Source organism: Saimiri boliviensis, chromosome 7, assembly GCF_048565385.1.
Source record: "Saimiri boliviensis isolate mSaiBol1 chromosome 7, mSaiBol1.pri, whole genome shotgun sequence".
Taxonomy (NCBI): domain Eukaryota; kingdom Metazoa; phylum Chordata; class Mammalia; order Primates; family Cebidae; genus Saimiri; species Saimiri boliviensis.
Window position 1 is genome coordinate 116,695,962 of NC_133455.1, and position 72,089 is coordinate 116,768,050.

General features: G+C 41.8%; 1 pseudogene; it reads left to right on the forward strand.

The window, feature by feature from the left end:
* Positions 1 to 16,890: 16,890 nt before the first annotated feature.
* On the forward strand, positions 16,891 to 26,126 carry LOC141585231 (putative uncharacterized protein encoded by LINC01559; annotated as a pseudogene).
* Positions 26,127 to 72,089: the final 45,963 nt, after the last annotated feature.

The window sequence follows — 72,089 nt, forward strand, 5'->3', positions numbered from 1 at the left end:
ACCAACAGAATGCAAAATAATTTTTTCAAACTACCCACCTGACAAAGGGCTAATATCCAGAATCTACAAAGAACTAAAACAAATTTACAAGAAAAAAACAAATAACCCCATCAAAAAGTGGGCAAAGGATATGAACAGACACTTTTAAAAAGAAGACATTTATGCAGCCAACAAATGTATTTTAAAAATGCTCATCATCACTGGTCATTAGAGAAATGCAAATCAAAACCACATTGAGATACCATCTCACCCCAGTTAAAATGGCAGTCATTAAAAAATCTGGAGACAACAGATGCTGGAGAGGATGTGAAGAAATAGGAACACTTTTACACTGTTGGTGGGAGTATAAATTAGTTCAACCATTGTGGAACACAGTGTGGTGATTACTCAAGGATCTTGAAATAGAAATACCATTTGACCCAGCAATCCCATTATTGGGTATATACCCAAAAGATTATAAATCATTCTATTATAAAGACACATACATACATACGTTCATTACAGCACTGTTTACAATAGCAAAGACGTGGAACCAACCCAAATGTTCATCAGTGATAGACTGGATAAAGAAAATGTGGCACATATACACCATGGAATATTATGCAGCCATAAAAAAGGATGAGTTCATGTCCTTTGCAGGGATATGAATGAATCTGGAAACCATTATTCTCAGCAAACTGACACAAGAACAGAAAACAAAACACCGCATGTTCTCACTCATAGGCAGGTGTTGAACAATGTGAACACATGGACACAGGGAGGGGAACATCACCCCCTGGGGTCTGCTGGGGGGTGGGGGCCAGGGGAGGGATAGCGGGGGGTAAGGAGATTGAGGAGTGATAACATTGGGAGAAGTACCTAAGGTAGGTGATGGGGGGATAGATGCAGCAAACCATCATGGCATGTGTATACCTATGTAACAATCCTGCAAGATGTGCACATATACCCCATAAATTAAAGTATAATAAAAAAATACAAAAATTTGCCCAGCCTGGTGGCATACATCTGTAATCCTAGCTATTCGGGAGACTGAGGCTGAAGAATTGCTTGAATCCTGGATGCGGAGGGTGCAGTTAGCCAAGATCGCACTATTGCCCTCCAGCCTGAGTGACAAGAACAAGACTGTCTCGAAAAAAAAAAAAAAAGAAAAATCTTGAAGCCTACCAAAAATGCCATTTGTCCGGCACAATAAGTTGCTCATACTCAGCAAGTCCTCTCCCTTCTACAGCTTCCTGTATAAAAGGCTGGGATACGAACATCTGCCTGAAACAAAAACACATGTATTTTAAATAAATAAATAAATAAAAAGGAACAAAAGTCTGAGTAAAAAAAAAAAAAAAAAAAAAAGTATGTGATTACACTGCACTCACCTGGAGGATTCAGGGTTGTCTCTCTATTTTAAGGTTAGCTGATCAGAGCAGTTTACTACCTTTACTACCACACATTCACAGATTCCGGGGATTAGGATGTATACATCTTTGGAGAGTGATTTGCCTGCCTACCACAATCCCACATGGAATTCAAAATAAAAGCAATATCTCATTATAAAATAAGTAAAAGAAATCTAGGTTGAATGTGGTGGCGTACGCCTATAATCCTAGCACTTTGGGAGGCTGAGGCAGGTATATCATTTGAGGTCAGGAGTTTGAGACCAGCCTGGCCAATATAGTAAAACTGCATCTCTACTAAAAATACAAAACTTAGCCAGGCATGATGGTACACACCTGTAATCCCAGCTACTTGGGAGGCTGAGGAGGGTGGATCACTTGAACCAGAGAGGCAGAGGATGCAGTGAGCCAAGACCGTGCCACCACTGTACTCCAGCCTGGGCAACAGAATGAGACTCTGTCTCCAAAAACAATAAAAAAGAAAGAAAGAAAGAAATCTAACAACATGCTTGGTTTTTCCTATAATTACCGTATCAGTGGCTTTTAGAATAATAAAACATATATTTTTCTACAACCACCTCCTTGGCCAGTCCCCATCTGGGGGAGGCCTATGTGTGTTTCTTCTCTGGTGCTGGATGCCCATCCCTGAGTGCAGGGAGGGTGACTGAAGGCAGGAAGGCATGGCCACATCCAGCCTTGACCCCTACTCTCCCACCTCCATGGCTGGCCCTTGAGGAAAAAAGGAAGAGATACAAAAAGTAAAGTAGAGGAGAAAAATAACGCAATGACCATCCAAAAAGGAATGGATGGATTTCTGCTGGCAAAAAAGGTGGTGAGTGAACTTCACACCTCCACGCAGGCTGGTGTGACGTTTCCGCTGGCCCAGCCTTGTGGAAACCATCAGAGCCAGGGCACGGAGTTGTAAGAAGCCAGTGACAGCCAGGAGAGTGACTGGTGGGATGAGCACATGGAGGAGATAAAGCCAGGGTCCTACTCATAGTAAATGCTTTTCAGTTTTTATTGTAATTAAATGTTTTTAAAATGTTAATGGAATAAATTGAACTTGACTTCCCCATTTTCTCCAGATCCTGCAATTATGCTCAAGGCCTGTCTTGAAAGGATGCCAGAGGGTGATGGATTAACTCTAAAATAAATCAAATTTCCCTTGCCACAGAGTTAGGACGATACAATAAGCATTTCATCCTGCCTCTGATGATGGAGGAGTTGCATTGCCTTTTCCCTGGCCATTCCATTCGGCTAGGAACAGCCTGAGGCATAAGCTTACTAATGTAGTGTCATAAACCAAACTCCATGAGGGCAATCACCCTCTGTTGCCACAGCGCAGTGGGTGAATGGGCCTGGGCAGCATTTCTGCCGAGCTGCTACCTCCTTGCCAGGGCTCCCTCCCTGCAAATATCTAGCTAGCAAGCTCTTGGAAATGAGCTGGGCATGATGCCAGCCAGACTTCCAGCTTGCCAGCATGGGCGGGTACAGAGGGCCAGGCACCTGCTCCCTCTGCTCTCGCTGGTGGGGTTTTCGTGCAGGGCTTTGCTGACAAGGGGATCTCTGGGCGGGATCCAGGAGGGCCAGTGCTCCAGCAGCTCCCAGGACTGAGTCAGCAGCAGAAACTCCTGCCTATGCCTGGAAATACTAAATCCAGGACCTGGGCAGGGAAAGGGGCCAAATGGAGCACTGGGCCTCTTCCTGGGATCAGGAAGTGTGGGATCATCTGAGTTTATTGAAAGGAATATTCAGGAGTCACAAGAGAGACAGCCTTAAGGTCTGCAGTCTGTCTTAGACAGCCACAGCATCCTCACCAGTGGAATGAGAATAAATGTGAGAAAGCTCCAGCCCAGGAGTCCCCAGTACTGGAACAGGGCCACACAGCAAGAGGTGGCAGCAGATATGCCAGCAAAGTTTCATCTGTATTGACAGCTGCTCCCTACCACTCATTACCACCTGAGATCCACCTCTTGTCAGATCTTGCTTCCACCCACCAGCTTTGGGGCAGGCAAATAGAAATGAGTACAGATTTCCTACACTGAAAATTCCCAACTGACATCCATCCTCCTGTCTTCACATACTGTCTGCTCCTAAAAACTTTTCACTTCCATTCTTCATTCACATTTATGTGTAATTTACTGCTATCACTTCCAGAAGCATTTGAATAGAATAGGAATCAAAGCCTTAGGCTACAGGGACAAAGAGCTAAATGGTGAAGTTTCAGGAAAAGGCCAGGAAAGATTTTTCTAATCATTAAGCCTTTCAGGAGTTCTGAAACCAAACTGAGCACAGAGTTTCCTATTCCAGCTACATATGAGGGCCTTTCTGACAATATCCACATGTGCTGTGTGTTCTTTTGACTTTTCTTTGGTTCCATTGTGGTGCTGGAATTACTCTGAACCCAGAATTCCATCTCTAGTTAAGTTTCCTTTATATGGACCCCCTAATCTGGTTCTCTAGAGAGCTGTCCCCAACCTTTTTGGCACCAGGGACTGGTTTCATGGAAGACAGTTTTTCCAGGAACCAGGGTGGTGGGGTATAGTTTCAGGATGATTCAAGCACATCACATTTACTGTGTACTTTATTTCTATTACTACATTGTAATATATAATGAAATAATCATACAACTCGCAATAATGTAGAATCAGTGGGAGCCCTGAGCTTATTTTCCTGCAACTAGACAGGCCATCTGGGGGTGATGGGAGACAGTGACAGATCATCAGGCATTAGATTCTCATAAGGAGCTCGCAACCTAGATCTCTCACATGCGCAGTTCACAGTAGGATTTCAGCTCCTATGAGAATCTAATGCCAGGCTGATCTGACAAGAAGTGGATCTCAGGTGGTAATATGAATGGTGGGGAGCAGCTGTCAATACAGATGAAACTTCACTGGCATGTCTGCTGCCCACCTCCTGCTGTGTGGCCCTGTTCCAGTACTGGGGACCTCTGGGCTGGAGCTTTTTCACATTTATTCTCATTCCACTGGTGAGGATGCTGTGGCAGTCTAAGAAAGACTGCAGACATTAAGGCTGTCTCTCTTGTGACTCCTGAAATTTCTCATCTCCATTTCTTCCACCTTCCTCGTTGAGAATGTTTCAGGTTGAGAATGTTTCATTAAACAGCTTCTCACCTCCATTCCAGCCTGTTCCAGAGTCTTAATGTGAGGTCCAAAATTACGAAGGCAAAATTCCCAATGATAGAAGTACACTGTAGGATGGAAGATCAGTTCCTCAGCTGCAGACTCTGCTTCTATCATTACAACCCATAATCCAAGTAGCATTGCAGAAGACCTCACAACACAACTGTATATTTTATTGACGCAGACTAGTAAGCCTCTTCACATGAGCTACTGCTAAGCCACATTCTCTTTCTTATAGCATGTAACGAGGCACATGTGTTAACTACTGTCTTGTGCAATTCTACTCTTGAATTCAGCCTTTCAAAAATCTATCTATCTGTGTATATAGAGAAAGACAGTTTTACTCAGTTCCTATCTTCTGAGAATCTATATTCCTATCTAAGTCATAGATAATACATTGGAATAAAGCAAAAGAAAAGGAGAGATTCTAAACCAGAAAACTGTGGATCATTTTTCTCCACATTCATTAAGCAGTACCTCTGGTGCCCCAATGTTTAGCTAGTTACCAATATGCCTATACGTCTCTGTATCCAATTCATGTGTTTCTCTCTTATCCACAACTAGATATCGAGTCCATGTCATTCAGCAGCTGAAGTCCACATGTTCTGTGTGACGTGCCTGTTCTTGATTTACCAGTCTAATGTGACCTTGTTGGAGAAAGAACCGTGCTTAGCCTGTTCCAATTTGCCCTCATGCTAGATCCCAGTGGCCCTATTGTCTTTAACAAATCCTTCAGTAACCTGGTGGGATTGTGAATGTGTTTTAACATCAAGCTCACAGGTCTGTAGTTTGCAGAATCTGCCTTTTTGCTCACTTTGAAAATCAGAGTCCTGTCTAGGGACAGAGATCACTGAAAGGACTGGTGTGAGCTCCCGTGGCTCGAAGCTGCCGCCTGCGCTGTGGTTAATTGGAGACCGGCAGACACAGGGCAAGCAGACACAGGGCAAGCAGACTGTTGATTGCTTCTTATCCTCTTTGAAGCCCAGTGCCTTTTCCAACACACAGCTGATCTTTCCTTGGGCGTCAACACAAACGCCAAGTTGTATGTTAGCCTTCAGCTGCTTATATGAGCCCCCCAAACCCCAAGAGACATCAGTGAGGCACACACTGTGGGAAAAGGTAAGGTTGTAAGGCTGTGTCCATGAGTTGTCCTCGGGGGTCCTGGGGCTTACCAATGGACTTTGGTATGTTTGGTGGAATGGATGAGAATAAGGCAAAGTAGAATCCCAGAAGCCTGCAGAGTAGCATTTTCCATTCCCTGTGGGATGATTCTGTCATCTTCTCTGTCTTGAACCAATGCTCACCTTGGCTCCCTCTTCTGAGGGCTTGAGTTAATGTCCTCAGTAATGTCTTTGCTTACTCAGATCACATGACAGAAATGGGAACCCCTAAGCAGGGAATGAGGTGTGGTAAAGCTCATTAAATAATGGGGAAAAGATAAAAGGAACTGTCCACCCCAGAAACAAACAACCTTGAATCTTACTGGGATTGCACTCAGATGGGGACAATATAATAATAACTGTTCTACCTCCCTCATAGAAAAATGAGTCAATGTTTGTGCACAAGAAAGTGACGGCTATTATCGGATGGGAGGGGGAGAGTGGGGAGAGTCATTCCTAGAGTTTTCAAGCCATGGAGCAATTATCTTACTGCTATAGAGAAACGGCTTGGTGAGAAAGAGGCAGAGGACAAAGGAGCTTGCCAGTTGCTTCTGCAAAAAACAAAAAAAAGAAAAAAGAAAAAAAATCAAAATGAGTTCTCCTGCAGGTAGGAAAATCTGTCCATGTTACTCTTTTCTGCACTTCCCTTTGTGGGACCAACTGCCATATTTCCTGCCTCTTTGTGGTCAGAAGAATCCTTGGGGGCTTGGTTAAAAGCAGAGGTCCCTAGGGAGGGTTTCTCTACCTTGGTTGTACAGTAGAATCACCTAGGGAGCTTTTAAAACTCTGATTTCTAAACCAGACCAATTAAATCAGACTCTTTGGGGCTGAGACCCAGGTATTAGTAATCTTTAAACCTCCCCAGGCAACTTCAGTGTTCAGCCAAGGCTGAGAAGCACTGTTCCTGCATTGCCCCCCAATCAAAAGAATCAGGTTCTCCAGGCATAAGGCCTAGAAATTAGTATTTTTAACAAGTGCCCCAGTGATTATAATAATTAAATAAGCTGAGGAACACAGTCCTTTGAAACCTCTTTCTTGTTTTAAGGCTGCCCAGCCTTTGTTTCATTTGCCAAAAACTAGGGGTGGAAAAGGTTGAGTGTCTCTCTCTACATATTGGGAGGGGCTGTGAAGACTGTGGCTCATGGATGCCTCTGGAATTCTGTAAGGGTAATTACTTGGGAGTCTGACAAACTGAAAAATGAAGAAATTTCTATTTCAAATGGAAAATGGAGAGAGATCAGATGCATTTCCTGACTATTGGAGTAGGCAGCACAGTTACAGCTGTTCTAAGGACCAACCCACTGGCCTATCCCTAAAGATTGCAGGGCCTGGGGAGAAGGGACAAGGAAGGTTGTAGGCCCATGGCCCACACTTCTCTTCCTGCCCCCACGGTCCACCCTATACCATGCAGGGCCCCAGACATATGGTTGTGGTTTTAAAGCTTGAGAGCCATTATCTTACCACTTTCACTGACACCCCAGCCCTCAAACAGCCATGTCTCCAGCCCAGATGCACGCTCTAGTCACTCTATCTATGCTTGAGAAGGCAGACCCCTGGAAGAGGTCAGCAAAAGCTCTGGAATGGGCATGACATCATTTGAGCCACAAATTCTGGGTCTTGGGTATACAGCATAACAGAGCACGGTAGTCTAGAAAAGGGTGGTAGGTGTTGGTTCCAGGTGGGAACATCCTTCGGCCTAGTGAAGGATGAGCTGAAGTCCATGAGGAAAGACAAAACTAGAGGAGGGCTAGAGTGGGGCCTTTGAAATCACAGGGCCCAGGACAAGAGCCCAGTGGTCCAGGTCGCAGGATGGCCCTGCCAATGCATGCACAGAAAGGAAGTCTCTGTGCCCAAAGACTCAGCCCACTCTCCTGGAGGGGCCAGAGTTTCCTACCAAGTATTTGAGCTTCTTTCTGGTAGACCTCATTCTCTGGCAGGAGGTCCATGCAAGACCTGCAAGTCCTCACCACTCGAGCCTCAGAAGGGACCAAGACCCAGCCCCTCTTGTATTCTCCTTGCCAATGGATGGATCAAGTCTTCTTCCTCTCATTCTGAATTCTTTTGACAATATCCTCTAGATGCTTTTATTCCCCTGCTGTGTCCCTGATCCAGATGGCCGCACACCCCACCTGATTTCCTTTGCAAACTGCCTTTCTCCTCCTCAGCTGGGCTGTTTCCTGCAACAGACCTCTTCCTGCCTGACATTGTCCTTCAACCTTCAAAGGTAACTATGGGCTGGGCATAGTCGCTCATGCCTGTAATCCCAGCACTTTGGGAAGCAGAGGCAGGTAGACCACCTGAGGCCAGGAGTTCGAGATCAGCCTGGCCAACTGGTAAAACCCCATTTCTACTAAAAACAAAAAATTAGCCAGGCATGGTGGTACATGCCTGTAATCCCAGCTGCTTGTGTGGCTGAGACATGGGAATCACTTGAACCTGGGAGGTGGAGTTTGCAGAGAGTGGAGCTCATGCCACTGCACTCCAGCCTGGGTGACAGAGTGAGACTCTGTCTCAAAAAAAAAAAAAAGTAAGTATGCACCTCAAGGTTCTTAGACAAGCCTACCCTCCCATATCTTTTTTACTAATATAAGAGCATCATCTCCACTGCCTTGACCTTCTCACTTTACCTTTCCTCCCATCATATAAGAAGAGGCTACTAGAAAATGTACCTGATAGGGTCTCTTATAAACAAAACCAGAACTTACACTTTCAGATAACTGAAATTTTCAAGCTAGCGACCTGGGAAGAGGATGCACTTATTTCAACAACACTCCCATTGCCCCAGTTGTCACTGCAGCTCCTCTTTTGAGATTGCCTCTGGAGACTGCAGTAAGTACTTTTGATTATGCTAGTCCTAGCCAGGCTCCACTCTCTGCTCTTGGGTCCACCATTTGGAGCTAGCCCTCTCTTTCCTTTGGAGGAGAGCTGGTAAATGAAGGAAGTGCTGGGTAATCAAATTAAGAATTTTTAAAATGAAGGATGAGTTCTAGGAATTCCTAGGGAAATAATCCTCAATGTAAGAAAAAAATTAAGTTAAGTGAATCTCCAGAATAGCTTTTGAAAGGATGCATCGAACATACAATGGAATATGTGTAGCCATCCATGTGATATTGTGAAAGACCCTGTAAAACCATGGGAATGTAAGGGAGAGATGGGTAAGCTAGAGGGCATGATCATAAAAGGAAACATGGGAATCCTGATGGAACTGCTCAGTGTATGAATGTGGTGGTAGATACATGACCTACATATGTGATAAAATTATAGACCACTAATTATAGACCACGTGCACACACAAGTGAACACAAATAAAACTAGGACAATCAGAAAAAAAAATGTATCAGAAAAAAAAATGTATGAATTTTCTCAATGTCAATATTCTGGTTTTTATACTAAACTACAGTTTTGCAAAATGTTACCATTGGAGGAAACTGAGTAAAAGATAAAGGAGTCTCGCTGCACTATTTTATAAAACCGTATGTAACTTATAATTATCTCAATAAAAATTGCACTAAAAAAACACATTTGGACACATAGCATGATTTAAATATCATTATATGAGCACCACTTCTTTAATTTCAGGAAAAAAAAAATCATATCCATAGAGAGATACAAGTAAATGATTTGATATAATAAGTTTTAGGGACTCATTTACGTTTTCATAGCAATTAGACCCTCATTTTTCTAAAGTTGACAGAGTAAGTTTCTTTTGAAGCAGAGCCAGGACTAGGATAAGGCCAGGAAAGCAGGGTGCAGGCCCCTGAGAATGAGTGGCTCCTTGAATTTTTTGTCCTTGAAGGCGGGAAAAGGCCGGGAAACGAACCTCTCAAACACCAAACTGGGAAGGAGGGGGTGATTGATTTGGCCTGGAGCAAGGCGGCGTAGCTGCCTATCAGCCAAGCTGGAGCTCTCCAAGAAAGTCCCTGCCCTTTTAAAGGCTTACAACTCTAGAAATTACATGTGAAAGCGTCTTGGGCTTACAACTCTATAATTACATGTGAAAGGGTCTTGGACCATGGAGTAGGCATGGGGTATAGTGACTTAGGTCGGGGTTTAGTAAGTAAAAACAATGCCTTCCAGAAAGATTCCTCCATACCATGCCTGTGGATCTATAGGAAGGCAATTAAAGGTGGCACCAGGTCTGCCAGCCTTTACTTCTATTGAAATGCAATGTGGAAGTTAAGGGGAGGTGGTCTTAGGAGATTAAAGGTCTCCTTCCTCACTCTAGGAGCCATTCTTCCCTTACCCTAGTGTAAGTGCCCAACAGGTTTGTCCTGCCCACTGTACAGACAAAACTAATTCACTGTGACTGTGCTATTGCAACAGAGAAAGAGTTTCATTAATGCATGGCCACCAAGTGGAAGGACTGGAGTTATCACTCAAATCAGCCTCCCTGAGAACTCAGAGGCTAGCATTTTTATGGATAATCTGGTGGGCAGGGGTCTGGGAAATGGTTGGGGATGGAGTCATAGGTGAGTGGAAAAGGGTCCTCACGTACTGTTTGCCTCTGGGTGGGGCCCCAGGATGAGATGAGTCATGAGTCATGGGGTCCAGGTGGGGGCAGACAATGGTCAGAATGCAAAGGTCTGAAAAACATCTCAAAAGACTCATCTTATGTTCTACCACAGTGACATTATCTATAGAAGCAATTGGAGAAGTCACAAATCTTGTGACCTCTGGCCACATAGCTCCTGAACAGTAAGGGATTATTGAAACTATGCCTACATTTTAGCAGAATTGAGGCCCCTTTCCTAATCCTAATCTCATGGCCATTCATTAGTTTTGGTCTCTGAACAAGGAGGGAGTTAGTTTTAGGAAGGGATTTTTATGATCCTTGCTTTTAAGTGAAATTGTAAACTAAATTCATCCCATGGTTGGCTTGGCCTATGCCTAGGAATGGGTGAAGACAGCCAGCCTGTGAGGCTAGAAGCAAGATGGAGTCAACTATGTCAGATTTCTCTCACTGTCATAATCTTTGTAAAGGGAGTTTCGCTAGCCACACTCTGTAGGGATACAGAATGTAAAAGGAATATACACTCTCCCAACCCCAAACTCACTAAGCCAAAAGGGAAAGTTAAGCTTGGAAACTGAGTCATGCAAAAACTGCTTTTCTATGTGTCTCTAAACAGACATCTTCCCACCTGGTAAGCCAACAGTTTATCTTCATGGCTATGGGACAAAAGGAGAGTAGAAATCACCCCTCCACCCACCCCAAGGCAACACAGATTTGACTTCTCCCCCTACTCTATGTTTACCTTATGTAAAAGGTAGGTTTACTGCATGCAGGATGAATACATGATGGACTGTTCCTCTACCCCTCCTTTCACATGCAGCATGTGGACTCGGTGAGCATTTATCAACATCTCAAAAGCATATAGCCGCTGTCCTATTTGTGTAGCCTTCCCTTTTTCTCTCCTCTTTCTTCTTTTCCCTCCTGTCCACTATTTTCCCCATTACATGCAGAAGCCCTCAAAACCTGCTTTGAAAAAAACTATGGGCCACAGATCCTTCTGCGGCTTGTTTCTCTTTTGCCTGAGCACATCCTCAAGCTTGGCAAAATAAACCTCAAAATGGATTGAAATCTGTCTCTGATACCTTTCTGGTTTCTAAGAGGCTGCTTGGAGAAGCAGGCAGCTCTGGCCTCTGACTCTGAAGGTCATGGAGACTCTATTATGGATTTTTTCACTGGGTTTAGAGAGGAGAAGTTACTCCTGGTATAAGTATAGTTCAAGGGAATAGCAAATATGGCATTTAAAAACTCTGCTAAAACGTTTCTGTGTCTACCATTCATGGTATTCTTTATGTGCCAGGAATTTGCTAGATGTGGGGAAGACAGCAGGGAACAAGAGCCTCTCCCCTTGCTTGAATCTCTTCATTTTGAGACTTTGTAATTCAGTACCGAAAGTCTCCCACCTAAATGAGTTGTAGGCTGAAACAAAGTTTCTGACTTTAGGCAATTGTTTAATATCTGCTTTTTATCTCATTTTGTCCAACTTGATAAGCCTTGATGTGCAGACAATCAGCAGGATTGCAAAGTGTTAATAGATGGAGAGGAAGGACAGGAGTGGACGGAGCTTCCCTCCCAGATGGGGTGATTGATTGATACCACACGGGGTTAAGGGTGGTAGGTCACCATGGGATGACAGCCTAGAACTTTGGCAGCAGGTTGACTTTGCTGTAAGTCCTGACTCTGCCTCTTAACAGTTTCCATAGGATGTAGTATTCTCATATGTAACCTGGGCACAAGACTATACACCACCTGAGGTTGTCTTGACAGTCAAATCACAGGTGTACAGGTAAATAACAGACCAAAGCATTCAGCACAGTTATAGCCATGGTAGGCAGTGAATGGACCGTAGCCACCTTCATTATTACACTGAAGCCCCTGAGGGTTGCAAAACACCCTTTCACAATTGATATCCTGTTATCATTGAGGAGCAGAGATCTCATGTATTTGTCCATGATTATGCACAGTTAGGTGGTAAAATCATTGGAAGGACCTTAAAGATAAGTACAACTCTTAAATCTCTGATATTTTTCTCAAGTACCTCCTTCTAGGGTCTAAGCAGAACAGGGAGCTCAATAAACATTTGTGAATTTGAATTCAATTCAAAGAATATGTATAGACCCCCAAACCTGTGTGCTGAGATATTGGGGCAGAAGATGGGGAGTTCTGATGACTAAAACAGTTCTCTTTGGGTCCAAAAGAATTAGACTGTGAACAACTAACAGTCCCTTATGGAATAATAAAATACATGTCAATATAGATCCATAAAATGAGCTGTGAAAACCATCACCAATTTTCTAATCCATCAATTAAACACACACTACAGTAGTAGTAACTTATTGAATGTGTATGATGTATAAGCACTGTGTGCTAGACACTGGGCTTTCAAAAATAAACGTTGATGTAGTTATTTACTTCACAGAACAACAGAAGAGACAAATGTATCATAAAAGCCTAGCATAAATAGGTGTAGTGAGAGAAATACATACAGGGAACATGAGTAAGAGGGATGAGTTAGGAAGACTTCATACATGAGGTTTAAAAGATAAGTAGGAGTTTCACAGATGAAGAGGGGAGGGGCACAGTGGGCAGACAGAGCTGCGTGTGCTAAGGGAGGAGTGAGCCCAACAGCCTGGCCCTTTGGGAGAGGGGCAGGCAGATCACTCTGGCTCCAGCTCACTCTGAAAAGCAGAGAACGGTAGAATATGAGGTGGATATGGAGGGAAGATGGAGATCATGGGCGCTCTATCGTGCCATGCTTAGGAACTTAGTCTTTATCCTGTGAGCAACAGGGAACACTGAAGCATTTTAAGGAGTGACAATCAAATTTACCTTTAAAAAGACCTGGAGGATGATTTGGATGTGGGAGAGGAGATGAAGCAGAGATGGAGAGGCGAGGGTTCTGACTGGCCTGGAGCTATTGCCATGGTGATGGTAGGAGCTTGAACTAAGGCAATAGTAGTTGAAAGGAAGGGAGCAGAGAAAGAAGGGAAGGGAAAGAAAGGCAAGGCAAGGGAGAAGAAAGGAAGGAAAGTAAAAGGAAACGGAGAAAGGACAGGACAGGACAGGAAAGGAAGAGAGGGAATTAAGAAATGTTTAAAAGTTGGGATTCCAAGGGGCTCAGTGACTGACAGGTTGTGGGCAGTGGGAAACTTGAGAATGATTTTGACTGAAGGTGTGAAAGACCACAGATGAGCTGATGAGGATTACAGAAGGCAGTGGAGCAGAGGAGACAACAGCTGTGGGGCAAAGAAGCGTATGTGTTGTAAGGTGGGAGAGAAGACCTGGCAGAGAGGTGTGTAGGTGTTTGGGATGAATGCTCTCTCCATCACGGGTGCATAAACCGCCCCAGGACCTGTTTCGTGTAGTCACATGAGAGTGGACACCTGTAACAGCTTATGCTGGGTACAGACAGGGCACAGGCACATCCTGTGTGCATGGCCCTCTTCCCTCTCTCTGTCACGCTTTCTAAAGACTCGCACAAGAGCCCACTATTGGCAGAGCCACATTCAGAAGTCAAACTTGGTAATTGATACTGTAATCCCCTGGATTCCCTCATTAGCAGCTGCTAATGGCTGGTGTGTTAACTATTCAATTAGGGCTCTAATAGGCCCATTGTAAACTGCATCCATTCGAAGGGAACAGAATTGCTGGGAGAGAAGACTGAAGCTGGCAGTGAAGGTCCTTGACAACACTAGAGGCCTCCCACTGTCTCTGACTGGGTTTTCCTAGGTCTGGATTAAGCCAGAAGGCCTCTCCAGAAGGCCAGCCCAGTGGCCAGATGTTAGACTTCAGAGAGAAAAAGTGGGCCTGGGATGGCCTCCAGCCAAAAGTCCGGAGACTTTCTCTGTTGCAAAAAGAGGCTCCCTCTAAGCGTGACAATCTAGGTCTGGACGTCCTGTGGTGACTTACCCTTTTCCAAGCCTGCACCTGTGAATTCTGTTTTTACCTCTACCCCACCCAGCAACCTAAACTCAAAGGCATAGTCAAATCACCTGATTCAGAGAGAATGCTAGTGCAGCCACCTCCTTCGGCATCTGCCCTAGAGTCCTGGCCCATTTCCATCTCTCCACCACCTTTTCCCTCCAAGACATCCGTTTTGGAGAAGAGACAATTTGAGATGTGGACCTTGCAGAGTTGTTTAGTGGGGTGAGGGTGTTGCCAATGCTCACCTTACACAATTCAAGAGACCCAGGGGAAAGCTCTACCCGTGGCCCCCTTCTTGTGGTTTATGGCTCTAGCACCCAAGAGATCTGACTTATGAGAACCAGCTTTCTCACCAGCAAAACTGGGATATCACTGGTAGCAGGCATCCCTCATTAGAGGCCAGCATATATTTTCCAAGACTCACTGGAAAAGAAATAATTGCAAAGATTCTTAACCAGCCCCTTAGCTGGTCAGTGGAAATGTAGGGAGGTGAACGTTACTCAAAGAATTGGTTCTGCGTCAACCTCAAGACCACCTGGCTGCTCTATGTGTCACGTTATTTCTTTTGTCTTTCATTGTTTTAATTCTCACTTCTGAAAAAATAATCCGATAACATATATGCAAATGCTCCACAAAGCATAAAATATCCTCTTATCCACCTGCCTTTTAAGCTCCTGCCCCCGGAAGCCTCCAGAATTTCCCCCACAAGCCCCCAACAAGCCTTGGAACCTCCAGTCTCATGTACAAACCAAGCTTAATCTGACCTTGGGATCCACATTGCAAAGCCAAACCCATATTCACACACAAAACAACAATAACAACAAAAAACAAACAAAAACCAGAAAAAACAGAACCAAGGAACTTAACCATACCACTTGCTGCTCTTCACATCTTTTCAAACCCTGCCTGTCTTCTCACCTCCGTTGTCTTCTACAGCTAGTGGGAGGCAGCTTCTCTGGGGTGCTCTGTCAGACTCCGCCAGCACGATGCTTTAACTAGGCAATTTCTCATACTTCCTAGGCCTAGAAAATGTAGCCAGCAATCCTACCTTCTGGGCCAGGGCCAGGAAACAAACTGGAGACTCTGTGGAAGACTTTTCTGAGATCACCTAGAAGCCAGGGCAATAATCAACAGAGAAACCAGCTGACTCTAGTATTGACCGAGTAGCAGAAAGAATGCTGAACTAAGAGCTCCAACTAGCCCTGCTAGTGAGTTTTGGTTAAACCCTGTCTCCCCTCTGGTGTCATCTACAAAGGGAGGAGATTGTTCTGATCATTTTGTGAGTGCCACCAGAGGAACAGAGACCCCCTGTCTTTTCTGTTGGCCCCAGGATTCCAGGCCTGCCTCCTATCTTCCTATGCGTGAACAAAAATAACCTGTAGAGATGGCTAAGGCTGGAAACACACTCTACAGACTCTAGTACCTGCTTTACCTCACAAACCATGTTAAATAAGAAATTTTGTGTAATCAGGCTGTTTTATCTACCCAGGAAGCTAGCAGAAAGAATTAGGCAAAAGCTGTTAGGAGGTCATAGGAGAGAACCATGTTACCATTGTTCTCAGAGGGCCCAAGAGAAGGCGATGTGTTCTAGAGTTAGTTGTAACTATGCAAACATGGCAGGCAGATTTCTAAACTGTCCCCCATGGTCTTGAACCTCTGATGTCATTCCTATGATTATGCTACACTGCATATCAAAACGGATTTGCAGATGTAATTAAGGTTACTAATCAGTTGACTTTGCTATGGGGAGATTGTCCAGATAGGTGTAACCTAATAAGCCAGAGAGTTTTCTTTGGCAAGTGGCAGAAGGGGAAGTAAGAAATATATAAAATATGAGAGGGATTTGATGAGAAAGAGGTTCTCCATTGGTAGCATGGAGGGACTGGTCTCAAGAGAGCAGTTTCCAGAAGGCAGGAGAGACCAGGAGTCAACAACCAGCAAAAAAGCAGAAATTGCAGTCCTACAACCACAAGGAACTGAACTCTGCTAACAACCTGGATGAGCTTGGACATAGATTCTTCTTAGAGCCTCCAAAATACAGCCTAGCTCTGCCAACATCTTGATTTCAGCCCTGTGAGACCCTGAGCCGAGCACCCAGCATGAGACCACCAAGACTGCAGATCTCTGAGATCATAGTAAATAGGTGTTTAGCCATGATGTTTATGGTAATTTGTTACACAGAAATAAAAAAGTTAATATAACAAGTGACTCTGATCCTTCTGCCATTCTGCCTTTGCTGGGCATCTTGGATCTAGAGCTGGTTCAAGAGATAGTATCTCAAAAGAGGAAATCCAGTTGTGATGGTTAATCTTTTGTGTCAACTTGACTGGGCTAAGGGATGTCCAGGTAGCTGATAAAACATTATTTCTGGGTGTGGCTGTGAGGGTGTTTCCAAAAGAGATTAGCATTCAAATCAATGTGCTTAGTAAAGAGATCATCCTCACAAATGTGGATGGGCCTCATTCAATCCACTGCAGACTCGAATAGATCTAAAAGGAAGAGGAAGGGCAAATTCGTTCTCTGCTTGAGCTGGGTTATCCATCTTTCTCCTGATCTTGGACACCAGAACTCCTGATTCACAAGCCTTTGGGCTTGGACTGGAGGCACCGACTTTTCTGGGCCTCCAATGTGCAGATAGCATGTCAGGGAACTTCTTAACCTCCATAACCATGTGAGCCAATCCTTTATTATTTATATATTCATTATATTCTATCTACCTAATCTCCTATTGGTTCTGTTTCTCTAGAGAACTCTAATACATCAGCACAATGGAAAGATTTCTAAATTCAAAAGCCAGGAGTCTGGGTTCCTGTTCCCACTTTACCATTTACCCTCTGTGTGGCCCTGATGAAGACATTTCATGCTCCACTATTTACTTGCTTCTGAAATGAAGAACTGATCAAGATCAGTTGTTCTCTGATCTGCTTCAAGGGACTCAGGGGCTGTGGAGGTGAGTGGGAAACAGGCCAAGTTCCAGGCCCACACTTCAAAGAGACAAGCTCTGATTTGGACTGTTTCACACACAGGGTTTCCGAGTAAGATTTCATTAGAAGTGTTTCTGTTGCCAAATGAAATTTGAAAACCACTGAGCTGGGTGATTATTAGGACTCCTTCCAGCTCTCACATTCTTCCAGCATGAAGATCAAGTTCAGCAGTGCAGCAGCTAGAGCTATGGAAAAAGGTGGTATGAATGTGAGCTTGGGTTAGTGGACATGGTAGCCAAATCAGAGATTCCTTTCTCATTCAAGCCATCTTTTTCTGGAGGTCTGAACATCTGGGAGATAAATGTTTAAACCAAACAAACTTCAGTTCAAGTAATGACTCCACATTCATATCCTGACATTGAATAAAAAATCTCTTAAATTTCCAGAGTTGCAGGTTCCTAGCCTGTACAGTGATGACATCACCTACTGTGCCCAGTTGTATGTATTAGTCAACATGGTCTAAACTGTGCCAATGGGAAGACCCAAAATGCAATGGCTTGAGAAGAGTAGAAGTTTTTTTCTTTTTCATGTAAATAGTCTACAACAGGCCAGGGGGTGGGCCTTCTACACCAAGTATTCTTGGGGGGACTCAGGCAGATGCTGGTTCTATCATCTTCAGTACATTGCTCTCAAGGTTACCGCGAGGTTGGTATTCCAGCCAATTAGGAAGGTGGGGTGGAGGTGGGGTGGTATGAGGGGCCTATGAGCCAAGTTTCACCGTCAGGTCTGGAAGTGGCTCACATCACTTCTACTCACATCCTACTGGAGAGAGCTTAGCCATACAACCACACTGAGTTCCGAACGGAGCCAGAAACCAGTGCTTGGCTGGATAATTCCCTCCCAGCTAAAATTCTATTACCTTGGGTGTGCTGGAAAGTCCGCAGTGGTTTCCACCATATTATACATAGAAAAGTGCTTAACACCTAGGAGCCTGGGGCTCAGCATCTCCACATAGGCCCCGCTCTGCTAATCAAGTGTGTTTCCATGCAGGCGTATGTGGAGGTGGCCAGCAATATTCCATATCCTCATTTCAGGATTTTTCATGGCTGCTTTCAATCTACTTCCCCTAAATGACTCTCTTTGGCTACACCTTCCTTTCCTAGAGTGAATATATCCATCAGCTGATGCCCTTCTCAGGCCTCAATCTCCCCTGGTTTGCAGACTGTGGCCTTCCCTGGCCTCTCTGAAATCTGGCCATTTGAATCCTGTCAGTCCTGTTCTCCATCACCAAAAGACTCCAGGGAAACTGTGCCAAGCAGGCTGTCAGCCACAGGCAAGCTTATGAAAAAGACATGCCAACTGCAGCCACAGAAAGTCCATTCCCTTGAATAACTTTGTTAATATTTGAAAATCAGTTCCCTTGCTCCTGATCGTGCTACTGGGTATTTGGATATAAGAGCAAGGATGAGGGCAATAGTGAATTAAAATCATGTTCTATTCATATAAACTGCACAGACATGGAAGGGTAAGTCCTATTACCTACAATGCTGGGATTTTTAGACTCTCACTTTCTTTGGACAAGAGTTGCCTTAGGGATAGTAAAAATATAAAATGCTGGGAATTGTTTTCATCAAGCAACTACTGATAGTGCACATTTAAATCAAAATTCTTCTAATCCCTAACCCAGCAAACAGATGCTGGGAGCTTAGTTCTGCCCCTCTGGCTTCAGATTTTACCCTACAGGATGTGCCCAATTCTGAGATGACAAGAAGCTTCCCGCTTCCCCATGGTTGCAATTCGGCTGTAGAACTGGCATGAAAGTACGTCACCATGTCAGCACCTGGGCCACAAGATGAAATGAATATGAAGGGGTGGTTTTCCTTCAGTCTCCCCCTACCCTCCTCAAAACCTGCTACAAGGAAAGATTTATAGTCTTGAAAGAATCAACGACTGATTAGACCAGGCGTCTCCAAACTACGGCCCGTGTGCCGCATGCGGCCCACTGAGGCCATTTATCCAGACTCCCGCCACACTTCAGGAAGGGGCACCTCTTTCATTGGTGGTCAGTGAGAGGAGCACAGAATGTGGCGGCCCTCCAACGGTCTGAGGGACAGTGAACTGGCCCCCTGTGTAAAAAGTCTGGGGACGCCTGGATTAGACCTACATGATTGCTCTCACAGTTTCTGATATTTTAACAAATTATCTTATAAAGAGGTAGAAATAATCAGTGGGAAAACTTTCGGCATGGGTGAGATATTTAGAGAAAGATGACATTTCAGCCTCTCCCAACACACAGGCACACACACACACACACACACACACACACACACATACACAGCCTGTATCACGTGATGGAGGTCATGACCTGCTCTATCTAGTCTCAGGACTGGCTCCATGGGACTGATGGGTGGGACGAGTCATCTTGCTGCAGTCGGGTAGCAGGGAACACCAAGGAGACTAAGATAACAGAGACAATATAACCAGAGAAAAGGTATAGGAGCCTGGGGCGGTGGGCAGTGAGGTTTGATGAAGCCCTCTGTTCCCAGTAGGGGAGAGTTGGAAGCCACCGATATAGTTACAGCCCCTTATTTTCCCGATGAGGAAACCAAGGTGCTGTGATGTAAAGAGCCCCCAGTAGTGGTCCATGTAGCCAGTGACTTATGTCAGCTGGGATCTTACTTTCATGTGAGAGGTGCCACCTTCAAATGTCTGCGTTCCACTGACCTTCTTTTAATAATAACAACCGAAGTAAGAAAACACCATAAAAAGCTCATGCCTCCTTAGTGCCATTTTCATATTGATTTTCCGCCTTTCTCCGTGCAATCAAAGGGCAACATTTTCTCTGTATCTTCCCACTCTTGCCTGATGCAAATAAAATGTGCTGCTGTTGCCCTTTCCTCCTTTTCCCTTGGGTATTCTTGATCTTCCCCTGAATACTCAAGTAATGCCCAGGTCTCAGGAAAGTGTAATCTCTTGCTTATCTCTAGCAATGGATATGGGAATGAGGAATCACTCCCTGGAAGAGTCAGAGCGCTCTTAGACACATTCTGCTTGGTTGCATGAGCTCCTCCCCCGGGAATCCACTAAGACTAGAGGAAACAATTGCTGAGAGGATTCAGAGGCTGAAGAGTAGACAGAGGACTTTAATTGAGAAAAAGAAGCAGAAAATTAAGGAAGATGTGAGGCATCAATGCCAGCAGATGACATGTGACAGGTATAAGCTACATGGATCACACTAAATTTCTGTCATTTATATAGATAAAAAAGAATTTCCAAAGAGCTCCTCCATAATTCAGCACTAGCCAGCTTTAAATCACTACCTTTCTTTACCTTTCCAAGTGCTTTCATCTAGCTAGCTTCCCCATTCTCAGAGTGGGCGATTCAGGTGAGGATTCTCAATCCTGTTCTGCAGCTGAGGAACTCATGCTCAAACAGGCTAAGAGTTCATTCTCCTGCATCCAAGCACCTTGCTTTTGCAAATCTTGTGTTCACTTTACCCACCTGTTTTGATTTTTCTGGGATGATGACAAGTTACACGTGTAGGCTCCTCAGGCTCATTCGCAATCTGCATACACACTACAAGCCATGCAAATTTAAGAAAAGGCTAAAAGGTGCCCATTTGCACCCAACATGTCTAATAATGCCCCAGTAAAGCGAAACATCAGTTTCCACAGCCTCCTCGCTCTGTAGGTTTCCTTGGAATTGCAAAGGCATAGGACTCTGCCACGTATTTATTTCTATAAGGCAATCAGGATATAGAGGAGCAGACTGCAAGGAGAAAGGAATTTTAAATGCCAGGGAAAGCTGCCCTAAATGTGGTTGGATCCAGAGAGGAGAGTGCTGAAGGCAAACAGCTGTGGGCTCTTTGCCTTTTTGCTGAGGAAGGGGATTTAAGCCAAAAGAACACACGTATATGTAGATTCCTTAAAGTTCTCACTGCATTTATGTAGCCTTGGGAGATGAGGAATTGTAAAGTAGATGCTGGCTTAAACAAAGGATAAATGCTTGAGGTGATGGGTACCCCATTTACCCTGATGTGATTATTACACATAGCATTCCTGTATCAAAATATCCCATGTAACCCATAAATATATATACCTACTATGTACCCAAAACAACTAAAAAATTTTTTTAAATGGACATTTTCCCAAAAAGACATTGTGTCAGTTTATCTTTCCCCTTAGAAAAAGAGTAACAGAAATCATATTAATACTACTTTTAAGACTCAGAGAATGAGTGTGTTTTGACTTAAAATATAGCAAGAATAAGAGGCAGGCCTGGCAAGGGTGAGCCATATAAATAAAAAGAAAAATCTTTTTATTTCCTCTGTTAAACACTGTTTTCTTAAATAACATAAATAATTGCATCAATACTAATAATGAGACTCTGACCTTAAACTCTGATCTTAAGATTAAAAAAAAAAAAAAAAAAAAAAGTGAAAAGACTCTTATTCTGTTGAGAGTCTCTGCTCCTGATTAGTTTGGGGGAAAAGACACTGGACTGGAGACCACCTTCAGAAAGCTGCACTCCTTCATGGAGTTAGGATACCATACAACACGTCTTTGTTCTGTTGCTCCTTTCAGGATCAACTCAACTCTCATCATTTTCCCTACAAAACCAAAAATGAGCCTCTACCTTTCTTAGAACTCCTGGATTGTAAATGTGCTTTAATAGTGGAACCAGACGTGGGAGATGAGGAGGTAGGTGGGTGATTATTGCTGTTTTTCCTTATATTTCTAACACTCAAATGATTAGGCTGCTTTCCCTCTTTTGCTCTGAGGTTTAAAATATTCAATGTAATTTAAACATTGGTGGGCTAGAGAGGATTTTGATGAACAGGTTCTTAATTTCTGAGGCTAATCTTAAAGCCACCTGCACCTGTGTGAAGACACCCGCATGGATTTCCACCTCCCCTCCTACCCTCTGGCCTCACAAGCTCCCTGGGCTCTCCTGGTCGGGGAGGGAGAGGGAGAGTTTCTTTAGGTTCCTGGTCAGGATCTCTGAAGACAATTTCTTAGGCATTAATAAGTCTCAGACATTTGCTAAAAAGCAGCATCATCCAAAGCCTTAATTTGGACCACAGAAAAATGATGCTCCACTTCAGATTCAAACACAGTTTTATCTCAAACTGCAAGCTCCCTGGCATGGCCAAAGTCATCGGTGCCCTTCCTGGTGGGTTCCAACATCAAGGACATACTTTTTCCTCCTCCCAGCTCTCTCCCTCAGCCAGGTTATTCCTCAGAATGAATTGTCCTAGCTGAACTCCCTCTTCAGCTTGGCTTCTGGGGTAGAAACCCTAATTTCTGAAAGGGCGTGGGGACCGTCGGGAGCAGAAACTGGACGTAAGCTCCCAATTAAGGAGCAGACATGGTACTCTCTCTGCACCAGCCATCCCCGGATTCCCTCAGCTCCAGGGCTGTCTTCCAGCATCTAGATGCAGCTACTCTCATTCCAGCTTTGTGTCCTGTTTCATGCAAAATCTTTATTCTTTCCTCTTTCAATCACTGTCACATATTCTGTGTGACAAAGCAACAGGCTGGAAATTGAGTTCTGAGTTTTATACCCAGCTCTGCCACAAATGTGCTGTGACCTTGAACAAGTCACATGACCTATCTGGACCTGGATTCTCTCATCTGTAAAATGAGAAAGCTGAACTATACTACTTTTAAAGTCTCACCAGCCTTAATTTTATTAGAATATCAGCTGCTTCCTCCTCTGGTTTCTCATGGCACATTTTTCATTCTTCTCTGGAGACATCATATTTCATTAGAGTATCTCTCCTTACAAATGTATTTCCCCACTTGACTGGCCCCTCAAGAACAAGGGTTGTCTTTTACTTACATCTGTTATCTCTATACCTGGGGAGGAGGGAGAACAGGAGAGCAGGAAAGGGAATGGTATCGAATCAACATTTGCTGAGCTTCTATTATAAGGAATTGTCTATGCTTCACATTGTACATAAAGTATGTGCAACTCAGTATAAACATTATAATCTGGAATAAACCTAAATGTTCATCAGCAGATGAATGGATAAAGAAAATGTGGTATATATACAAAATATAATACTATACAACCATTAAAAAAAATGAACGAAATCTTGTCATTCACAGCAGCATGGATGAGCCTGGAGGACATTACATTAAGTGAAAAAAGTCAGAAACAGAAACACAAACGCCACATGTCCTCACTCATACATGGGAGATTTTAAAAAGTTACTCTCATAGAACTAGAGAGTAAAATAGAGGCTACCAGAAAGTGGGAAGGGTAGAGGGAAATAAGGCATAGGGAAAAGAGGGTTAATGAATATAAATTACAGCTAGATGGGAAGAGTAAATTCCAGTGTTCTATAGCAGGATAGGTGACTATAGTTAATGATAATTTATTGTCTACTTATTGCATATGATTATGTATTTTCAAATATTGTATGTTTTCAAAGAGGATTCTGAATGTTCCCAACACAACAAAATAATAAGTATTTGAGGGATGTATATGCTAAGGACTTTGATTTGATCATTACACATTGAATACATGTATTAAAATATTCCTCTGTACCACATAGATATGTTCGCTTATTTTGTGTCGATGAAAACAATAAAAAAATTATAATCTCATATCTGTAGATGAAGCAACTGAGAAATTAATGTAGCCAGGTCACACAGCTGTATCAGAAATAAAACCCAGGTTTGCCCAGCTTTGCCTGCTGTCCCAAGGATCCAGCCTGGAGCAATAGGGCTCTGCCAAAATTCTCCAGATATCTAGTAGGTGCTGAATAGATATTCATTAAATGGATGTGACATGTATTCCTTTGATTGGCTTTTGGTCAGACTAGGATGTGTCTTTGATCCTTATCGACACTGAGATGGGAGGGGAGCAGAACTGGGGCAGGAGATGAGAACCCCGAACATCATTTTATTTCAAGGACTTCAGATTTCTTTAATTAAGAAGGGACAGGGCAGAGCTCTTACTGGGTATTAAGAAATAATGATGAAATACTATCAAGGTAACTCAAGGTCTCAGGTGCTTCACCCTGAAGAATAAGCTAAAGCCCTAATTTGCATCATCACTCAACCTACAAGTTCAGAGAGGACACAATTGTTTTCACAGCCCCTGAAGGTCACATAATTCTTTCTTGCTCGAATGCCCCTCACAATTATATACAGGCGAGCAGGCAGAGAAATCTATATTAAAGCCTCAAAGTGTGAGGGGCTCCCAGCTCCAGAAGCCTGCAAGGTACTTGGCCCGAATACCATGACAAACTCTGTGGGCTCCCATCATGTGGCCTGAAAGGCAGTGATATTGAAATGGATTGCTGTCTTCAGGGCACTCTAGTCTGGTACCAACACCTGAGAAAGGCTCTTTGGTTCTCATTAATTTATCTTAAGCACAAATAAATTCTAGGAGCCAGCTGAGTTACTATTTGCCTAAGGGAGAAAGGAAAAAGAAAAGAGATCATCTGTTTCTAAGGGTGCCTCGGGATCGTGCCTGGAGCTCTTAACCCATGCAGGGTCCACATAAATCTCACTGGAGTATCTGATATTGTTTCAGCAAGAAATGCAGTCCAGTAGAGGGAATAAGAAGGTTCATTCCTGTCTAGTGATGAGTTAATACCCGTTTATAGGCAAAGATTCAAATAAACAGCACATTGCATGTATTTCTTTTTAAATAGAGTATTGCTTTAATAGCTGTTCGGAGGTGGGGATGTTTGATATTCGTTTATGAAACAAACATATCCTAACACTGCAGGGAGGGAGACTGTTCTCTAAGGTGTCCTATCATTCCAAAACACCATATAGTAGTCCTAAACTCTGACTGGGCTTTTCTGCTTAATCATATGCTGTGGTTTGAATGCGTCCCTCCAAAATGCAGGTGTTAAAACGTAATGGTCATTGTGATGGTAATAAGAGAGGTAGCCCTTAAGAAGTGATTAGGCTAAGAGGGCTTCTCCCTGGTGAATGGGATTAAAGTTCTTTTAAAAGGGGTTTCAGGCAGCATTCAGGGAGCTTGCCCTTCTGCTGTGTGGGGGCACAGCTTCTCCCTCCAGAGGACCCAACAGCAGGTGCCATCTTGGAAACAGAGATCAGGCACTTGCCTGCCAGCACCTTGACCTTAGACTCCTAACCTCCAGAGTGTGAGGAATCCATTTTTGTTCTTCACAAATTACCCAGTCTTGGGTAATTTTGTTACAACAGCACAAAATTGACTAAAACACCACATAATGGATTTAGGACATTCATTCACTCAAAAAATCCTTATTGAGTGCTTGCCATTAAAGAGAGAACAACAGATCAGTTTAACCCCCAGCTTAGCCACTTACTACCTACACGACTTCGGGCTACTTGCTTACATTCTCTGTGCTTCATTTATCTTATCTGTGAAATGGAGATAATAATAGTGCTAATGTCAGAGTTGTGAGGATTAAATTAACTAATGTGTAAAGTGCTCAGAGCACCTCTCAGACATAGCGAGTGCTGTGTAAGTGTTACTCCTGCATGCCAAGTACCGGAGCCAAACCTCTCACCCAGGCTATTAACACCCATAGGATGAAGAGACACTTACTCACTAGAGTGGATTTCTTGTCTGGGTAGAAAGAGCAAGACATCCACACAGGCTGCCCGCCCACCTCATGCCCTCAGCTGCCCTTCCACTCCCTGCACCCAGTCACTGGCAGTGCCAGAGAGGCTACCGCTGAGTGAAAATGGGGCGAAGGTGAAAAGTGGGTCCTGGGGAAGAGCTCACAGTACTCCTAAGGGAAGCGGCAACCAGATAGTGGCGAGATGGAGGCCGACTCGCTCTGCCTGTCACAGACGGCCGGGCCGCTGCCTTTCTAACGTGACCATCCGCGCTCAGCTATCACCTTCTCCGTGGCTCGCACCCCTTCAGGCCTGCTGCTCACACAGACCGTGGTGTCTCAGGGAGCAGAATCCTGGCTGTCCTGGCGTCCTGTCTTCTTGGAAGGAGCAGGCCTGATCACCGGAGTGCAGTGTAAAGATGCCTGCCAGGGAACAGGATTCCACGGCAGACACTCATCCCAGCAGCTTCAGGCTCTCGGTTGTCACTGTGTTTACACCTGTGACAAATGACATGGCCAGTCACTCCATAGTGTCTGAAGAAACCTCTGCAGAGAGGTAGGATGCAGCTAACAAGCACAGGGAGCCTGCACCCCACTAATGTGGCCAAAGAAGTACCGAGACTCCGTGAGAAAAATTTCCAAAAGCTGTTGCTTCAATAACAAAGTCTCAACAAAACAAACAACAACCAAAAAAAAAAAAAAAAAAAAAAAAAACCACGAAGTCACCAACACTAAAGTTCTTTCTTGAGTCTGATTTGAAAACTCGGGTCAAATTCTGCAGAGGCATTCAAGCGGCAGGAGACCACCCTGAAAGCCAGATCTAGAGGTCCTGCCATCATGCTGGGGGAAATGATCTACTCACCATTCCTCAGCTTCTGGTCCTGGCTTCAGAGTTCTCTCTATATTGAAGGGGTTGGAGGGGTTTTAAAGCTAGAAGGGCCTTTACCTACTTTTTTTTTTTTTTTTTTTTTTTTTGAGATAGAGTCTTGCTGTGTCACCCCCCAGGCTGGAGTGCTGTGGTTCAACCTCGGCTCACAGCAACCTCCCCCTCCCGGTTCAAGCAACTCTCCTGCGTCAGCCTCCTGAGTAGCTGGGATTACAGGTGCCTGCCCCCGTGCCTGGCGAATTTTTGTATTTTTAGTAGAGGTGGGGTTTCACCATCGTGACCAGGCTGTTCTCAAATTCTTGACCTCGTGATCTACCCACCTCGGCCTCCCAAAGTGCTGGGATTACAGGTGTGAGCTAACACTCCTGGCCTACTTATTCTTATTCACAGCTCTGAATGTGGAAGTCAAGAGGGGAAAGTGACAGGTCCTAAGTCAGAGTGGAGTCAACAAGAAAACGAGACAAAGAGCGACTGAGCCCCTAGTGTATACTGGGTATTGGCGAGCTACTGGGGATAGGGAAACAGAGTTCCTTTTTCAAGGAGCTCAATCTAGCAAGGGAGACAGACTCTTTGCAGACAAGACCAGTCTGGAGGCCAGTCCTTGATTGCTCTGAACCCTCTGCTTAAGAGTTCTAAATGAAAGGAGCAGGTCTTCCCATCAGGATCTAGGTGAACTTCTGAAAAAAGCACAAAATGGCAAGTCTCCTGAGCTTCCCCAGTGACCGATCCAAGGCACATCCCACATGCTTCACAGCGCAGTGGAGAAGAGCCGCACCAGGAGCATGTGATGGGGCCTCGCTGGGGCCTGCGGAGGAGGAGCCCGCCGCCTGGACCACGGCCAGAGACTTGGCAAGGTCCACAAATACTTGAACCTCGTGTCTCAGACCCACGACTGCTACAAAATGTCCCAAGACCTGACCCAGGAATTAAAGAAAGAGACTTCCAGTCTTCAGAGGGAAATCCTTTTCCATGAGAAAACGGCCCAGGTGGGCTGGATGGCTGCTTGATGTGTCCACTGAGAGAGTGCTCCGGGCACTCCGGAAAGAATGACTACAACAGGCAGAAGCCGGCTGATGGTGAGGCCAAGTTCCAGCCTTTCCCAAAGGGCATTTCGGCTCCTGAGCCTCTGCCCTCATGCCACAGGGCCCCAGAAGTACCAGGGGGACCATGGGCCACCTGGGTCCCCAGGAGAGAGAAAGGTTGTGACGTGAGGGCTTGAGTCCAGAAAACAACCCGATAGATTGTTTTCCCTGTAGCTGGGTTCTGAATGCCCAGAGTCTCAGCAGAACACCAGCCAATGCTGCTCCCTTTAAAGCACTTTTGATTGATCTCTTGTAAGTTGAGCTACTGTTCATTAGTTGATGCTAAAATTTCTCTTATTGAAGTTTGATAGATAGCGTTAGGATCGTAAGGTGCTATTTTTCAAATAAAGATGGTTCAACATAAAAATATATATATCTTACACATTAAATCTTTGATTTAGGGATATTATTACTTGGAGCCAATAAAGAAAAAAAAAATGCTTATGTTGATTTAAACAGAGAACTTCTAGGTTTCCATAGGATAATGGCAGTTGCCTGAATCTAAATTTCTCATACACCCTCTAAAACCAAATAGACAAATGGAACAAATACTCCTAAAACCTGTGCCCACAGTAACATAACCAGGAGACAGATTATAGTATATTGAATGGTTAATGTTCAGCAACTATTCACTCTCTCCTTCCCACCTAAGAATCACAAACACCACCTCTGAAATTAAGACTGGAGATGTGAATTGCTTTGACCAGTGGCATATTGAGAACTGATGCAGGCAAAAACTTGAAATGTGCCTGCATGGCTGAGCATGTTCTTCTGTACTCCTGTACTTTGCCTTGAGAAGAGTAGGGTATGCCTCATTTAGCAGCTGGTCATAAAGGATAAAAGACATTTGAAGAGGACCTGAATATAACCTGAGCTTGTAAGCAAACTTATAAGCTAGATGAGCTAAATCCCAGTCAACATGCAAAAACGTAAGTGAAAGATGTTTATTGTTTGATGCACCTGAGTTTTGGGGTTATTTGTTTTGCAGCAATAGCTGACAGAGACAGAAATTAGTACCAGAAGTAAGATGCTGCTGCAATTAAAACTGAAACTATTTGGTATTAATTTGGGGACTGAGAAGTTGGCAATGAGGAGATTGTCATATAAGAATGAAAAATAGGCCAGGCGCGGTGGCTCACGCCTGTAATCCCAACACTTTGGGAGGCTGAGGCGGGTGGATCATGATGTCAAGAGTTCGAAACCATCCTGGTCAACATGGTGAAGCCCTGTCTCTACTAAAAATACCAAAAATTAGTTGGGCATGGTGGCACGTGCCTGTAATCCCAGCTACTCAGGAGGCTGAGGCAAGAGGATTGCCTGAACCCAGGAGGTGGAGGTTGCAGTGAGCCGAGATCAGGCCATTGCACTCTAGCCTGGGTAATAAGAGGGAAACTCCATCTAAAAAAAAAAAAAAAAAAAAAAAAAGAATGAAAAATAACAATCTCTCTTATGTAGTGCCAAATTGGGAAAATATGATCTGCAATATCTTAGAAGGCAAAATATTTACCTAATAGAGATTAGTTTTGGTTGAGGAAGTTTTGAGGCAAAATATTGAAAGTGTAAGCTGATTGCTAGTAACTGCATTTGATAAGGTCCTACATGAGAGAGATTCAATCGGAAAAATACTAACTGGCTTGCAGGCAATATTTAAAGGAAGATTACAAACTTGGAAAATAAAAGTGCTAATTACTAAATCAAAGGTGTTGCCATTATGACACAGAATCAGAGAAAAGGCCAAACCCAGGATGCTTCCAATAAAACACGATGTCAGGATAAAGATCAAATAAAAGATATGGCTATAATACTTGCTTATAACTCTAAAGAGATGAGGGTAACTGTCTGCAGACCTTTTCAACTAAATAATAGGACAACTAGAAAGCTTGAACATGATTCCATAAAAGTATATTTTGTACAAATTTGCTGCAATGTAAGTCTAGAAAGAGACAGGCATGTATCAAAAAAATATGTGTGTGTGACTTTTGCCACTGGTGTTGACAGAAATCAAATAAAAAAACAAGAAGGAATTTTCAAAAGGTAGAGCTAAAAATAGTGAGGAATGATGGACTTAGGAGTACTTCTACAGAGATCACCAGAGCCTAATGAAGAAACATTTTTACCACCAATGTAGTGGAATCTAATATTTACCCACCAGGATTTCATAATGTCAAAGGACCAGTGTCTATGTGCTATGTGATGGCAGTTCTTGCCCTTTTAAAATTAGAATATTTATTGAAGGTAACCTGTTTCTCTTCCACCGTTATATATTTGGATATGTATGGAGTGGCAGTAGATAACAACTTGCCTTCTCGGTTTAAAAGTTTCTGTATCAAGAGGAGTCACATATTTGATGTAGATCATAAGATCCTAGATTTCATGCCTTATGCCATGATTTGATAAGACTTTGAGAACTCTCAGGATGGAAATGAGAATATTTTGAGTATGGGAGGTACATAGATATTTATAGACAGAAAGGAAATCTATGGCAAATTACTGTCAGCGAATATTCACTTCCTGTCACTTCCAGCTTCTATGGGGAAAACACATTTTTCTGTCTCCTTGTTATATACCTTTGGCCTAAGGAATATTTTGTAAATAGAGATTTGAAATGTATTTTTATAGATGGGCTTATTTTCTTACTCTCTTGTCTTGCTATGATTATAGCAAGCCTTGGGTAGCCACTACTAGGGGAAGATGAGAGGCTTGTAGACTTGGACCCAACCCACAGTTTGTAACTAAGCCCAGCCTACATCAGCCAAAACTCGGCAGACCCAAAGATGGATAATCAAGAAATGGCATGCTTATTTTTACATGCCACTTAAGTGGTGTTTTTACACAGTAGTCAACAAAGAAAGCTACAAACTTTGTTTTTCAGATAAGTGGGAAAGTACACATCTGAAGCCAGCAGAGTCACAACCGTAGCTCATGCCAGAGCAGAGTCAGGGGATACTATAAGAAAGAGAGAGTACAGTGTTTTTGGGATGGCATCATGCATACAAATTTACCTCCAAAGAGGATCCCATCTTGAGGTAAGAAATACTGAGAAATATCTGAGACAGTAAATAAGACTACTGGCAAATGGAAATTGAAAAAAATGGTGCTTGAGAGGGTATAGCTTCAAATGTGGCAGCATTGGGAAGGCACTGTTTCTGGGAGCAAAGAAGACAACTTGAAAAGAAGGGCTCTGTACCACTTATCAGTTAATTGTCTCCCAGCTCTGAATCCCCCCTTCCTTGTGCAGCTTTGTAATACTGAAGCCAGACCCTGTAAACATGTCTCCTTTGCCAGCTGGCACACAAGGCTTTATCAACAGAGGGTTGACATTACACTTCTAGGTGATCACCACATGAAGACACTTCTCTTCCAGGTTCTAGACCACCATTTTTTATTCAGTATTGCAGCCTAGTGGCCCTCATGGACCAGCTCTGGCTGTGCCCCCAGGCTACTCTGCCCCCACCTAGTGGCCACTTGTGACCCAGCCAATGAGATCCTTCCTTGGAATCTCCAGCTGTACCTTTAAACCATGTTCTACCTGCCTGGCATCTGATTTTTGATGGTTCCCAAGAGCCACTGCTACAGCAGCTCCAGCTATTGCAGGCAACTGCATCCCCACTTGACCCAGGCCTTGGCAAGCTTTGCCATTATAGGCAGGTTGTATGTTCCTCTTCACAAAGGTCTAAATCTCAGGTTTGTGAGGATGAAGGTGCTATTCCAAATTCTTTGTTTCTTTGTTGCCACTTTCTGTCAGCCTAGAAGTAGTAGTTTTTTGTTTTTTGTTTTTAAACACACTACTTTTTGATCTCTGAGAGTCTTCTTTAATCTTCTTTCGCATCCATTACTAGTTAAGAATTCTTTATATTAGGCTTTCAATTTCCAATTACTGCTGCATTCATCTGTTTTCTGACTGGACCCTGACTGGGGATGTGATGTCCTTTAGAGTAGCTTGGGAGTGAAGGGAGTTAGGAAGTAAGTAATTTAAAATAACATTTTTACTGAAGTAATAGAAGATACAATCAGAAAACCAGGTGCCCTCCTCTCCCCAAAGAGACATCTTTTATTCAAGAAAGGGTACTGCACTGTAGAAAAGTAAAGTAAAGAGACTTAACTACTCTCAAACCTTTATATAAACATCTGTTGTTGCTTATCTGGAAAAATGCCAAGGCATTTTAACATAAATGGAAATATCAAGACATCTAAGCAAAGCTAATATAAGAAGAAAATGGAAAGTGAATATCAAAACAGCTCATTAAAAAAAAAAACAAACCCTTCCAAAATATCAGTGAGGAAGTAGAGGAAAATTGTAACACAATGCTCCAACATGAATTAAATATCATTAAAGTAGGATTTGTAAGAGAAAGTTACCCTTTAACCAGAAACTTAAAATTTGTAACAAAAATGGACAAAAAAGAAAATGACATGAGAATTGGCTGAACTTGGGAAAAGAAAACTAAAGAAAAAGTCTTCTCAGAAATGAAGACTAGATTTAAAAGCACTCAAGTGAAAATAGTTTTATTGAAAATATATTACATTAAATTTGGAAGAGAAAACAACCAAGAAAATGAAAATAAAATTTAAAAATAGGTAAAAGATATTAGAGAGAAAGTGGTATGTATAAGATACTTAAGGAAGACCCAATGTATGTGTAATGGAGACTTCAAAGAAGAAAAACAAGACAGTAGACCAGAATAAAAATTTAAAACTATAATGCAAGAAAACTTTTTAAAAATATAAAAGAAATAAATTTATATGTTGAAGGAACCTACAATGTACCTTGAAGTATTTGACCCCAAATGGCTAGCACTAGGACAGAACCTAGTAGAATTATTAAAACCCTGAATTTAATTTTTTTAAAACATCTGGAACTCCAGACAAAAAGAAGCAGTCATTTAAAATTACTAGATATCTAATTAGCCTCCAGCTTCTCAAAAGCAATATACAAAGTAACTCAACAGTAAAACAGAATTTCAGATAACTCAAGAAACATAAAATCAGTAAATTTTATTACATGTAAACTTTATCTCAAGACACCAAATGTTCTCCCCCATGCCCCCCCACCCCCACCCCACCAAAAAAGAAGTAATTAAAAGAAAAGGTTAGTAAAAGGTTCTGGGAGGGTCACAAGACAGCAACAGCATGGGTTTTCAAGCTTACCGAATCTTCATACTAAAAGAAAACAGACAGCAGAGCCAAACATGAGTGGAAAACATGAGAACCCCAGATAACCACAGGTGTTCATCAGAAAGCTTGACAGGCCAATCTGAGAACAGCAGCTAATACTGGGAGTGATTTTTCCCTGCCAAATCATGGGTGAGTACAAGTAAACTATAGTAAGATCCCAAAAGAACTGAAAAGACTACTTTTTATAAACTCTCAGGACTGGCTAGTTAGGAATCCCTTCCAGGAGAGGACCTCAGACTAAAGAGAAACTCCTGGAATAGAAGTAAAATTGAGCAGGATAGAAAGAATAGAGGTAAGTGAGAAAAAAAATATCCAGATGAAATTAGAAAACAGTAACAGCCAGGAGACCTCAGAAAGCAAACTTCTCTATATATATTTTTAACACTATACAAAAGTGCAGAAGAGAGAGCTTTGTGAACTTCGAAAATCTATCTTGACTTGAGCACAGGTTTTTTCTAAAATTTCTGGGAAACAAATTTTATATAAATAGGCATGTAAGGAAAGGACTGAGGTTAAATCTCACACAAAGTAATTACAACAAAAATAAGAACACAAAGCAAAATGACATCTTTTTCAGGAAAATTGTCCATAAACAGATAAAAACTGTAACTCTCTATTTCTAAACTAACTAAAAGATACTTAAAACATGAAAAAAGAAATGAAAGAATAACATAAATGAAAACTACAAAAAACTTAGAAATTAGGTCACAGAACACAAGAAAAAATTACATGTAAAAAAAATCTCAGAAATGAGAGCTAAGCAAGAAAGAACACATGGGTGAATAAATACAATAGGTAATTCCTCAAGAGAAAGTGAAAATAAGGAAAATGTTTAAAATAGAAATGAAGAAAGAGGCGAAAAAGAGATAAAAAGAGAAATACTGAAAATAAACAAAGAAAATACAGCACACAGATAATCAGCATCCCTGAAGAAGGAAACCAGAGCAAACAAAGGAAACATAAAAAATAGAAAATAAATCTAAGGAAACATCCCTGTAATTAAAAAATACTAACTACATATCAAAGGAACACAATGCATATCTGAAAATAGCAATTCAGCATGACCACAGATGACACATATTCATACAATTACTTGACTTTAAAAGGGAAAAAATTATCTGAGCAATAACTAGGTGGAAAAAGTAAATAATTTGTAAAAGAAAGAAAATTAGATTGTCAACTTTTTGCCCGCAATGCTGTACGCCAGACAAAAAGACCAAATCGCTTACAATGAATGGATCCCAAGTTAGCCTTCATCTTTTCACAAAAAGACAACATACAAAGTGATGCAATAATGAAGCAGCCTTTCCAATACGTTCAGGAAACTGGAAACTGATGGATTTTATTGCATGTACATTACACCTCAATAAATCTATTTTTAGCTTCCTTTAAAAGTTAGTAGAAGACAATGGAGAAACACTAATAATACACTCAAAGAAAGAAAACATGACCCAAAGATTTTATATCAAACAAAACTAACCTCTACATTCTCTAACTAGAGCACAAATAGCAACATACAGGAACCTAGGGAATATTGTTCTGATGAGCATTTTCTAAGAAATCTATCAAATAAATTTTAGACAACTAAAATGACTATAGGCGAGGCGCATGGCTCACGCCAGTAATCCCAACACTATGGGAGGTCGAGGCAGGCAGATGACGAGGTCAGGAGTTCGAGACCAGCCTGGCCAATATGGTGAAACCCCATCTCTACTAAAAATGCAAGTTAGCAGGGTGTGGTGGCAGGTACCTGTAATAGTTATCTGGGAGGCTAAGGCAGGAGAATCACTTGAACCTGGGAGACGAAGTTTGCAGCGAGCTGAGATGGCACCACTGCACTCTAGCCTGGGCAGCAGAGCAAGACTCCATATCATTAAAAAAAAAAAAAAACTAGAGATACTTCTGTACACAGATTGGAATAGTAAATATATAATTGCTTTAATGTCTATGATTAAGTGAGTCCTGAAAAAAAAAATAGAGTATGAAATGGCTTTAACTCTGACAATGTAGATATAACTACAAAAAAATGAAAGGGTAAGAACAGAGAGTACATATACAAAATAATTTTAATACCTCTTAGAAATGAGTTTGATGGCAATTGAGTGTTTAGGTCACCCTTCAGAGATGAGATGGCTCCCCCTCCCAATGAATAGGTCAAATGTTGAGACTGGTGATGCCATGCACGCACGAAATAGATATGAAACGGTTTCTTACATCATGAGGCTTTCTGAACAATGCAAGGCAGGCTCCCAGCAGGTCCAAAACTGTCTTGAGGAAGGAAAGAGGGGAACTAGATTGGAGTTTTATTGTGGTTGGGGATGAGGCTGAGATGAAGGTTCCCATGTGTGGTCTGGGCCTGCATGGTTTGAACTCTCCACTAATGCCAAGACAGGGAGTATGTAAGCTTTGTTAACAGTTTGCCCAGATGCGAGGCAAGAGGAAAAGAGGGGGAAAAAAGGCCTAAAAGCTGTCTGCAGTCAAACATCAAAAGTAGAGTCAGACTCATTACTGCACTGAGATTGGTATGTGTAATGTGAGAAAAAGAAAATAAGTAACATGGGATATTCTAATTCTGCTATTTCCTGTGTCTTTAGGAAACAGAATTCTCAGTGTAGAAGAAAGGAGATCTATAACATAGAAAGGGTTAAGCAAAGACTTTATAGTCCTGAATTTGAATTGGAAGTATCAGTATGAATTCATGTGATATTTGTAATTTATATTTTTAAACATATAACAGTATTTATTTCCTAACTTTATCGACAGAAAATACCTGCAAACTATGAGCAATACTGTAACAATGAACCTCCCTGATCCCCAGATTATGGTCTTAAAATATCACTTTTCACATAGAGAAACAGAGCTTTTGGAGAAATAGTAGATTCTAAGTTTGAGGTAGGAAATAATAAGATAATCTTATAACATTTTTTATGCCAAATAGCAAGAAAACTATCAAACACTACTAGGGTCATTAGCAAAAAAAACCTCAGGAGCCAAACCAAGTATGCTCCAGTGGGCCAAAGGTAGAATGTTTTGAGCTTTACTAAGAACAATAATTGCAATAGATGTAAATCCTACACATATGTAAATCTATAAGTTTATCATAGTAAGAAGAAATTAGTTACTTGCAAAGAATGAAATAATAGAATTAGAATATCATCACTGTATATTGCCTAGTGAATGAATAGATTTAAGCTTTGAGGTCAACAGGTATTATGTGCCTCCTTTTGCTGAAAGAATGCAACAACACCTAATAGTTTTGTCAAACGGATTGAGCCTGTGTCGGTCAAGCCTCTAGATCCATTTGCCAATTTACAAAAAATATGGAGGACAGAAGAACATGTTGAACTGTACTATGAGCTTACTATCAGCAAGATCTAGACTCAGCAAACCTCCACAAGACAAACAGCCTAGATCTGTAGCAAGAAAATTGCAAGTAAAAGAAAAAGATGGAGGGAGATCCTGTTGATTAAAAAACACTTAAAAGACATAATCATATTTTTATAAAGAACAACTCTACAGGATCCAGAGATGTGCATTGGGGTGATAAAACTACAGTAAAATGCAAGAGATAAAACTAAAATGACACACCCAAAAAGTCAAAAGAGTGGTTGCCTGTGGGAGAAGGGAGGGGGTTCTGATTAATAGAAGGCACACGGAGGGGGTTCAGAGGTGAGTAGCAAAGTTCTATTTCTTACCCTGGCTGGTGAATACTAAGGTGTTCACCTCCATTCATTCCTATGTTTGCTTCTGGAGTTTTCTGTATCTCTGTTTCATCTTTCAGTAAAATGTTTTTTAAAAGTGGGGGTGGGGTGAGTTAAACAGATATTTAATGAATAATTTCCCAGATGGCAGCTGCATTTGGCAAAAGTTATGAAGCTATTTCGCTGACAAGGATTCCATAAAATACTAGAATAATGTTGAAGAGCTTGGGCTCTGGAAAGCTGCAGAGGTCTGTTCATATTCCCATTCTACTGACTACTGGCTGTGTGATCTCCAAGCCTCAGTGTCCTTATGGAATCAATATCATAATAGTAACAACCTCAGAGTGGTTGTGCAGCATAAATGAGCTAATCCACATAAAGCACTCAGCAAAGCACATGTCACATAGTAATCACTCAGTACCTGTTGTTATTAGGAATATTGGAGGCTTCTAATTGTCTAGACATCTTTTTCAAGGACCACTAGGGGCTTCTACCAGGCCTCTTTCCACTTCCATTACAGCTCTCTGAGTTCTTTTTCTTTGCTTCTCCAATTATAGTCCTGAGAAAATTCTGACTTCATTTCTTTAAACACTAAGTGCTTTGGGATACATCGGGAAATGAAAAGTGTTATAGATTTCCAAATTATATTAAACCAATTTAACTTGCTACCCAACTGCCACAGGGACCAGCACGGCAGTAACTACTAGGGACCAGAGAATTTTTGAGAACTCAGTTAACCTGTGGCTGGTACACCTACCACCTCCGCAGGTATCCAGAGATGATAGTTATGCTAATCCTGCAGCTTGAGTGGATATTTGGAGATGTGGCCTCTGAAGCAATTATCCTTCTCATCAGCATACTTTCCACTGATACATGTGTCCACATATATATATATGTAAACTTTATGGCCTGTCTGAATTCATCAGCCGGCATCTCCAACATGAATGCCAATTTCTTACTGACCTGTCCCGCATCATTGCCTTTTATGCAATTCTAGCAGCAGGTAGGGAGATGCCCTCTGGGATGGAACGCTTCAAATTAGTTTTAGTACCCTTTAGCCTAAAGTACATGTTGAGCAGGGAGTAGAAATATTCCTCTACTTTCCAAGCAACTCCCTGCTCCATGCCCCCACCATTCAGGGCATAAACATTCTATTCACATTTCTCTTACCTGAATTTTCACAGCCAGTGAAACTCATCCCTGCTCTATTTCAGACATCTTGCTTTGCTTTTAAAATTTGCATAGTGCTTTCACCCTCATCATTTCAAGCATCAGACAAGTGTTATTAGCCTCTTTTGGTTTTTACAAGGAACCTGATCTCCCAGTGAGAGCACATATCAACACAACTTGCCCAGAGCCCCACATGGCCGAGCTGAGACAGGAGCAGACTTCTCCCCATTACGTGTGCCTTATCTGTAGTTTCCTTCCACAATGTTCTGCAGATACTGCCTTCTCCTATGGGAAATTGGGATAGGTTTTACTTATGTATTTATCTGCTTATGAATGTATATGTCTTTTGTTGGTTTATTTTACATAAATTATGGAGCTACTTCCTATATGTGTTTAATAGAGAGAGAATAAATATATGATTAAATACAAGTCTAAAATCATTATGAGTTAGTCACGTTTTTAGCAAGTGATACCACCAGCTTTGCAAGAAAACATCATTACAGGGAAAAAAAAAAATGGAGATTTACCTCTAAAATCTACTATCAGGTATGCTGATCTTTTTCATCTTTTCTTAGGACAGTTTTCATTCCATTTTCTAATCCATTTGTAATGACATCTTTTAAAATTTATTTCAAATGTTCAAAAAAGTATGAAGGCTAATATAATGAACATTTGTGTACTGGCAATTCAAATGTTAACTTTTTCTTCATATTTACTTCAGATTTTTTTCTTTTTTGAAATAAAATATTTCAAAAAAGGTTAGAGTTTTCTATTTTAGTCTCATTCCCCTCCTTCTAACCCCAGAATGGAGCAAACCACTATTCTGAAGGTGTTTTGTTTTCTTTGGTTTGGTTTGGTTTTTCTGAGACAGGGTCTTGCTCTGTCTCCCAGGCTGTAGTACAGTGGTGTGAGCATAACTCATTGTAGCCTCATACTCCTGGGCTTAAATGGTCCTCCTGCCTCAGCCTCCCTGTAGCAGGGACTACAGGTGCACACCACAATGCCTGGCTAGATTTTTGCTTTTTTTTTTTTTTTTTTTTTTTTTGTAGAGATGGGGTCTCCCCATATTGCCCAAGCTGGTCTCAAACTCCTGGCCTCAAGCAATCCTCCTGCCTCATTCTCCTGAGCAGCTGGGACTACAGGCACACACCACCACACCCAGCTAATTTTTGTATTTTTAGTAGAGACGGGGTTTCACCATGTTGGCCAGGTTAGTCTCGATCTCTTGACATAGTGATCCACCTGCCTCAGCCTCCCAAAGTGCTGGGATTACAGGCTTGAGCCACCGCGCCCGGCCTATCTTTTCTTTTAATGTTTTAAAATATTCACTGTACATGTATTTATCCAGAAGCAACATTTATTCAAGAATAAATAATACCCAGATATACATAATAATAGTGTTTTCATCTTTACACAAATGGTGTTATCATCCTATATATATAACTATACATTTTTATTTTCTTGCTCAACTTCATGTTTTTGAGATCTATAATAGATGAGTTTAATTGTTTTCACATGTTGTGTTTATTGATATATTTGAACTTATTTCTATTTATTTTGTGTCTTTTGTTTTCCATACTTTTCTGCTTCATTTTCTCTCTTTCCTTGACTTTCACCAAACTAATAAAGTTGTCTATAGCCCTACTTTTCTTCATTTGCTGGTTTGGAACTGCAGATTATTTTTCTACTGTTCTGACATTCCAAACATTTTAACAATCATATTTAACTGTACATTTTTAATAAAGTATAAAGTTATTATTTTATCCTTTTTTTTATAAAACAAAGATTTTACCATGCTTTAACTACTAAAAATTTCCCCCTACCACCACTACCAATTAGTCACAGATGCAAAATTTCAGTTACACAATATGGGAAATTTCAGGTCAAGGTGGCATTGAAAATTGATTCTTTGAAGCCTCCCTTTTCTACACATAGGAAATTCTAAAAGGAGACAATTTCAAAGGCAAAGCAATTTCAAATGAAAGTCCTAGAGATGTATTGCACAGCATAGTACTCACAGCTAAGACAAGATACTGTATTGTATCTTAAAAATTTGCCAAGAGTGGGGAATACTTGTGTTTTTATCACACAAATTAATAATAATAAAGAGGACAGGAGAAAACTTTTGGAAATGATCAACATGTTCATAGCATAAATTGTTGTGATGGTTTCATGGCTACATACTGATCTCAAAACTCACTAAGTTGTATACATTAAATATGTACAGCTTTTTGTACATCCATCATACCTCCAGCAGTTTTTACAAAAATATCCCCATTGCCAAATGCATTTCCACCTTTTTTAGAAGCTTTACTAATATTTTGTAATAACTTACAGTCAATTTGATTAGCCAACATATTATACCAGTTTCTAAGTTCATATTGTTTATTGTCTTCTTCTAGCTAAGGGTTTCTCAACAGTGACACTATTCACATTTTAAACAAGATAATTCTTATGGGGGGGTTCCCTATGCACTGTTGGATTTTAGTGGTTTCCCTCACTTTTACCCACTAGATAAAAATATCATCTCCCAAATCATGACAATCAGAAATGTTTCAAGATATTTCCAAGTGTCTCCTAAGGGAGATATTTCCCCCAATTAAGAACCACAATTCTGGCCAGGCACAGTGGCTCATGCCTGTAATCTCAACACTTCTGAGGCTAAGGCAGGTGGATCACCTGAGATGAGTTTGGCATGGTGAAACACATGGCCAGCATGGTGAAACACCGTTTCTACTGAAAATACAAAAATTGCCGAGTGCAGTGGTAATCCTAGCACTTTGGGAGGCCAAGGTGGGGGCGGATCACCTGAGGTCGGGAGTTCAAGACCATCCTGTCCAATATGGAGAAACTCAGTCTCTACTAAAAATACAAAATTAGCTGGGCGTGGTGGCGTATGCCTATAATCCCAGCTACTCGGGAGGCTGAGGCAGGAAAATCTCTTGAACCTGGGAGGCGGAAGTTGTGGTGAGTTGAGATGTCACCATTGCACTCCAGCCTGGGCAACAAGAGCCAAACTCCATCAAAAGGAAAAAAAAAAAAAAAAAAGAACCACAGTTCTAGATGGCATAGTTCTACTATGGGGCCGGGGACTGGGTGTGAGGAGCATACACTCCATTGTTCTCAGAGTTGACCATTTTTATACCTAGATTTTTAAAAACTCATTTAACCTTCATTTCTTTTTCAGAACTTTGAAGATATTATTACTTCACTATTTTATTGTTAATGAGTGATCTGCTGACCATGTAAGAAAATTCTTTCTTTCTGAAGTGATCTGGATTTTCTTTCCTCTCTGGTAGCTCTAAAGAAATCCTCTTGTATTTTATATTCCTCAGTTTCACCACAACATGTCTAGGTGTGGATTTCTTTTTAGTCCATGATGTGTATTTTCAGTGTGAGGACCCATGTATTTTCTCAATTCTGGAAAATGTTTAGCTATCTCATCTCTTTTAATATGAAATCTCTGTAATTTCCTCTGCTGTCTTTAGGAATTCCTATTACATGTGCTATTATCCACCACTCTTAACTGCGCTTTTATATTTTTATTTGCTCTAATTTGAATGACTTCCTTCCTAATATCTTCTAATTGACTAATTCTCTCTTTGTGTCCAGTATAGGATTTATCTTGTCTTGTCTGCTAAGATTTTTCCATTTCAATTATCATTTTTCACTTCTAGGATTTCTGATTTTGTCTTTTTTTTTTTTTTTTTTTTTGGCTGTTTTTGCTTTATTTCTGACTCTATTGTGCTGTAATTTACTGTTTTTCTAAAGACATTCTCTTTTCATCTCTCTAAAGATTTGAGCACACATGCCTTAAAGTCGTCCTTAGGTGACTCTATTGTTTTTTTTTCATTGGGATAAATTCATTTCCAAATAGTTGATGTTGTTGTCACCCTTTTCTTAGCATTATTTTCCCCTTTATGTTTTGGGAATTTCAGTTTGCAGCATTTATTTTTATTCCTATGAATGAATTAAAATCACTTTACATAATCACTTATTCAATAACTTCCAAATTTTGTAAACCTGACCAGTCACATTTATCCCACATATATCATAGGGCATTATGACTATAGGAACTAGAAATAAGAATGGAACAGTATATAATCAAAGAAAACAGCAAAAATCAAAGAACACAATCTTTATTTAATAAATGCCTTTAAAACTTCCTCTTAAAAGGAGGCTATAACTCAAATTTCCACAGCAATTAAGGAAGCGGACACTGTTCAACTTCAGTAGACCAGCACTGCCATCAAAGGGGCAGGCTGGTAGATCTACTGAGTTTTCAAGAAAGACAGCCAGGTGTGGTAGCTCACAACCATAATCCTAACACTTTGGGAGCTTGAGGTGGGAAGATCACTTGAGCCCAGGAGGTTAAGACCAGCTTGGACAACACAGCAAGACCAAGACCCCATCTCTAATAATTTAAAAAAGAAAAAACATATTTTAAATATACATCTATATTAAAAGGCTACAAAGTCTCAATTCTTAAATGTTGGCAACCCATTTACTTTTTTTTGGTAAATAATACTAATACTCAAGGCTGGGCACTGTGGCTCATGCCCATAATTCCAGCACTTTCAAAAGCCAAGACAGACAGATCACTTGAGATCAAGTGTTCAGTACCAGCCTGGCTAACGTGGCAAAACCCCGTCTCTACCAAAAATACAAAAAAAAAAAAAAACCTTGCTGGATGCTGTGGTACATGCCGGCAGTCCCAGCTACTTGGGAGGCTGAGGCATGAGAATCACTTGAACCCAGGAGGTGAAAGTTGTAGTGATCATAGATTCTGCCACTGCCAGTTTGAAGTCTGTTGATAATTTATTCTCTCTCTCTCTTCCTCCTTCTCTCCTCCTTCCTACCTCTTCTCCCAGCATCCTAGCAGTTTGCGGTTGCCTCCATGCAGACTTCTGAGGCTTCCGGTATAAAACTAAAACTCCTACTGCAGCTCCTGGCCCAGACATTCCTGGCTTTGGTCCAGGTGAAAGTCTGGGTCTGCTTCCTCCCACTTTGATATAAACCAGAGCTCCAGTAAAGGTCAAATGACATCTCATTAGCCTCTTTCGTGGGTGATGCTCCCTACTCCCACCCCACCACCATCTCTGACTCCTTACCTGGAATGTGGCCCTTTTTTGTCTATGTTACTCTGCAATACCCAAAACCTCTGGCTATCTCTGCCTATTTCTAGACCCAAAGCTCAGTGAGCCCCAATTTCAACCCATCTTACACATTTTTTGTTTTGTTTATGCTGCACAGAGTGTTTATTTTGTGTTTGAACATAGCTTTGCCTTTGAATTTGTCTCTTTTTAAAATGTCCTATGTGTAGAAAAGGAAGGCATTAAAGATTCAATCTTCAATGGCAACTTGTCCAAAAATTTCCTAAACCCCTTTCTAGCCTAGATCTACTTAATCAACTTTATATTGGGTCTATTCCCCAGAATGAATATAATTAGCCTTTTCACATAGGTTAAGCCCTCCTATTTATTTCTCTCTGAACACCCTCAGCTTCTCCACTCCACTGGATTCTATGAAGCCAGTTGAACAGCTAATTTTCCCCATTATTAGTTACTGGGGAAAGTCAGAATAATGTACTGACACACTAGCCTCTCTTCACTTCTTAACAGTTCTACCTATGAAATAATCCATTCTGCTTGTCAAACCCTTGCTCTTTAGTTTCCCTTTTGCGTTCAGATTCCCAGCTCTACCCCAGACACAGCTGCACCTTTGAAACCGTGCCCCCAAAGAGCTAGAGAAGCTAATCATGAATAGAAATTCTTGAGTTTGCAGGATGGCAGATTTGAAAAGAAGAAACAACTTGCTGAAACATCGAAACTCCCTCTGCTTCTCAGACAAAAAAAAAAAAAAAAAAAAAAAAAAAAAAAAAAAAACCTGGCTGAAATAAGTTGGAACCAATATGACTGGCTTGAGTCTCCACAGAACAAGCTTGCTGAAGTCACAGCCTGAATTTCCACAGCCTGTTTCATGCTAACTCCCCTTAATTTGCACATGGGACCCATGAGATACCGTGAAGAGATAACTACGCATGCCCACAGACTTTCCAAACCTCCTCTACCTCCTCTTTCCTTCCACCACCACCTGCTAATTTCAGAATCCACCACCTGGTGGATCCAACTTTTCTAATAAAAATATTGCTTTGAAGCCAGCATAGGGAGACAGATTTGAACTTGACACTCCCGTCTCCTTGGGAGTTGATTTTCAGTGTAAAGCTTTTCTTTTCTCTAAAAGCTAGTGTCATAGTACTGGCTTCCAGCGCATTGGGCAGAACGCCCCTTTCACTCAGTAGCACCTTCTTAGTTGACTAAAGCCCCTGAAGGATATTTTTCTTTTCTACTTGGGTCTACACTACATTTTTGATGGCCTCCAAATCCTCACTGAAATTTTTTAGAATCTTGACTTTAAGGTGCTCATTCTTGATGGCATCACAGATTTTTATGAGCCCCAGCATGATCCAATCACATGCTCTGTTTCATCACGGAACTCCATCACCTCCCACCCTAGATAGGCTTCATGATTAATTCCCTTTCCATGAAGCAGACTCCTTTCTAGCATTCTAGATTCTTCTCTTCCCTCTTTGCCTATCTTCATCCCTGTGTCATCCTCAAAACTTGTTTTCTTTGTTGTATTTTCATTGGTTCAACCATTCATTAATTTAATACACATAAATATCCTGATATGTTCGAGGTTTACATTAGGCTCTAGGATAAGAAAAATACAGCAATGATTCAGATGCCAAGCATGTTCTGAAAACACTTCTAACCTAAAATAGTAGGTGATGCATATACAGAAACAATTATAATACCCTCTAGAGAGTCGGAGGAGGGAGAAGCTTCATGGAAGAGGCATCATTGGAAGGGGGTCTTAAAGACCCTCTTGAAGAATTCTTGAAGAATCTAGATGAGGAGATTAGGGGAAGAGAATCTAGGTGAAGGGAAGAACATTAAGTTATCATTTGCCTTCTCAACTACAGTTTCCATTCCTTAGGGATAGGAACCATATGTTTTATTTTTGTAGCCTTCACAGTGCTTTACACAGGTCTATGTATAAAAGAGCTTGATATATACTGAGCGAATAGTGTTATTAAACATGGTATGAAATGTTTTTCCACAGCTTGATCTCTGTCTTACTCCTCAATGAATGAGTTATCATTTCTTAGTTTATTGAAGAACCATTATTAGTGCCTGCTGTGCATCAAGGGTAATGATGGAGAGATAAGCAAGCCAGGCATTCCCAACATTGACTCAACCTTTGGCAGCCCCCCTGCCTTGAAGCCAGAACACCAGAGATTCAGCATTCAGGCCCTTCCATGTATAGCAAGTAAAGGTTTCAATCAAGAAATTCCATGAGTTTGAGTTCACAGTCCCCACAGCCCTGGTGCCTCCCACTTACTCTGAAGAGTCTTTTTTTTTTTTTTTTTTTTTTTTTTTTTTTTTTACAAATACAAGGGATTCTCCAGTGAGAAAACAGCCTGGGGGCACATTCACTCCAGGCCTTCTCCTACTAGACCTCACTCTAGAAACTGATGGGATGAACTTCTTCTGGAGAAAGAGCCTGAGGGCAGCTTTAGAGCCAGGGGCTTTGTCTGGAATAAACAACCACCTGTGCTTCTCTTGACACTGTCTCTTTTCCTGTGTTTGAACCCTCTGTTCTCAGAGGTAATCTTGCTCCCAGGTAGCCAAACAGTTAATTCAGTCACAAAGAGTGTGTGAGTGTGTGTATGTGTGTTGTTGTTGTTTCTCTAGTCTAAATCATAAAAAAATACAGCTCCATCTATAAACACACCTCCCCCTGTTTTCTACCAGAATGTACCTACATATATTCACAAGTTCTTAGCTTAAAATAACTCCTTGTCCATTGACTACATCATATTTTAATTCTGAACATCTCCCACCAAAATTAGATTGTATTAATCCTTTCAGCAACCCACCATAATCACCAAAAAGCAAGCTTAGGGTCAAGAATGGTGGGATTTTGTAGAACAAAGAAATGAAGGCACAATTAGGAATCAAACAGCCAAGTCTGAATTCTGACTGTGCAACTTTTAGCAATCATATAACCTGAATGCAGACTTAAACTCTCTGGACTTGTGTCTGCATCTATAGAATAGGAATAATGATGCCACAATGCTTACGGGATCCTTGTGAGGGTGAAACCCATGCTTAGCAAACTCTCACTAATGGGTGACAATTTTATTTTTATTATGATAATTACTACAAGTGTCCAGCACCCAGTCTCAGGGGCTGTCTGAGCTGTTTGATCACTCCCACTCTCCATCTGCTTCTATCAGGAGCAAGGAAGGGGAGCCTCAGGAAAGGCAGCCTCTGGGCTGGGGTGCAGTCAGTGGTGGCGATGGAACAACACAGCTCTGTCTGCCCCTAAGTGATGCAGCGGTTCTGTCAGCCAAAAGGCACATGCAGGGCACAAAGTTGGGCCATGAACTCTACCTCACCACATGAGAGATCTTCACTGGTACAGAGAGGTTTTGATCAGCAAGCTGTAGTGTATCCAAGCTACTGCAGTAAGATCTTCAGTTTCACAGTTTAGAAAAGCTCTGCCTGGGTCTATATACAAGTGATGCAACTGTGACTCACCCAGAAGCTCACAATCCCCACTTCCAGACAACTGTGTGTCATGTCACCGTGGAACCCACCACCCTCCCACCCTATGCGGGTGGAATATGCTCACCAGGCAGTGGGAGGGCGCCCAGGAAAGGAGTGGTTCTCTCCTCACCAGCCCCTCCCTAGCAGGAGCTAGTCACACATGGGGCACACCTTCTGTCTGCCGCAGTCTGGACGCCACGTTCTCAACAAACTCAGTGTTAATTAACAACAGACCTGGCTGACATGAGTCTTCTTCGGAAAATGTATGCTCATTCATTGCTCTAACCATCTTTCTACCCCCACCCTCAACCTCTGTCTTCCCACCTCAGGCATCTTCACAGCCTGCTAGATTTGAGTGAGAAAAACCCACAAGATGGCCATGTGAACACCTGGAAAACATCTGTCTGCCATCTCATAATGATTGCAGGTGGTGCTGGGGGAGAGGGTCAGTAATACTAATGAATAAGCCTAATTAATTATTAAGCACTATTAGCCTGGCAATAATACCACCTTGGAATTCTGCCAATCCCCCGGACATAGTTACAGGGAATTCTTATTTCTTATTTTACTGGGAAACAGGGAATGCAGGACAGACCAGAGTGTCTGAACTAGGAAACTTCAGGGGACTCAGGACACCAACAGTGATATATGTGTGGAATACAGATATTTAAAATCTATAAACTAATTACATTCCCAAGGATTCTGAAGAACTTAGGCAGACTGAACTTTATCATAAAGTAAACTTATCCTGCATATTTCATAGTAATAACCATCATCCACTGTTCCAAGGAATGGGAAGCAGGGTGATAGAACAGGAGTTTGAACATCAAACAAACCCCAATAATTGTGCCCTCACTTTCCCTCATAAAAGCAGAAATTCAGAACATAAATAACAAAGAAAAACAATCAGACTAAGAAGAATATGCTATGTATATGTGGAGGGAAACTTGGTAGTGTTTTGAAGGAGGAAAGCATTATTACATCATATATTCTTTTACATTTTTTTGAGGGTCTATTACTATCCAGGCACTATGCTAGGTACTAGAGGGAGGCACAGTTTGTTTCTCAAAGAGTTCAGAGTCTAGGAGTGGGAGACAGATATGTGTAAAACCCAATTTCCTGCAATATGACTGTTTAGATATCCTGAAAGCTCCCTTATGCTATCAAACAACGAGATACTAGACACAAAACACTTTATATTGTATTACCAGACTCACAAGAAATCTCCAAGACTTATTCACACCCACCCTCCCCATCATCCCCAAAATGTGAGCTGATTGCAGAGAGGGAAGAGCTATAAGTAAATGGGAACATGGGGAGGCCTTACGGGAATATCATAATAGTACAATCCTATTAGGATATTGATACCAGGCCAGCAGCAATGGAGAAAATTAAACCTGAGACATTTGCAGGTCCCTGAAGGGAGGTAACATGGTCACAGGTCACTAGGAGATCCTGCCTCCCAGCAGAAGTAGATTCAGATTCTCTCTAAAGAGAAATATCCCTGATTGAAGGCTTCAGAATCTACACTGATGAAGAGCAAGCAAAAGTGAGCTCACAAAACAGCCACCATGACTGCAAATCAGGGTCGCATAGAATAAAAGTCAAACACACCCCTTTGCTGTCATCTGTGCAAGCTGGAACTATCAATACAAGGACAGCGAGAGCATGAGTTCTCCAGGCTTTTGACATTCTGAAGACTACCATGCTTGGGCCAAGGCAAAGCTAGATTTACTGCAAGTTTGTAATACTACTACTGCTTTTCCTCTCTCTCTCTCTCTTTTTTTTTTTTTTGCAAGGAAGGGATGAAAAAAAAAAAAGAAAAACAGCTTCATCTGTAGTGGTATAAGAATTTTGGGAAAGAATGGAGTTGGAATGTTCCTAACACAAAGAAATGATCAGTGCTTAAGGCAACAGATGCCCCAATGACCCTGATTCGATCAATACACACTGTGTGGTTGTATGGAAATATCATATGTAGCCCACAAATATGTAAACTATTATATATCCATAATAATTAAAAATAAATTTGAAAAGAAGAATTTTGGATTCAAGTGCCAACCAGTCAAGTGTTGAAGTTAAGGCGCTGTTTAGGGCAGTGTTGAGAAATGTCAGCTACCTAGCGCCTGCAAATCCAAGAGCCCACCAGTTTCTGAAAAGTTAAATTTCAGTGGAACATCTCTGAATTGAAAATATCTCAGAGAAAGAAGTAACCCCTGGTCCCATGGGAAGCTGCAGCCATTCCGGCCAGGAGAAGAGGAGCCACTGGTCCCTGACATGAAAAATATCATTGTCAAAAAAAATCTTAAAAGACCCAAAAGATGTGATACACAGTAGATTATACACCTTTAAGAACAACACAAGTAAACTATAAATAAGAGCTGAAAAATTATCCATAAAAAAACACCAAAGAAATGAGAGGTTCCGTAATGTAGAAGAGAGACAAGAACATTTAATATATGCCTGATCAGAGCCCCAAAGAGAAAGAATAGAGACAATGAAAGAGAGGCATTATTTGAAGAACTAATGCCTGAAGATTTTGTAGAATTGTTGAAAAGCATAAATCCACAGATTCAGGAAACATAATGCACCCCAAACAGGATAAACAAAAATAAATCCACACCCTATATGTCCTAATGAAACTGCAGAACACAAAAGTCAAATTTTAAAATCTTAGATATTATAAGCGTTTATAACAGTGAATTCTTTTTTCGTTGTTTTTATGACTTGTAAGAAGTGAGTATGAAAATAAATCTTTATTTTCAGTTATTACTCACCAGTAAGAGAAAGTTAGGTTCACAGTTTTAGCTCTTTACACAAAGTGAACTAGGAGGCAAATTTACATTCACCAGATACAGCTAATGGACCAACTTTTTAAGTTCAGGCTATCTTGAAAACTTACAACATACTAGATATTGCTGTGCTGTCTCTCACGACAGCAATGGGTGACACTGAGTAGAAGTTGTGAAGTGTTTTTAATAGCAGGTGTTTTTATAGTATGTTGCTGGAAATCAAGAGGTTTATAAACATGGTACATGTTCAGAAATGATTTCTTTTGGACCTTATGCATTAGGTCTCTACTCGTTATTATCCCTGTCCTTGCAAGGCCTTACCATTAATTGGCTGATTGGTTTGTCCATTTTTTTCATTTATTTATCCTCTATATCTCTATATCACACTTGCCATTCTTCTCTCTGTCTCATAGACAACCATTTTAAAGTGCATGCTTTTTCTTTCTGTATGTTCCTGCAAAATGTGTGCTGTTACTCTGTGTGCATGTATTTTTAATTCAAATAAATGGTACTGAATTACAGATCACAATCTGCTTCTATCTTTTTTTTTTTTAATCTGAGGACTTTGTTCTTAAATTCTATCCATGTTATACAGCAGTGATTTTCACACTATGGGTCATGACCCATTAGTGATTCATAAAACCAATTTGGTAGGACCTAGCAGCATTTTTGAATAAAATAGAACAGAATGAAAAATAAAATGTATCATAAGTTATAAAAGATGATATTTCCTAATACAATTTTATATATGTGTGGATATATATATCTATACATATAAACATACATATATATACACATTTATAGATATAATGTATGTATGTCATTTGTGCTCTGGGTTGGGATATCAAATTATCTCTTAGACACAATCAAAAAGACTTTTTAAGTTGCTATTCTGTAAGATGCAGCAAAACCACAAAGAAGGCAACCGTCAGGACCTGGGTAATATAGCCCTGACATTGGGGAATACAGGATGACAGCCAAAGTTTTATGGTGTAGGTGATATATGTGTTGCTTGTTCAAAGACAGGGAAGGCTCTTCTAGGCTAATAACAAGAAGAGTAGACGAGGTTTTGAGGGGAGAACCACAAAAATGGGCATGAAGGCATGAAAATGGGATTTCTAAAGGCAATCTTAGGTTATTTAGAATTGATGTAGCATAGGGTGTCATGGGAAGTCATAGCTGGAGATAAAAGTCTGGCAGGAGCCCCACCATGAAGAACTACATAGGCCATCCTGAGGAGCTGAGACTAATCCCATGAGCAAGGGACAGGTACTAAATGGCTTTAGGTAAGGATATTCTATGATTCATTGTATGAATCAGAGACAATTCTGGCAGCATCCTGGGAAAATGTGATTGAGTGGATGCTAGTGCTGTTCACCCAAATCAGAGTGAAAGAAATCATAGTTTGGAGGAGAAAGATGATGAGTTATTTAGGATAGTTTAATGTGATAGATTCCAATATGTGATAGATTGTATTACAACCAAATTATTTGCCGCTTCTGACTCAGGTTGTCCACCAGGCTTAGTCGTGTGCTTTTGTTTCAGCTGACGAAATGTGAGCAAACATGGGAGAAGTTTCAACAGCCAGCTTATTCTTCACCATGATCTCCTTTATTGTGAGATTTTCAGTGTTCCAGTCAGAGGCTTCTCTGTTGGCCTGGGCCCTAGAGTGGAGATGGTTTCGAGCATATCATTGTCAATCTGTCATGGACGAGTAGAATGAGTAAGGAAGAAACCTTTGCTATGGTAAGCCACTGAGATTTAGGGAGTGTTCGCCACCACAACATAACCCAGCCAACTCTGACTGAGTCAAGATGCCTGTGGGGCATTAAATGACTAGCCATCTTTCTCTACTTCTATGTGAAAGCTTCTGGAGTAACTCTTCACGGGTCTATCTCTTGAGAAAAGTCATGTGTCCATTTTTACAGCCAAGATGGGGCTACAAAATTGTGTCCTGCTCACAGTATAGAATCTCCACAGTGTGGGATGGGTGACCACAATGACAAGGGGCCTCATAGGTGTATAGGAAGGCACAGTGTCAGAGTAGGGGTGTGCATAGTCGACTTTTAGGAAATGGTGGGTAACAGAGCTCAGTTAAGAGGATCAGCAGACATGGATTTTTATCTCAGTATGAATGTTGCCAATGAAGAAGGATTATTGGCCCAAGAATAAGGAAAGAAAATCAAAGAGAGGGTTCAAGGCAGGTCTGAAGTAGAGAAGGAAGACTAGCCAGCCCCTGGAGACTGCAGAGAAGTCTGATACTGGAGAAAAGGAGGCTCAGACAGAATTCTGCTTCTGTGTGTCTCAGGGTCTGGGGGTGCCACTGTGGCTCTGTGGGCCACTCCACATGGCTATGTGCTGTCATGCACATGTACCCATGAGATTTCCCATCTGAGGAGACATGTGAGTCTCTGTGTGTGAATATCATGTTTGTCTACTCAGTCTTTTGGAGAAACAGAAATTCATGAGATTCTGTTACATGAGAGTGGTGTGGCTTTGCCCTACCTTGGTTGTGAGCATACTATTTTGTGTGATAACAAGGAATATCTGATCCTTACAAAATAAGAGAGAAAGAGCAACAGGAGACACCACTCTTTCCCCCAGAAAGGACAGTTTGCTTTTGACTGGAGAAGAGTAAGAAGTCTCCCAGGAAGCAAACGTCATGAGGGGAAAGGACAATGATGAGAAAATGAGACACAAGGGAAGGGGAAAGAAGGCAAGCCTGGTAAAAAGTCTACATGGGAATATACGTGAGAATTCTACTAGTGAAGATGGAAGAGCATTTTGAGAAAATGAGAGAATTTTAGATGAACCAAAACCAAACACTATCAAAAACATTTCTCTATATACTTGTGCAGCCAATACCATAACATTCTGCTTCATACATATATACCTCCATTCACTCACAAGGATTATTGAGAACACGTTTTTGCCAAGCATGTACTAGGGACATAAAGATGAATATGATTCTGCTTTGGTCCATTTGGGTTGCTACAACAAAATACCTTAGAATGGATAATTTATAAACAACAGAAATGCATTTCTTTCAGTTCTGGAGGCTAGGAAGTCCAAGATCAAGGTGCCAACAGATTTGATGGGAACCCACTCTTTGCTTCATAGATGGTGTTTTCTTGCCTTGCCCTCTCAAAATGGAAAGGATATGAAAGCTCCCTCAGGCCTCTTTTATAAGGGCACCAGTCCCATTCATCTGGTATTCACCCTCATGACCTAATCACTTTCTAAAGGCTCCACTTCTTAATGCTATTGCATTGGGAATTAGGTTTCAGCACATTAACTTTGGGGAAACACAATAGCAGACCATTCCTGACATAAAATCTTCAGTCTACGGTGCATTATAAATTTATTATGTGTCTTTTTTGCTAAAATATTAGCTCCCTAAAGAGGACTGTGTTTTCTCAATGCCTAGCACATAGTACATGCTCAACAAATATTAATTGAATGAACAAATAAAGGAATGGATGTCCAGTGGGAGAGACACACTAAAAAACAATGATCCTTCGGTATGATAAGTGCTCTACCAATGTAAGTTGCCATGCAAAGCTTGAAAAGGGGGGGTCCTAGAAAATGAAAAGCCTGCCTCTGAGAGCTATAGGGTGTGGGTCCCTCTCAGGACTTCAGCAAAATGACATAAAAGGAGACTTGAAAACTAAATAGGAATCTCACAGCAGAGCAGGGTAAGCCAAGCTCAAGCTCTGAAGATTCTAGCAGCTTGATCTAATTGGGGACCAGCAAGAATTCCATGTCTAGGACAAAGTTTCTGTTGGGGCTGTCTAATGAGGAAAAGGCAGTGGAGGCAATAGAGGACCACTAAATGCTTTTTTTTTTTTAAAAAAAAAAAAAAAAAGAGGAACATTATTAGATTTGCATTTTCTTTTTGTTTCTTTTTTTTTTTTTTAATTGCATTTTAGGTTTGGGGGTACATGTGATGCCATTTGACCCAGCAATCCCATTAGTGGGTATATATCCAAAGGATTATAAATCATTCTACTACAAGGACACGTACACACGAATGTTCATTGCAGCACTGTTTACAATAGATTTGCATTTTCTACAAAAGCACTCTACTACCAGCACGATTTCAGCAGGGGCAGTGCTGGGGCAGAAAAACAAATAGGAGACTATTGTGAGCAGTGTTGTTGGAATGGCCAGGAAAATATGAATATAGGAGAAACTTAGAAGCTAGAATCAAGGATCTGACAGCCCACTAGTACCATCTAAAGTGGTTCTAACAGCACTCAAAAATCTGGCTTGAGTGGGCAGTACTATACAAGTGACTTTTTGAGAAGGAGGACGGTTAGAGAGACAGGAAGAAGCTGCCTTCCTAGGAGCATTCTGAATTCTAAAAGGATGAGAGAAAGTTAAGCAACCATGCAGTGACCAACAGGCCATGACTGAAACTACCTATGCGATGCCTTCTGCATTTATTACTGAAGGGAGCTAAGTTGTGCTAAGATTGGAAGGAGCAAATGAAGAGCCTGCCTCTGACAGCTCGAGCTGTGTGATGGTGAAAGAGAGAGTGTGGGTCCTTCTAAGGCCCACTTACAGGATGAGTGGGATGACCGCTGCCTTTCCAATGACAGCCAGGCACAGAGGGAGACTTCTGACTCCAGGAGGGTTGAGCTAATGCTACGCTTGTTCCCCACGGTATCCCCAAGGAAGGCAGTGTCTGGCACATGCTGGCAATAAATGTTTGTTTAATACAAAGAGAGAGATCAAAGTATGATTCAGATGGGGGTGGACATATATGGAGAGAGCTTTATTTTCCACTTTTAAGACTCTATTCCTGGTGATGGAGGTGTGGGGAGAGGGTGGGGGAATTTAAATTTACCGACTGACAGTAATGCAGCATCCTTTGGTTTAAAAGTCTCTTTTAGTTGAATTTCATCCCTTTAGGGTAAAGATCATCTTACAGTCAGTATTTCTTCCTCCTTCCCCTTTTCCATTCCTTTTCCCAAGGAGGGTGGAAGAGACCTAAGATTTCAAATATTTAAAAAGCATGGTGATGTCATTCATCAGCTGGTGAGGCCAAACTCCCAGTCCACACCTTGTCCTCTGGCTCTGGCTAGAGGCATTGCTAGAGTCCACAGATGATGAATTCGACGTTCTTTCCCTGGGAAACTAACACACCTTTCCTTTGAGTTGTCTACCTACCCCATCAGCCATACTCTCTGTCCCCCAGTCAGGGGTTATGGGAACTATCAGGTCCCCTGCATGTCACACACAAATCATGCCTGCCAAAGGACTACCATGCCTGGCCCCCCAAGCCCAGTGCTGGTCCCACCCTTTCTCTTGTCATGCATGCCCCTTTCTCACCATGGGCTCCTCTGATGGGCTGGCCACCTCTGTGGGCTACTGCTAGGAAAGCACAGCTCTACCCGCAATAGTTGCAGAGGCATGCACATCTATGTTGGTGTGTTTACCACACATTGAATTCCATGGTTGACCCTCGTAGTGGCAGGAACACGGAACGTTGTAACTGATCTATTTTCCTACCTCCTCTCTAAACCAGATACTCATGATTTCTACTTTTGTCTAGAAGGCATCTCAACCTATGTGTCTTGCATTTCACTCTCTTGTAACTTACCTCTCCCTGTGGGAAACCCATGTAGAGAAGTCAGCCCTAATCTCTCCAGACTATTGATCTTTTAGCTAGGAACCTCTGGATGTGTAAGCCTCGACCTGCAGAAACAAGTATCTCTGGTAGACGTTCATGTTCTTCCTGTTCGATGGAAGAAGTACTTTTTAGTTGCCAGCTCCTCTCAAACTGTGAAACCGACCCAGTTGAAAGCTGCAGACTTAACTGCCATGGTCCCACTTAACTTAGCCTTTGGTAAGTGCCATGGTGCCTAGAGAATTTTTTTTTTCTGTAAAGCATGTACCAGCAAACCAAGGCTTATAAGAACAAATCTAGCCCAAGGCCTGTTCTATATGATCCTTGAGCTAAGAATGGTTTTCACACTTTCAATAGATTGGAAGAAGATAAGGCACAAGAGAAGGAAAGAAGAGGAAGAAAAGGAGGTAAAAGAAGAAGAGAGGGAGGAATGAGCACAGAGGCCATATGTGGTTGACAAAGCCTAAAATATTTACTCTCTGGCTCTTTTCAGAAAAGTAAAGAAGGAACTACGGTATCAAATTCCTAAATTAGTTTGGGATAAGAGTCTCTATTATCCCCAAGGACTCATTCAAAGCAAATCAATTTAACAAAATTATCCTTCTCCAGAAGAAATTGAAACCCCTATTTTCTTCTAAGATCCTGAGAGCTCATGAAGTTAGGAAGTTAACATTGCTTTTGTAGCAAGAGGTAGGATTTTGTAGGTGACGCCACAGTCACAAGTTGCTGCTCTCCAACAATCCAATGTCCAATTAGTATCTTTATTTTCTGAGCATAAGGAATAGGAAAAGGAAACCCCTCAGGAGTTAGCCCAAACAGCCCAGCTGAGCCTGTTGGATAAAAGATGGGGGGGGGGTGCTGCCCAAGGGACACACGACCCCATTCTCAGGTTACAGACTCCCAGCACCCTTGGACCCAGCTTGGGAAAACTGCTTGGAAGAAAATCACTACACACCTCCTTGTGCACCCTCTCTGTGCACCCCCTTGATCCTCTTACAATCCTAAATATAGTTCCCGGGCATTTCAGACTCATGTGCCGTGACTGGTCAACCCTGAGAGGTGCACAGCAGACCTGTGTGCACACAGACAAGCTACTCACACTGACAAAGCCTGCAGCCCTGGTAGCAGCAAAAGATGACCATAAATTGCCCCATCCTTCAGTCTGGGGTAGCCCCAAATTTCTCCTCACAGAGAAAAGGCCATGCACGATTTGTCCCATGTATGCCAACCCCACCACAAACACCACCAAAGGGAGGCAGCTTAGCTCCTATGCCTCACCTCAGGTTCACAGTCTGCACACAACACTGAGTGATGCTATTTTTTTTCCAAGACACAGGTTTTTGTCAGTCTTGTTGCATACATACCTATGGTCACGCACTAATCTTTTTGTCTGCAGCAGCACAACAAAGATAGAAATCGCTGCCAGATGCTGGAACATGAAGGACAATGATGAATGAGGAGTATACCAAATTATAGCCTGTTTGTTACCCATCTTGTTCTGGTAACTTTTGTGGCCACTATAGATATAATCTAGCAGTCATCCGGTGACTTAGCTGTCTTCTAAATTTGCAGCTGTATTATTTGATTTTGTGGCCTTTACTCCAGGCCCAGAAACTTGGCATTGGCATTGCTACTTTGGAAATCAGAGTATCTCATTCTGGGAGCCTTTCTAAGGAATTTGAGGAACATCTAGATACATGGAATGGGGGGCCTGTTGGAGCTAGTCCAGACAGCATCCACGACAACAGCCATGAGTCACAAAAGGCTCTTTCCATCTACCTTCTTCTGTGCTCACCACTTGTGGGCTTCCTACCAAAGTTGCTGCAAGTCAATTAAAAAATCTCCCAGCTTACGGCATCTCCTGAAAGAGATGCCCAAAAATCTAGCACTTCCTGCAGCCCATGCTTCCCTTTATCAAGGCCCTTTTCACATTGTTTATTTTTCTATCTCACTAGACTATGAGCCCAGGCAAGGACCTGACATGATACTCAAGTCAGAACAGATAACCAATTCCTGCTTTTTTAAATGAAGACATATTGAGTGAACAAATGAACCCCTCTGATGCTACCACTGCTCACTATGTCGTTGACATGGGAGACAGCAAGTCCTTTCAGTGAGGCCTGAGAAGTTACCAAAGATAGGGAAGCGTGTCTTTCCATTTCCATTCCTTCTCTGTAAGGCAATGGTAATGAGAAGAGTTCTGGAGCCACTGTTGGAGAGCTTGGCTTAGCACACATGCTATGCTTCTCATCTCTTAGCTGTGTGGTCTTAAGCAAGTCATGTAACCTTGAGTCCAAATTGTTGTGAGCTCTTAAATGAGATAAGGGACATTGCTCACAGAATATCAGAGGTAAAAGGGACTTTCAGATACCTTCCAGCTCATTGTACTCTAATTCAGCTAGCTAGTGCAGAATGGCAGAACTAGGAATGGAGGAATAGAGTACAAGTTTCCTAAAACCCTGCTTGAAATATTAATACTGTTGATAAAAGGAATATGAGAATCAATGATATTATGGATATAAAAATACATGCATTAAATAAATAACACCTTGATGTATTAAATGCATTAAATGCTTTCATGCTATTTAATCCTCCCTTTCTGGTTATAATGAGGAGAGAGGATTTGAGGAGATTGCATACACACATTCTTGCCTTACTCACTAGTTTAGTTTTGGTGGAGAATAAAAGCTGTTTACAATTCTGGTGGGCAGCTCACCCTGGGCAGCTATTTCCAAGGCTGTATAACTCTCATTTTTCCAAAGCTAAGCAGATTGGCCCTGTATCCCTAGAGTGAATCCTTACCCTGTAGTGTTCTCGTGCTTTGGCATAAATAACTCCATGCTAAAATAGAAGAGTTGATTGGAATTTAAATTACATTTACATAAAATAGACACACTCTGCCTTGAGTACTAATTGATGAACTCCAAAAGCTCTTCTCTATCAATGAGTAAAATTGTCAATAGCCATCTATGTGCTAGGTGGCCTGGATCTTGGTGGAAGGCACCACTATGAGCTGGGCAACCTTAGAGGCATGAGTATTTGTATACAGAATGTTAACCAACATACACAAATGTCTTGGTATGGTTTGCGCTGCTATAACAAAATACCTGAGCCTAGGTAATTATAAAGAACAGAAATTGATTTCCCCACAGTTCTGAGGGCTGGGAAGTCCAAGATCAATGACCCAGGATCTGGTGAGGGCCTCCTTGTTGTATCATCCCATGGTGGAAAGTGAGAGGGTGAGAAAGGGTAAGAGAGAGAGAAAGAAAAGGGGGCCAAACTCATCTTTTTATAAAGAACCTACTCCTGCCATGATGAATCCACTTCCATGATAATGGCATTAATCCATTCATAAAAGGAAAGCCTCCATGTCCTGATCACATTTTAAAAGTTCTACCTCTAAATACTGTTACAATACCAAATGAATTTCAACATGAGGACAAACATTTGAGAGTTTGGGACAGGACAGACATTCAAACCATACCAAGAAATATTAAGATATGCTATATAGTATATTGTAGGGCAGCGTGGCATGTAATATATTGCAATATACTGTATAATTTGTAATGTAATTAGATCTAGATAATGTTAGCTATGTAGGCATGTAAGCCAGATGTACACATGTTCTCCAGCTTTCATAGATTCCCTTTTTAATTCTCAAAAACAAGGTACTATTCTAGGTGCCATTCTGAGTGCCACGATCCTGAACACGACAGAAATTTACTCTTCAACTGGTTTTCCTCTCCACATCATTTTCCAGCAGCCTTAAAGAATGTTCACATGTAAGAGGACACACTGCTTAAGGAATTAAAAAAGAAAAGAACGTTTACATGGTCCTCAAATCTACTGTTTTGTTCTCTGGTCCCTTTGCCAGACATCCCTGCTCAAGAGCTTGGCAAATGACTTCTTATTGCCAGATACTTCACTTCTTCACGGTCCCAATACTTCTCCTCAATTTTTACCACATCTTCTGCCTACAGCTATGCATGGTCTAAACATTTCAAAAATTTTTGAACCAAGTGTCCATGCCCTTTCCACTTTGGCCAGGTGTGGTGGCTCACAACTGTAATCCAAGCAATTTGGGAGGTTGAGGCAGGAGGATCGCTTGAGCCCAGGAGTTCAAGATCAGCCTGGGCAACACAGCAAGACCTGTCTCATTTTAAAACATAAATAAATAAAAATGTAAAAAAATAAAAATAGTTTTGTTTTATCAGGTATATCTGCATATCATTTAAAGAACCAAATAATATAAATCATCATTTAAAGAATCAAATAATATCATAAAACAATAATATCATAAACCTAATTTTTAAGACTTGTATCTGAAATGTCTTTTATTCTACCCTTGCCCTAAATATATGATTTGGCATGGTATAGAATTCCATGTTGGGAGTCATTTTTCTTAAGAAATTTTAAGACATTTGTCCATTGTCTTCCAGCTTCCAGTATTCCTGTGGAGAGGTTCAGTGCCATCCCGATTTCACATTCTTCGTGTATGAAATTTTACTATCCACTCTGGAGGCATAAAGGATATTTGCTTTGTTGCCAATATTCTAAAATTCCACAATGTGCCTTGGTGTGGGCCACTTTAGTCAGGAAACCAATGCCCTTAAATTCTGTGAAATTTGTTTTAATTATTTTTGTGATAATGTCTTCTCTAACGTTTCCCTGTTCTTTTTTTTTCTACAGCTCCTATATTTTGGGTGTGGACATTCTGCACTGATATATTTTTTCCCTTTTTTCTTTCTGTTTAGCATCTCTTTGCCTTCTTAGTCTATTTTCTGGAAATTTTCTCAATCTTATATCTTGGCTCTTCCAAGTTTTTCATTTCTGTCATCATTTTTAACTTCCAAGAGCTCTTTCCTTTGTTTTCTGAATGTTTTCTTGTAGACAATATTGCATCCTTGTTCTACAAATATATTATTCTCTCTTATATCTCTGAAAATACTAAGTATTTTAATTGTTCTTGCACCTGTTTAATTTTTGTTTCCTCCAAGTGGTTTTCATTTCGTGTATTTGTTCTTATCTGTAGATGTCATGTTATGGGTTTCTCTCTGGCATGTGTGGTAACCTTGGTAGTCTGTTTATATGTCAAAGCGGGGTGAGAGGGTGAAAAGGCCAATTGATGGCTCTGAATAAGTGTGCAGGCTGTTAGCAGAGGAATTTACTATAGACAGAATTAGCTTGGCCAACACCCCTTTCATTTTCACTCCGATACTTCTATTCTCAACTGTGCTTAGTGTCTCCTCACTTTGATGACTTTCTGATTTACCTTCTTCAGTCTTCTGCCAGGATGGGAGAGAGGGAGGAAGCCAGCTTCATTGCGTGGGAGCAGGGATCTGGGGCCTAACTGCTTCCTAAATAGACTTTCAACAAATCTTTCTATTATTAGCCCCCACTTTTACACCCACTTCTGTAGTGATATCAATTTTTGACCCTTTGGGGAGTTCATCAATTGAACTTCAATTATTTTTCAGTCTTTTCCACTCCTTTTCCATACATTCTCAGGCCTGCTAAATCAGTTATCACTCATCTAACTGGTGTCCAATCTCCAAAATTTAATTGTCATTGTCTCTCTTTCTATCTTCTTTGTCCCTATGGATAAAGATTTCTTAAATCCCTTTCTATTATTTCAGAGGAGTTTCAGGAGGAACTGAAAGTAAATATATGTGGTCAACCCATTGCTTTACCTAGAAGCTGATCTGTAATTATCAGTGAAGATGTACTGAAGTCCTATTGTAAAAGATATATAACTCCAAGAGGAAATACTCAAAATTCTACACTAAAGGCCCACCTTCTGCAAGTAGCCAGATGAATTCAGTCCTACAGGAATATCCAGACAGACTTTTCCCAACTTAAATCCTGGATCTGAATTCACTTTCAAGCTCCAGAGAGAAGATTCCCCCTTTCTTAGTCCAAAGCCCTCCTCTTTCCCAATCTCAAGATGACCGATAGTATAAATACGCATTATCTTCACAGACATTCCCACCCTTATGCATGGGGTGTAATCTTGCCTTTGAGATCCAGTCAAGGCAGCCCTGATACTATGTATACATTTTCCCCATAGGTCAGCTCTCCAATTTTATATAACACCATGTGGACATCAAGATTCCAGTTCAGGTGATGCTAGGCCAGTTCCATCCTAGAGCAAATTTGGTCTCTCTTTTCCAATATAACTAAAGAGAGGCTCAAACCAGCATCCTCCCTGCCTTTGTCTGATCTCCTAGGATCTTGTGAGCATATACTTTGACCTACCCTACCAACATACCATAATTTTCATAAATAGTTCAATCTAAATCTGCATTTTAAAAAAATCTCAATTTTGCTAAAGACACACACTTAACATTACTAAATGTGATGATTACTTAGTATCTCAGTCTGCACCTGAATTTTAGGTTCATTATAGATTCAAAGTTTTCTATAAGATAATGAGTGAAACACACAAAATAAACACACAAAATACCATATCAAGACAGACTCCAGTTTAAGGATGGTGCTAATAGAGCTTGCCTCCTATGCATAAGCTATGGCCGAATCATTGTGTAACTATCTCCCCAACCCCCAACAGCAAGGTTCTGCCAATTTTGGTTTGAATGAAACAGGCAATTTATGACTCTTTTCTGATCCTCTGCATGGTATAAGGGAACACTGTTCCTAAATGGTGCTAATCAGAGCCTAAGCTACTACTCAATAGTCCTGCTCTCTTGAATTTCAATAGTTCTTTGTACAGATGTGTTCTATCAGGTTAAAGCATATGAAATTGCTGACATTTGATTTTTTTTGACCTACAAAAATAGCAATTTCATATGATTCAACATAATAGTGAGAAAAGCACTTAGAGTCAGGAAGCTTGGTTTAAAATCCTGGCTGTCCTGCTCTATGGCTGTTAAGCTCTAGCAAGTCACTGGAAGTCTGGCTGGGCTCAAGTTTTCAAATGGAGCAAGCTATGCCAGCTGCATGGGATTATTGTGGAGATTAAAGGAGAGATGGCACCCTCAATACCAAGCCACTGTTAATTAATTGTGAGTTAATTGTCAAAACATTTGCTCATTTATTAATGTGTTTGATCTTTACAACAATTCTGCAAGATACACAGGGAAAACACAGTCCATTACTGAATTTTAAAAAGGAAACTGTTGTAGACTCTAAATGGTTTACACAGGATTATCCCACAGGCAGGTAGCAGAGCTAGAATTAGAACCTGATCTCTGGATTCTTTGTCTAGTGTTCCCCCCCTCCCCCACCTTTCACACTGTCCTTCTTTCTGGTCAGCAGAGCACTGCAAAAAGAAAACCTGCAGGAGTTAACTAAATTCCCAGAATCCTTAATGCAGTAATACAGATAGCACCAAAACTAAACATTCTTTTGGTTTGGAGATTTTTTTGTTATTGTTGTTTTGGTTTTTGGTTTTGGTGTGGGCGGGGACGGGTTGAGATGGAGTCTTGCTCTGTGGTGCAGGCCGGAGTGCGTGGTGTGATCTCAGCTCACTGCAACCTCTGCCTCCTGGGTTCAAGCGGTTCTCCTGCCTTAGCCTCCTGAGTAGCTATGACTACAGGTGTGTACCACCACCCCCAGCTAATTTTTGTATTTTTAGGAGAGACAGGGTTTCACCTTTTTGGCCAGGCTGGTCTCAAACACCTGACCTCAAGTGATCTGCTCCCCAAGTGCAGGGATCACAGGCATGAGCCACTGTACCCAGCCCCAAAATAAACATTTTTGAATCTTTGATTATGAACCTGATGTTCTACCTACATTTTCATTCATTTAAGTCGAACATTAATTCCTTAAAAGGGATGTTCAGTCCCCATTTTCCACATAAAAAGAATGGAAGTCAGAGTGGCTTGGAAAGTTGTTCAAGGATGCGTGTCTTCACTATTCACACATATCCTCACTATAATTGTTTTAAGAATCAATTTTCATGGCATAGAAGATAGACTGAAATTTGCCTCAGACAAATCAGATGTAAATATGAAAAACCTGACATGGATTTGGCATGACCCCTGAAGACTATGTGGCTATGATTTAATAGATGGGAATTCAGGAGATATGGGTTCCTGGGTTCTGATACTGTGATCTTGGGCCAATCACTTAATTCCAAGCTTATTTTCATATTTGTAATATGTAAAACTATCTCTTCTTAGCTTTCAAGTTTTGGAGTCTGTAATGTAGAAGACCCCATTTCACAAGTACTTAGCTGTCTACCATGGAGTTACTCCGGGACAAGCCTGGGGTCCTCTGGAAGGGCGTGTGAGCCTGGCTCCTGCTGCCTATAGCTGCTAATAATATAACCAGCTGTGGAGAAGATCATAATTAGGGTCAGTCAGTGTCAGAGATCATGACAGAAAGAGCAGATCATGATAGAGTTTCAAGAGGTTTCTAAGTAGCTCTCAGTTCCCACAGCCTCTTGGAGTAATCAGACAAAATTCAAAGAAAGAGAATCCCCTTGTGATGTCTCCATCAGCTTAATGCTCCAGAGAGGATCCTTTTCCAAACAAGTATGTGCACCTGTGTTGGGAAAATGACTCAGCCTGGAGAATCATCTCCACCTGATCACACCAATGTCTTGCCACCAGCTTCCAGAGAGCACCCCTCTCCCAACTCTCTAGAACAGGAGACCTGAAACTGAGTTTCACTGGAGTCAGAGGGCATACAAATGCAGCTGGGCCTGGAATAGCAAGCTCCCTTGGCATCTTGGTCCTTACCTGGATGCTGAGACCATGCAGCTGTTTTCTGGGGTGAAAACTTCAGAATGCTCCAGAATGCTTCATGTTGACAACTCATCTTGCTTTGTTTCTTCAACTTCTGCAGATTTCAGAGATGTTGCCTCTCTGCCCGGGCTGGTCTCCCATGTTTTCCTGACACCTAATTCTCCTTGATTGATTTCTATTAGCTTATTTGGCAGCTGCACCATTGCTACCTTGATCATATCGCTTCATACGCCCCTACTTCCCCTTTTCTTTCTTCCTCAGCCTCCTTGACCTGATCCTGCTCACATCCTGGCCTGCCATTCTGGACATGGCCCTCTCACCTTTGTTTGTTAACTGGCCTCTTTCCTCTTTTTCTCTGCAAGTGCATGATCCTCTTTGGATGTTTGCCAGCCCTACAGGCATGGCTCCATAGGCAGTGACAGTGCCAGCTCTGAAATAAATGCCATGCCCTGCAGCCCTTGGGGCAAGGAGCCACAGTAAAGTTGCCATCCCCAGTGTGGCTGTGGCAACAATTGAAGGGGAAGTTCCCTCACCCCTGCCTAGTCCCTGGGCACTGCTTGGGCGCTACTCTCCCTTGGTACAGCTGTGTTTCCTAAAGACACAAGCTGAAGGGGAGGGCGTGGGTGGGTTGTATTAGCACGGAGGTTCTGATCACGCTCCAACGTGACTAATTAGACTCCCTTAGGCAAAATTACTCCAAGTCTGGATGGATCTAATTTTCTCCTAATTCCCTGTGTTTTAAATGAGGTCAATAAACACTCACATTTTTCCTTTATGTTGTGTCAGTCCCCCAGTCGCTAAACGTACTTGCACTCAGTTTTGTTCAGAAATCAAAACCAGAAAATTCACATATCCAGACTTATTTGCAGCCCCTCTAATGGTAGTTGATGCTAATCATAATAAATCAAAAGCACTGTGAGATCCTGAAGTGCTCTATGAATCATCCAAGAAAGAAAAAAGCACATTCTGTCCCATTTCAGTGATAAAATTGTGGTTCTGGCCAGGCGCGGTGGCTCAAGCCTGTAATCCCAGCACTTTGGGAGCCCGAGGCGGGTGGATCACGAGGTCAAGAGATCGAGCCCATCCTGGTCAACATGGTGAAACCCTGTCTCTACTAAAAATAAAAATTAGCTGGGCATGGTGGCGCGTGCCTGTAATCCCAGCTACTCAGGAGGCTGAGGCAGGAGAATTTCCTGAACTCAGGAGGCGGAGGTTGCGGTGAGCCAAGATCGCACCATTGCACTCCAACCTGGGTAACAAGAGCGAAACTCCGTCTCAAAAAATAAAAGAAACCAAAAATTGTGGTTCTTTGGTTCATCCATTTAATGCACGCCTACTGTGTGCAAAGCATGTGGTGCTACCTAGGGGACTAACAGAGACGTGTCTGTTACAAATAATACACTAAAGGAAATTATGAGTGGTAGGTTAAGATAAAATCAATGTAAATAATGATAGCTTAAAGGGGAAAGTCATTTCCCAAGAGATGTAGACAGAGATTAGGAATATGGGATTTCAGGGGCCAGGCCTGGTGGCTGATGCCTGTAATCCCAGCACTTTGGGAGGCCAAGGCAAGAGGATTGCTTGAGTCCAGGAGCTCAAAACCAGTCTGGGAAACATAATGAAATAGCTGTCTCTACAAAAGATAAGAATAAATTAGCCAGTGTGGTGACACATGCTTGTAGTCCCAGCTACTCAGTTACTGGAGAAGCTAAAGTGGGAAAATCACTTGAACCCAGGAGGCTAAGGCTGCAGTGAACCAGATTGCACTCCAGCCTGGGTGACTGAATGAGACCCTGTCTTAAAAAGAAAAAAATATTTGGAATTTCAGAAGAGGAAGACATAAAAACTCTACCCGGAGAAAGGGAGAGGTGAAGAGAGGTGTCACCAAGAAGAGAGAATTGGCCTGAGTCTTTAAGGGTGGGTAGATTTGAAATACACAGAAACGGAATAGAAGAGCATCCTCTGTGGAGAGAACATCAGGCTTGGAGAAAGGTCGGGGTATTTATGAGGAAGAGGGTGAGAGCACACAGGGTAAATAAATGGGGATGAAAGCAGATACATTGGGAACAGAGAATGCCCTCAAATAATAGCTTATTCAATCAACTTATTAAAGGTTTTTAGTTGAGGAGAAATGAGTTACTCTTTAAGAAGATTAACCCAAAGAGATACTAGAGAAGAAACAGAAAGGTCAAAAAGCTATGGCCATCATCCAAAGAAGATGAATTTTCATTCTCTGAAGATGGGGTGATATGTCAATACCCAGTTAATCAGACAGAAAGAGCTTCAAGAGGCTCTTTGTTAATCAGAATACTGGCAATTAAAACCACCTATCTCCAGCTACTCTGGATAAAGGGAAATTTGCTATAATTGGTGAAGTGTGAGGTGGGAAAAGGTTATGTGTCCTGCAAGATGACATCCTTTAGTTAGCTTGAGATGTGAGTTGAAGTATCACAATGAATTATGTTTCAGGTAATAAACACCTTCACCTTTTGCATGCTGATTCACTTTAAACAATTATTTGGTCACCAGCTATGAAAAGATGACATTTCATTAAATAGCTGAGACTCGAAATGCTAAGTAATGTAGATCAACCCAGAAAAGAGCCCTGTGACAATGACAATTTAGAGGTGTGTTTAGCTATTGCTGCTGTCATCAAGCACCGCGTCCCGTGCGGCGCACAGATATGAAGAATGTAGCTGCAGCCATAACCAATTTAACCCTTGGGTTTCTCTATCTGGCCTATGTGCTGGAAGAGTTTTGAGTAATGAGAGCATTTTTAATCGATGTAATAGATGGCTGAATAAAGACATCATAGCAATACTGTTGCTGTTATTTAAAAGAGTTTAGTGCTTTATATTTATTAGATTTTGATTAGCACTTCTGATAATTACGATTTTTCCTTTCTGCATTCCCCATCCCATTCCTCTTCTGCTCAGCGTATGGCTGCCTGTGCCGAAACAATTTTCAAAATTAGGCCCCGAGGTGCCAATTCCCTTCTTTTAGTAGATTCCCCAACTAACTAGTTAATCTCCTGCTCCCTCATTACTTTCTCCCTTAATGACTATAGGTAGCAACATTCTCCAGAGACTACCCTACCAGCATTTATATTTCTTCCAAATTAGAAGAGTAGGCATCTCTCCAGATCATAAAGAATACATTTATTTTAAGGTACAGTGGAGAGAACACACAGAAATTAAAGTTTATTTAATGAGAGTCTTACTAGTTTGCAGAAATTCTGGCTGTGCAGAAGGCCTCATCTCATGCTAATGCCAGCTCTGGTCTTTCTAGCCTGGTGCATGATTTCCATATTCTCTCCAACCCTTCAATATTAAGTTACAAAACAACTTGGGAGTTCAGAATCAGAGAAAGCTCAAAAGACACATTTTATTTCTAGCTGTGAACTTCTGTCTCTCAACTGCTTTGTTGTTTGTTTTTTAATTATACTTTAAGTTCTGGGATACAAATGCAGATTGTGCAGGTTTGTTACATAGGTATACACATGCCATGGTGGTGGTTTGCTACATCCATCACTCCGTCATCTATATTAGGTATTTCTCCTAATACTGTCTCTCCCCAATCCCCCCACCCCCTGCTCTTCTTCCCCTAGCCCTCCACCTACCAAGCCCCGATGTGTTATATGAAGAATGTATCTTCCCTGTATCCGTGTGTTCCCATTGTTCAATACCCACTTATGAATTAGAACATGCAGTGTTTGGTTTTCTGTTCTTGTGTCAGTGTGCTGAGAATGATGGTGTCTAGTTTCATCCATGTCCCTACAAAGGACATAAACTCATCCTTTTTTATGGCTGCATAGTATTCCATGGTATATATGTGCCACATTTTCTTTATCCAGTCTATCACTGATGGACATTCAGGTTGGTTCCAAGTCTTTGCTATTGTGAACAATGCCACAATAAACATATGTGTGCATGTGTCTTTAAATAGAATGATTTGTAATCCTTCAACTGCTCTAAGTCTATTTACTCTTCCTCATTCTCCCTTTCTCACTCTCTCCCACACTCCCTTCTTCTTTGGTCAAAAGTTTTGACCTCGCCGGGCACGGTGGCTCAAGCCTGTAATCCCAACACTTTGGGAGGCCGAGGCGGGTGGATCACGAGGTCAAGAGATCGAGCCCATCCTGGTCAACATGGTGAAACCCCGTCTCTACTAAAAATACAAAAGATTAGCTGGGCATGGTGGCACATGCCTGTAATCCCATCTACTCAGGAGCCTGAGGCAGGAGAATTGCCTGAACCCGGGAGGCGGAGGTTGCAGTGAGCTGAGATCGCGCCATTGCACTCCAGCCTGGGTAACAAGAGCGAAACTCTGACTCAAAAAAAAAAAAAAAAAAAAAAAAAAAAAGCTTTGACCACAGTGGCTCTTGTGAAGCACCTACATTTCTAAGGATTATAAAATCCCTAGTCTGGATTTACTATGGACCCTGCTAAATGTATTTCCCCAAGCACACGTTACTCTTCCACTCCAAACGGTTTGTGGAGGCTCATTCCATTATGTGCCAGGAGCAATGTGGTTCCTTATGTACATGAGCTCAGCCACCTTCTTCTCAAAGCTGTGAACCAAGTATCCAGCCCACATCAAAGAAAAGGAAACTGTTAATAAACTACGCACTAATTAATGATGTGCTAGTTAATAGCAGAGTAGGAGGTCACCCTTTCCATCATGTTGCTGCATTTCCTGGTCTGATCCATATGTTTATTGGTAGAGGTCTGTGACTCAGTCAGCTCAGGGTGCTGTAACAAAATACCATAAACTGGGTGACATAAGCAACAAACACTTATTTCTCACAGTTGTGGAGTTTGGAAATCTGAGATCAGGGTGCCAGCATACTAGGGTTTTCGGTGAGGGACCCCCTTCCTGGTTTACAGACAATTGTCTTCTTGCTGTGTCCTCACATGGCAGAGAGACAGTCGTGTAGCACTCTGGCCTCATCTTATAAAGGCATTAATTTCATTCATGAGGGCTTCAGTCTCATGACCTAATCAGCTCTCAAAGGCTCCAGCTCCAAATACCACCACTTTGGGATTAGGATTTTAACATGTGATTTTGTCGGGGGGTGGGGGGGAAACACTCAGCTCACTGCTGTTTATAAACCTTCTGCAGCCTATCAGGGTGGAATGAATGGCTCATTCAGGGCTTTGAGAGGGTCCAGGGCTTATTAGAGGTATCACTAGACTGAGGTGATCTCAATCTATTTCAGGTCTAGCAAGTATTTATTACTGGAGAAGCCAGAGATTCAAAAAGTCTGGTCGAGAAAGTCAGTGGTTTGGTAGCAAGGTTGAGCATCTACTGGTTGTTTCAGAGTCTTTTGACTAAAAACAACAGAAACAGATTCTTCCCATCTTAAGGAAAAGAAAAAGAGAGAGACAGCAAACATATTAGAAAAATGGGCACCTCCCAAAATGGCAGAAATGTATAAAAGTGCCAAAGAGATTCAAGAAGGGCAGTAGCCAGGGCAGCCCTGGGACTCCAAGTAACAGGCACTGATTGGTGGTCTCCCTAGGGTGTAGCCATTGTAAGGCCAGTTGCCTCGCTGGGAGGCCAGACACACCGACCTCTGCACTCGGCACCTGACTGCGCCCGGCACCAGGCTCTGCACTCGGCACCTAGCTCTGCCGCGTGGCTCCCCTGGAAAGCTCCAGCTAACGCAACCCTGGCTTGCTCTCACCAGGAAAAGCCACCTAACAACCTGCCAACCAATAGCGGCCCGCCCCGTCTCAATCCTCCTTCCCTGGACCCAATCAGAGTACCCAGCTGTTGCTCCTTCCTCCTAACCATAAAAACCCCCTGCCCCAGGAAGTCAGCGCAATTTCTCTGGCCCCCTTTCCCCGGACCACAGAATCTCACCCAGAAGCTGAATAAATTGGCATTTAATTTTCTTACACTGGCCTCAGTTTCCTCATTTTAAACTCAGCAATAACCCTTATAGCCATAAGGTAAATTAGATCCAACTTTTTTCTTTCCATCTGTTAATGATTCCAAGTTCCAAGAGAGTCCATTTGAAACATCAAGACCAACAGCCCCACCAACAAAAGTAATGACAAAGTGCACGGAAAATGTCAAATTAGTTTTCTCCTTTCTTTTTCCAGCTGATTAAAATGCAGTTGTTTTCTATTCTGTACTCACCTTTACCACCCTACTCTGGAAGATTCCAACTTTTCCACTATCTCTCAGAAGAGCAACACCTACCTATCTCCATGTTAACACATGAAACTTTCCCTCCCACTTACTCCTCCACTATCCCCTAACCCTGATGACACCCAATTTCCTTTTTCTTATCCTTTCTTTCTTTTTTGAAACAGGATCTCACTCTTGCCCAGGCTGGAGTGTAGCGGCACAATCACAGCTCACTGCAACTTCTGCCTCCCGGGCTCAAGTATTCTCCCACCTCACACCTTCCAAGTAGCTGGGACCACAGGCATGGATCACCATGCTTGGTTATTATTATCTGTTATTATTATTATTATTATTATTATTATCTGTACTTTTTGTAGAGATGAGGTTTTGCCATGTTACCCACTCTGTTCTCGAGCTTCTGGACTAAAATGATCCACCCACCTTAGCCTCCCAAAGTGCTGGGATTATAGGGACACCTAATTTTCAACCAAGTACTGACCACCACAACTAAAAATAAGTGTATGAATGCATCTTTGTGTATATTTCTAAATTGGTGTCACCGTAACTGCATCCAAACAAATAGGGAAGGGAGAAATGAAAGATTAGCAAGTGCTTACTGAGCACCTGGTATATACCTGCAAGACCCCATTCACCTCAGAGTATTAAGACAGCTCTCCTGTCCTCCTCCTGCTCCCTCCTTCCCCATTCTCACCTTCCATTCCGTGTAAGAACTTAATGTGTTAGTCCCTGCATCTGCAAACTGGACTGACCTAGTCTTTGAAGCACTCTGATTTCTTTGCAGTCAAAGAAATGTGGCCTGAGTCTGATTATCTCACACAGATAAAAATAAATAATTAACCATCATGCTGTTGACCACACCAACCCCCCAAAAAAGTGTCCTGTAAGGCTGGTTGCTTCCCCAGGAGGCCGAACACACCCACCTCTGCACTCAGCACCTGACTCTGCACCCGGCACCAGGCTCTGCACTCGGCACCTAGCTCTGCGCATGGCTCCCCTGGAAGGCTCTGGCTAATGCAACCCTGGCTGGCTCTCGCACCTTAAAACCCACCCGACAACCAATAGTGGCCTGTCCCATCCCAATCCCGCTCCCCCAGACCCAATCAGAGCACCCAGCTGTTGGTCGTTCCTCCTAGCCATAAACCCTGCCGCCCCAGGAAGTCAGCGCGACTTCTCTGGCCCCTTTCTGCGGACCATAGAACCTCGCCTGGGAGCTGAATAAATTGGCATTTAATTTTTCTTATACTGGCCTCAGTTTCTTCATTTTAAGTTCGGCAATAACCCTTACATGTCCTATTTTCATTAAACGCACTTTTGGGTGATACACGCCCCCCTTTTTAAATTTGCTTGAACTCCCGACCTCAGGTGATCTGCCCACCTTGGCCTCCAAAGTGCGTGGATTACAGGCATGGGCCACTACACCCGGCCTCCCCTTTTTAAATTCTCATTCTCCCATGGCCTCTTTGCTCCTATGGGAGCATTTTCTTTAATATTCTTCCTTCCATTGTTCTCTGTCTCCCTTACATCCTTCCTCCTCCTTTCTTGTCGTCTTTATCCTCTTGGCTTCTTTGCTTTTCTCTCCTCCCTCATTGAGATAGAAACCGAACTGCAGAAACCAGTGTCCTGAAGCTGGTGAGAAGCCTTCAGCAATTGGCCCTCCACAAGGATGGAGCCTTTCCTTCTTTTCTTGGCCTCTGTGGGCTCCCACGGGCCTGGAGTCTGCAGATTTTCATAGTTGGTGTCTTCACTGAACCGATTTCTTCAGGTATCACCAGGGAAATAAAACCTACAGTGAAAATGAGGGTATTGGTTTTCCATCTTACTTTACTGGTAGTAAAATCACGGAACTTCTCACAAAAAGACCCCATGCCTGCTTGAACCACAGTGTGGAGAGAGGAAGCCACACAACCCCTCCCTCCAATAGCACAAGTCACAGGCCAGTTGGAACCAGAGATCATTTAATACATTCTGAAATTCAGAATAATTTGTATCAGGTGAGGTGAAGGCAGCAGGGGAGAACAAAAATCTGCTGAATGTGATCTGCAGCAGAAACCCAGAAGGCTATCTAAACTGATCTTCAACACCGAGACATTCTGAAGTCATAGGAGGGGAATTGTTTAAATATTTTCGGAAGAATGTATTAAGACGATGAATCAATATGGAACTGCAGTGAAGCTGGCTCGGGCAGATGAAAAAGGGATGTTTTAAAATCAGTTCACATCACTAACTCATTATGTGATCTTGATTGTGTCACTTAACCCCTCTGGACCTGATTTTTGCTGTTTCTAAAAGGAAGGAGAATGAAATGTTGAGATTGAGGATTTTTAACAACATTATAAGTTCTTCACTTCTATAAGTCTAATCAAGACTAAAAGATAGTGGCTAAATGGTAAAGCTATTCAGGAAGCTTTTCCTGTAACCCAAGGGAGAAGCGCTGGGTCTGATGACGGTGATAACCAATGCAAAGCCTCTGCAATCAATCATCTTTTTCTTCTCAGAATTATCTGGCTTCTCTATGATTCAAAGAGAGTTAATGGATCTGGCTTACTTAGGTGACCTG